Below are 72,089 nucleotides of genomic sequence, written 5' to 3' on the forward strand. Positions count from 1 at the left end.
GAGACTCGAACCCACGCAGACAAAGGTGAGATGACAGTGATCCGTAACGGAGAGCGCTTTAGACCACTCGCCCACTCGGGGCCCCAGAAAAGAACGTAGTGCCTCCGATAATTACATTTGAGCTTGCCATACCGTTTGTCTAACATAATTGGCCCTTTGTTTTGCCACCACTCTTTAAGGGGCAGGTTGTTTGTTAGGTATAGTCGGCTGTTGACTAGATGTTATTTGTGTTCTCGAGGTGGGTGGAGTGCCAACTGGCTAGGTCTGCATTTCTTGCTCCCGCTACTGTTGCGTATATTTCTTCCCTCCACACCGAGTTCTGGGCCTAATTCTTTTAATTTCGTTGTACCCGAACTTACATTATCCATATTATCACCAACAAAAAAAAAACGCACAAACCTAAAAGAAACATTCACTCACTTTTTTACAGAACATTACTATTTTTAAAATTTTGATAAGCGACGGAAACGAAGGACTTATAGTCGCACTTTCTAACCAAGATAAAGAAATCATGTGCTGATAGACTCACTTCTGTATTTTTTCTTCTAACTGACTAACATATCATAGGCAATGGAATGTTATTTCTTTTCGAGAGTATGGGGTAGCCCTGAATATTCTTTTTGGAACTTGAAGCTATGGCGGTCGCTTAGGTTATAAGATGGCGGCCTCCTCTGACGACAGGCTTTCTCACAGGATAAGGTCTCCTTCTTCGGAAAAGAGAAGAAGAACTATTTGGTGTCGATACAACTGTTGACAAAGCCTCTGTCAGGTTCATGCTGCTGCTGTTGCTGCTCTCTCTGCTGTTTATGAAGTCTGTACTTCTCCATCCATTCTTCTTTCTCCTTCTTGAATTCCTCCTTGAAGAGCTCTTCTTTCAGGGCTTCAGTGACTTTTAGCATTCTCACATTTTCTATCTCTTCTGGCTTCGGTATCAGACTGTGTCTGACCCTATGCAAATTCACGTAGGCTTCGTTTAGCTTAGCTAGTTTGGAGCACATCTTCGTAGGAGGATGAGTTAACAATGGATGGGCAGACTGGAAACTTCCCCGGTTCTTAAAGTCAAAGCGCGGACGTGAAGGAAAACATTACTACACGGTTTTCTAGCCGGAACATTCAAATAGTGTTATGAGAGGGATAGAGAGAAGTCAAAGAGCATGAATCAACATTCCTATAGCCAAACAAACCACAAAGGCATTTTTTTCTTCAAAACACAACATTTATTTATTCATACTAACAAACAACTCTAACATTTTTTTTAACAATAATCCAACACTATAACATCAAACATTTTTTTCAAATACCAAATATTTTTTTTTCAATTCACACTCTACTTTAAACAGGGCTGACAACGTTGTGAATGAAATTGTGATTTCCACTGTTGGAAGTCATTAGGCCATTGATGGACACTACGTTTCCTAGTTAGAGACAAAAGATAAGCATACTGGTCACAAAACCATCGATCTACTTTCACATCGTTTCTAGAAGAATGACGAGGATCAAAATGAGTCACTAAATGTTCTAAAGAATAGCCCAGGCTGCAATGATGCAGAAAATACACACAGTACTGTCCACACACCAAGGAATATGTGCCTTGTTATTTCACATTATTGAATCGTGTGGTCTGAGCATTTCTTCTCATAAAGTCAATGATATCGTCTTCCAAAGGGGGGCAGTCCATAGGAATCAAAATATTCCACACATCCTTCTTGAGGAAAGTAGACGGCTACCCAGTGGGTTCCTGGGAGAGGACTGTCGTCCGTGTTGATCACATAAGCTTGATGGTTTTGAGGTGTGCAATGAGGGAGTTCATCTTTAGCACAGACGACAGGATTCCAAGAAGCAGTGTACAAACTGTGGTTCAAAAGGTAATAAAGTTCTCAGGTATCCATTTTTTGTTTTTTTTCTTCTTCACAGGTAATGATAAGTCATCAATTCGATCCTGACTTTTTGCTTGAAAATGTCTGACAAATAACCGTTTCTTCACCTTGTCTCCTCACTCTGATCCAACAGAGCTTCGATGCGATGGATCTCTTGAGTTGTTAATGGAGGACAATAATGTTCACGCAAGCCTTTATACCACTTTTGTAACACGTCTTCTTCCGAGATGAGACTCCAAGCTTCGTCCAGATATTCGTCCAATTTTTCTTCTTGACTCAGCATCAGGCATTTATCGTGTTGAATTTCACTGGGATGATCATTATGACATCCATAGCAATCTTTCTTGATCAATTCCTTAATTTTTTTCTGTCAAGACTATAGCATAACAGGAAACTAAATGTGATTCTTGTTCTGGCCATCTAGACTTCATCATGATGACTTCTTCGTCTTTGTCTTGGGGTTCTCCTTCCTCAGGATCTTCACATTCCATGTCCAAAGAATCCCTACTATACAAACATTGATAAAAGTCTTCCATGGCTTCTAATAGTCTGGAATGACTTCTCTCAAACTGTTGGTTTATATCGTATTGTCCAATTCAGCACACAGGATGACGTTCACCGTATTATCTGCGCGTAGATTTTCTGCAAACTGAAATTCCACACGCATCTGGCCGGATTTTATAGGGTGAAAATGTCCCTCTTCGAAGTCTTGACTTACAATTCGTTAGAGAACCGTTTTCGAAAATGGAGTTTCACTGTAACTTTCCCTTTGGAGAATGGAATATTTTGTCCCAGATCTCCTTTTATAGGAATGTTGACAGTGTCTAAATACGACTTACTGACGGGCAAATAGTGAGGATGTACAAATTCACGGTGTACGTGATAGGTGTTTGCACCTTCCTGGTCATTGTTTGTGGTACTATCCACTTTGAAAGGAATGACACGCAGTAACGGCACAGAGGTGTGTCCCACCACGTTGTACTCCACCACATCGGAATACACAAAGATCAAATTAAGTCCTTGGTTCAGTTCTACCGGGTTTCCAAAAGCTCTGTAAAAATTCATATTACTTTTGATCTTGGGGCTCATATTGTTTGCGACCATTTCTGCATGTCCACCCAAAATTGCAAACAAACTACCATTGAACCTGAGGGACAATGTGTCCGTATCTTGAAATTTGATCACGAGACGATGAGCCACTTTATGGTACTCAATCTTCACACTTTTTTTGGCTCTGTTCAGTGCTTTGCCAAAGGCTAAGTTGAACCTGTCCGCAATAGTGTCCACCAAATGTTCACCACTAAAATAAAAACCTGAAGGAATTTTCAAGGTGTAGATAATGAAGGCTGGATTGCTGGCTGGTCTTGTGTCCCCTAAAAACCCGATTTTGTTGATTTCTTCCTCCAATTGGGCATTCAGGATTTCCACCTCGAAAGTGTTTTGCTTTTCGGTGATGTTTTTGATTTGTGTTGGGTGAATGATTTCCACTAAAGCCACTTCCCAATGGGTTTCGTGATCTAACTGGATGGTCTGAGGTAATTTGACCGTGTAACAGCACAACGTGTTCTTGGGAAACACCTCCATGGAACTGTCACTGGGTAAGGTTAAGTAAAATTGGATGTTATTGCTCATAATTCCAGAGTTTTGTGGCTCTCCGAGGCGATACTGGAAGTTAGAGGAGTGTCTCCGCCCAAAATGGGTTGTTCTTGTTGTTGTGGTTGTTGTTGTTCGACTGGTGACTGGCACTGGCACTGGACACTAGGTTCCCGTTGTTCCCGTTCGAGGAGAATTTCACGGAGGGATTAGGAAGCAGGTAACCGATGTAACTGCTCAATACAATGGTCCACAAGTGTTTGTCTCCTTGTTGCAAACTCAAATTGGCAATGGCTGCACCGATGACACAATACACCACGAAGGTTTGGCAGAAAAAGACGATTTGCGTTTTAGGCACACGTTTTCCATACCACACCCACAAGGGTTGTGTTTGTAAATCTTGCAGAGAAGAATTGGGTGAAGGAGTGATCGCAGTAGCTGAATCTGTGTGAAAGGGCATGATTGTCACTTCTTTTTATAGTGCGAAGCGTCGATGCAAGAATCAAAACTGGGTGGATATCCTTTCCAACGTACTTTGACTTCTTTGACACGTCGTTTGCCCACTTTACGGTTTCTGCGTTTGCCAATGCCTTTGATGTCGTACACGTCGTCTTTTTTGGTGACACGACTTGATTTGAAATAAGTACGGGCTAGCGTTTTGTTGAGTACTTAACACCCATGGCTGTCTTGCTGAGCACCTTTTCCCTCCTTTACCACGCTCGGACAGAAAAATGAGTGTGTGGTGAGACTGTTCCCACTCATGTTTAAAGCCTTTCAGTCAGGTTGTTAAGGATTAGTTAGTCCTACACCTGAGTGGCTAAATTTAAAAGTAGTCTGTGAGTACATAAAAGCCTGGGGGGATGAGGCTCTCTTTCCTTCCCCAGGAGTAATTAAAAATCACGCGGTGCGTTATTAAACCAGTGATATATGCTCCATTAGAGCGAAAATCACTTTCATTCAAGTAAGCAAGCAAGCAAGTTCGGGTACCGTCTCTAGCACTCTTGATGACACCAACTGTCTGGGTTATTTTCTTTCTTGCAAGCCCCTATGTTCCACTTCTGTTTGTGATAATAACTTGTGATACTTCACATTTTCTAAAGTGGAAATCTTTACAAGCCGTACAAAATACAAAACTTATATGACTTTGGCTTTTGACACTTGCACAGACTCTTCACTTTATAAGTGTCACGAGAAAATTGTATATCCAATTTTTACCATTTTCAAAAACACGCACACACTTGCAGCTTGACCAGAAATATGTACATCTTGTTTTGTGGATAAGTCACAGACAAGTCCAAGTCCATAGGTGGTTATGAACGTTAGGAATATCCCCTCATTTTTTCAGAAATATCAAAGCTTGTATGTGCATTTTCCCTTTTCCACTCTATATTAGTGATTAGATTTGTTCCAAAAAAGAAAAAAGAAACGAAACAATGTATAAGAAACAACAACTGAATTTTGAATTCAGGTTTCTCTCTGTTTATAATTTTTTTTTCAAGTTGATGGTGCATGACAGAGTACATTCGCCTACCTTTCCAAAGTGAGAGCCATTTTTTCACATGTCACTGCCTTTGTTAAATTCGGTTTCATTGGTTAGTTATCGTTAATCTTTAATTTTTTGATGCATTTCTTTTTGATAGAAGATTTAAGGCTTTCTAGTGTTGTAACGGTATTTATATTGTTTAGTCTGTTGATGAAATTATCTATAGCAAAGTGCTTAAGATTTTTTCAGATTTTTTATTATTTCAAGCCCTACAAAAGGAGACCAAGTTTGTCTTCAAAGAGGATTGAAGCTCTAAATTACACGGGCGGGAAGGAAAACATCGTTATGTTCATTCTAATCATGCTTGCCGTATCTCTTTGTGTTTTAGAGGTCATATTTCTTCTTAAGTAAATACACGCATCAATAGACAGACAGATTGGGTCATCATCCTTGAGTTTCACTGTCCTTTCGGTTCTTTACTTCATACAAACCCCAAATTTATTAGTTTGAAAAAAAAGATAACATGCCCCTCAATACTGTAACACATCTGTTCTGACTCTACCGATGTGAGTGTGAGTGTTTATGTTAAAATGTTTAAGTGAGATATAAAAAAAAATGATCAGCTTGAAAACGCGAACCAATACTGTGACGCTCAGTATTTTGATGTGGTAAGAAGAAATGGTACAACACAGACAAAGAGGGCTTGTAAGTTCACATTTCGGTCTGTCTGTACTGTAATGGTAACAACGCAAGAACATAGGGATTATTATGCTACACAGTCCTAGAACAAAACAATGCATCACCCGTTGTAAGCAATTTCATTAGCTATACTTATTTTCTTACCGCGTTCACTTCGAATTGACTTGAGTAGCTATTCAGACAGTGACGAGAATGGCCATGCTTTACTGGGTCTATCCTATAGGCGATTTATATAAAAAATATTTTTGAAAATTAAACTAATGCACGAACAATCGTACCATGGGCGATCCCATGGAAATTGTGTCCGTCTTATTGCAAAATACATTAACATTTAATTTAACCGTGCAGATCGCTAGAACAAACCTCTGATCATATACATTTTGAAAAGTGTTGTGTGACACGGATTGCCATTGTCGCTTGGTGTCTGCTTTCTTGTTCGAAAAGAGATCGTTTCGTCTTGACTATAAAAATTTAATTTGACTAAGTTTTACGCACTACTTGAACTCATTCATTTACGTTGTAGGTGTAAGCCGTCGTTCTCAGTTTTCTGGAAGTTCGTTTTTGCGTTTCTCAGATGTGATACTATTTTTTATGGACCGAACGAAATTTCTTTTGGCGTGAATCAGGACTCGTGGTTTTGTGGCATAATTGGAGAACATTGATGAAAGCTCAGTTATGTCGTCTTCGAAATTGCTGACACGGATCTGAGCTAACACTTCAGGTTTTGTGTGAGGCGATACGGTACATCATTGCCTTTTACTTCCTCAATGAAATCGTTTCATCTTATTGCAAAATTACATTTGACTAGGTTTCATACGCAGCAGGTCCCTGTATATAAGCAGAGTGTCTTAGCGTCAGAGTATTCATTCCGCTCTCAAACGATCACGAAGATGGAAGAGTCAGCACAGATCGACCTGCTGGTCAAATATTTGCTAAAAGTCATACGAAAGCATAATTCACAGGCGAAAGTGGCAACAAAACTTACTCTTTTGGTCGTTGATTTGATGAGAGTCATACGAAAGTGTGTGCTAATGAAGTTTGCTATATCTGCAAAGGTAAATGGGTATTTGTCTCCAAAATACCTGCTTCGTCTAAGAAAGAGAGACAAAAGTCAAGATACCTAATATCGTTGTCAGGGGAAAGGACACTGGAATTCAGAGTGCCCTACGAGAAAAGAGAAGAAACAAAACACAAGACGAAACAGAGAAGATGGATTCAGAAGAAGAAGAAGAAGAAATTGAAGATGATGAAGAACTTGTGCCAGTAAAGACATGGAAATGGAAAAATTGACAATGTGAGCCGATGCGTTGGCCCTGATGTGAAATTTCATACTACCTTCTAAAAGAGAATAGACCAGAAAGAAAACGTAAGTGTCTCTTGGTCTTGACATTGTATAATAAGGATGGCGTGTTTTGTTTTTACTCACACTTTATGAAATTGTGCTCTTTCACCTCTCTCTATCCCTCTGGATCATGTTTTAGTTAGAATTGAAATGGAAGGATGTTTTTCTTCACGCACGCTCTTTAGGCATGCAAGTTCGTAAACAATAGTCAGTCTATTCATCCATCATTTTTGTGTCTTAATGTTTCCTAAAGCACACACTGATGCCATAAAATAACGGATTAAATGGGTTTTGTAGTGTTGGGAGTGGGGGTGGGGTGGGGTGTAGATAGTATATGTAAAGGGTTATTTCTTCACTCCGTGTGGATAGTGTATAATGGTTTTATTCTTCTTCCCTCTGTGGTGCGCGCGCGCGCGCGTGTGTGTGTGTGTGTGCGCGTGTGGTGTGTGTGTGTGTGTGTGTGTGTTAGCGTACGTTGTGTAGATCGTATATTTAGTTGTTTTGTTTCTTCCTCCCGAGTGTGGATATTATATTTGGGGTTTGTTTTTTCCTCTTCCCTCTGTGTGTGTGTGTGTGTGTGTGTGTGTGTGTGTGTATGTGTGTGTGAGTGTGTCTGCGCGCGTATGTTGTGTGTGTGTGTGTATGTGTGTGTGTGCATTGGTCTCTGTTTGTCCCTATAAAACTCACTTTATCCCTATCAGATACACTCTACCTATCTACCTACAGTAGCGCGTATTCAGGTCAGCCACTTGCAACACTGTTGCCATTTATCCCCTAGTGTTCAGTACAGTGACGTCACTGACGCTGGAAATTTTGAGACTATAAATATCGACTTGGGGATTTCCACATTTTGTAGCTATACATATATACTAGAATTCATAAACAGGAACGTCACTCAAGCTAAGGCTATAAAAAGATAGTGGGATTTTCCAAAGGAAAAACCCACAAGTTGGAGCTATAAATAGATAGTGGGATTTCATAGGAATTTCAGCTGATTATAGATACATAGGTATTTATCCACGATCGTCACAGAAGTTGATATTGTAAGTAGTTACTAATTTTATCCATTTTAGTCTAAACCATTGTAACTTAATTTTCGGCGATATGTTTATTTTCCTTTAAATTCTGGGACAATTTCGTCATTTTAACGTTACTTTTAGTCACATCCATTTTGTCGTTGAGCATTTTCTTGATTATAGCTATTTATAGCATCATTACAATTATGCAAATTTTTGAACACCCCAGCAAGATTTCAGGTCTTGGTAATGCTTTATATATAAATCCCACGCTTGTACTAGTGTATGTATGTTTCTGTCTCTTTTGTGTTTGACCCTCTACCATCATTGTCCCTAGATAGTCCCACCATGTTCAATTCCCCTTGACGCAATAGAGATCCACCATGTTCAATTTCCATATGTTAAATTCCCTTGAGGCTATATCCCCCCAGGGGTTTCCGTAATGTTAAATTTCCCATTGTCCCTAGACAGTCCCACGATCTATTCCCCATGTTAAATTTCCCTTGTACGTAAAGTGACCCACAATTTATTCCCATGTTAAATTCCCCTTGTCGCATGAGTGACCCACGATTTTTCTCCATGTTAAATTCCCCTTGTCGCTAGATTTGCCCACGATTTTTCTCCATGTTAAATTTCCATTGTCGCTAGAGTTGCCCAGGGGTCTCTGTAATGCTAATTCCCATTGTCGCTAGGGTGCCCCACTTAACTACTTATGTCAACTTCTATGGTTAGCTGTATAGCTGGTACCACGTCGACCCCGATCAGGTCTACAGCTGAAGACGAACAAGTCCTTAAGTAGAACACTCAGTGACAAGAGGTTCCGCAATGTGTATATTATGGTGAGGCATTTTTACACAGACGATGCAGATATACGTTTTCTGTGCGCTGGAAGTATTCGGTTTTTCCCATCGAAAGCACTATGCACGTGCGGCATATGATGAATATAGCTCACTGTTTTGAAATATTGTACAATATACAATATACATAAATCATCCTCGGTTATCTTTGTATACAAAAAAACGAAACCCGAGTACATGCATTTAATACATAAAGGATTTATACAATTCCGTGAAAATACACCCCCTTAAAAAAGTGGTGACAGTTTTAGAAAAATCACGGAATGTGAACATAAACAATTATGAAAATATTCAATATTGTATACTGAAAAAAAATACTAATTACACCCTACTTAAAAATCAGCACATCGACTCGGAAACTATATGGTTGCAAAGACAACTCCCAACGTATCAATATTGCGTTGGCGACCTTTGCCTTGTTCAAGTATAAGAGCGGCTGATTGTTCGTTAGCATGGTAAACTACCTCTAGAAAATGTATATATATATATATATATGGAATTTTCCTATCCCACATACTAAGGCTAGGCACTCCTTCTCAATCACGGAGTAGTTTTGCTCCCAAGACAGCAATTTCCTACTTGCATAAGCAGTGGACAATTTCATCATCTCTTCCTCCTGTAGCAAAACAGCCCCAAGTGCCGTATCAGAAGCATCAGTCCTCAGCACAAACGTTTTGTTCAATTCTGGCAACTCTATGATTTTTTCACTTACCGATTTCTGTTTTAAAGTATTAAACGCTTTTTCCTGGCACACACCCAATGTAACTTTATTCGCTTACCTTTCCTAGTTTAGACTGTTAATGGGCTCTATATGGCCGCATAATTGGGAACAAATTTCCTGTAAAACCCATCAAACCTAGGAAAGATCTTACTTGTTTCTTAGTTTCTGATATAGGTGCACCTCTAATTGGTCTTATTTTGTCTGGGTGAGGTTTCAACTGACATAGTCTTCTTACAAGATGGCTCAAACAGTCTAGGTTAAAATATCCTACACTAAATTGGGTGGGCCTAGCTGTAAGATTGGCAATGTGAAGTCTATCGAACAGAATCCATAATACTTTAATATGTTCATCCCTGGTATATATGTAAACAAATATATCATCTACAAAACTTTCGACGTTTTCCATACCGTTTAACAGTTTTCGCATGAAACGAACGTACGACGCGCCGTCGTTTACTAAACCGAAAGGCATAACTTTAAATTGATAAAGACCTTTAGGAGTCGCAAATGTCGTTAACTCGCGGTAATTATCAGCGGAACATGCCAATATCCCTTGGTAAGGTCTACCTTGGAAGTGTATTCATGACCTGCCAGCTTTGAAAAAAAGCTTTCTATGCCTGGCATGGGTTCTGCATCGATTTTCTTCAGTTGCCGATAGTCAGTGCAGAAACGGTTCGTCCTTCCTAATACAACGGGGGTCGAGTACGGGAAACTGGAAGGATCGATCATGTCCTGGGCTAACAGTTTCTCCACTTCTTCGTTGATTTTCTCCCGCGCTTTAAAGGGTATTCGATAGGCTTTAATCATGATTGTCTCTGAGATATTTAACTCGATATCGTGTTGAATCAATCCATTATGGCCTGGTTTGTCCGTACACAAATCCGGGTATTGGGAGAAAACCTCCCAGGTCTGCGTACGCTGACCCTCGGATAAATCTGGGCATATATTAACCTGGTCTATACCTTTTTTCCCGACGTCCATGGGGTATTCAATGGGCATTTCAGTACTGGATTCGAATTCCGATTCGTCATACAACCTATCCTCTATAACCGCTATATATACTATGTTCAAGACCCCTTTATCATTTGTTTGACTTTCTACGTAGAGTTTCAGATTATTGGCATGAAATATCTTGCACTTACTTTCTGGGTCAATTATGTAGTCCATTTCACCTTTCACCTGTTTGACTTCTAATTGCCCTTTCCATTGGACAGGCAGCTTGTTTGTATGCGAAGGGAGAAGCACCAACACCTGATTGGCTACATTAAACTTCTTGCTTCGCGTTCCTTGGTTGTAGTATTTCGCGTACTTACGACTAAATTTCGCGAGTTCGTATTGCGCCAATCGACATCTCTGTAGCCCTTCGCGTAAATCTACCACGTATTGGTAAGTGGTCTTAACGTCTTCGTTTACGACTTCGTCTGACCACAGTTCGCGTATAATACGCATAGGGCCACGAACTGTTCTACCGTACAATAGTTCAAACGGGGAGACGCCAAAGCTTTTGCGAGGAACATTACGATACTCGAAAAGAAGTGCGTTCAGATACCTATCCCAATCATTGGGTCTTTCCACATACATCCGTCGCAATATTTGCTTCAAAGTCCCATTGAATTTCTCTACCAACCCATTGCACATACAGTGGTAGGGTGTTGTGCTCAACTGTTTAAGGGACAACAGCCTACTAATCTCTGCCATGAGATCTGAGGTGAGTTTCACAATCGGTAGAACCTCTTCGGGCACTCCGACCCTGCCAAACATGTTTATGAGCGCTTCGGCTACACGTTCGGTTTCTATCGATAGCAAAGATTGGCCTTAGGGTACCTAGTGCCGTAATCTACCAGCATTATGATGTATCGGTTTACCGATTTGTATATGGAAATATAGGTTCTACTAAGTAAACGGCCGCTCTTTTAAACGGAGTATCTATCAGGGGAATCTGACCAAACGGTACTCTCGTTACCCTTCCCTTAGAGACCGTATTCTGACAATATCGCTTAAGCAAAAAAACTGAGCTACAACACTATTGATACCAGACCAACATAAGTATTGTAATGCCCAATCAGTTGTTTTCTAAGTGACCCGCAATAATCGACTCGCGCGCGACCGTGAGTACATGCGACCTGCATTTCTCGGGAACAACTAGAAGCCAGCACTTCCTATCATAAGCGTAGTATATTCCATGTAAATTAAACCCTATCGAAGGTGAATTTTAGAGGAACCCCAGTTCTTACATTTCCTCACTCTACCCGACAACATTTTCTCCGCGGTCGCGTTTAAGGACGCGTCACGTTCTTGCTCGTTCAGATGTTCGTCGCGGCACATATCGGTAATGGCTTCCGGTACCTTTAATTTACGTAGGGGTTTGTTATATTCATTTACCATAGCTCTGGTTTACACTGCTTGGATGATCGGGAATCAAACGTCAGACATGGTTAGGAGTCTAGATCCCTGTACATTGCCCATCGCAATTTCGTTGCTCGGTTTGGCTATGCACAAGGCTTCAACGCTTCCGGTAGAAAAGGTGTTTCGATAGCTATCCTTGCGACAGGAACGTGGTCGTTTGTTTTGTCCAGTAAGATACAAGGCGATTTAAACCCAAGCTATTGGTCATCACGAATGATGCTTCTTTTCACGACTACACTAGTGCACCCAGTGCCTCGTAAAACGGTCACATCTCGTCTGTTGACAGTACCATTTGCCGTTAGTACCCTTGCCTCGGGGTAAATACACGTGCCGATCGACTGGATAGCAGTGCGACCGATCTCTGCACGCACCACTGGCTTTTACACTGCTTCCCTCTTAGTCTGCTGAGAAACATCGAGTTTTCCATTTACCAACCGTTTGCTTTCAATGGCCACCACCATCTTTGAACTGATCCCATAGGCGTAGGACAATTGGAAGAGATATGACTCAACCCCTTGCAAGTGAAACATTGCTTGTCTTTATGCCTTCCATGATTATCCCTACCAGGATTTTCAGTTTCCCTGGGCTTTTGGTCCTTGACCTGATTCCTACCTTTGCTGTCTCGCGAGATGATATTCTTTGAACCTTCCTGAGCTTCAACGAAGAATCCGCCTGTGTGGCCATGTCATATATATTAGTTAAGGACCTTTCCCTCAAAAATAAATATAACTCCTTCTCACAAGTTGTCAATAGTTGGTCTCGAAGCTAGAAATCGATAATACCCTCAAATGTTATGACGACTTTACCACATTCCACCCATCGCTGCAAGTAATTGTCCATCCATCAGACGAACGGGGTGAATGTCTCGCCTCTCTCGGGTTTGCTATATTTAAACGTTTTACAAAACGTTGTTCGGTTAGATCGTATTTCTCCAGAAGTGCTTCTTTCAACGCGAAGTCATTTAACGAATTGGCCGCGGGTAAACGCGAATACGCGTCCAATGCTGTACCCTTCAACAACGCGCTAAGATCAAGCGACCAATCGTCTTATTCCCATTTGTTACAGTGGCGTACCTTTTGAACTTTCGAACTTTTTTAGATAACTATCCGTGTTATATTTTTCTTCATATAGGGGCACATTTTGTCCTCTCAGTTTAGAATCATGTTCCCCGTCCCTTATAGTTTACAATAAATCAGAATTTATTTGATACTCCCTCACTCTGTTTATATATTCTGTCACCAAAGCTTATATCCTCACTTGTTTTACCCTTCATAACTTCCTATCTTCTACTTGCTTAAGCATTTATACATTTTCCCTCTCTGCTTGTTTTTTTTTAAGATCTACTTCTCCTTCTCTAATTCTATATTCTCCCTCTCTGCTTCCCTTTCCTTTCCATCCTTTCCTTTTCTGCCGTCTTTTCTAATTATATCAGCTCCCTCTGGTTTCCGTTTCTATTTCTCTAAGACCACTTTCCCTAGCCTGTTCTCCACGAACACAATTTGTAAGGGCCTCCCTTCTCGTAGGCAAACTGTTTCCCCAGTTCTCCAAGTTCTTTCATTGATGAACTATGATAAGACCGACCTAAAGCATTATGCCAAAAGGCGTAATTTCTATAATTTCAACGAACCGTAATTTCCTTCTCACAAGACAGCAAAATAATGAAATTTGTACCAAACAAAAGAAATTTTATATGTCTACTTATAATCACTGTCTTATCAAGAACGTCTGATACACACAAAAGATCATACAATAATAATGAAACGATAATTGTAGTGCTCCGTTAGATCCAAGATCCCACTTCTGATACCATTTGTAAGAAGATAACCGGTTGGATTTCGAATTTATAACAGAACAGTTTTGATGGTGATACAAATACAATGTTTAATGATAAATGACTTGAATGAGAAATTAATTATGATTAATACGTGCGTGTATATGATATATTTGATAAATAAACATAATCCGCACGAACTTAAAAGTGTAACAAATGAAAATACAAATAAACGACCTTACACAGTAAGAGGACACATTAATTTTACACGACAAAAAGAATAATGTGTTTTACTCAAACGGAAAAAAATCGTCCTTTACTCATATAGTAAAATGGTGGAAACAAAGGAACATATATCATACAAACCATTTTTACAATCCCAAAACACTTGGTATTACAAATCCCACAATCAGCCCAAGGCTAAAAGATTACATGTATGGAGCTACACACTCTGTCAACAGGACACTTGACTACCAGTCACACTGGTCAATCAAGCAGTCAATATTCCAGGTAGTTGACAATATTCCTTGGACAATCAAGAATCAGCGCTCACCAATCGGTCAGCAACGCCCGATCTCCTGCTACTCGACTAGCAACACTGTCCACTCAGCTCTACCGCTACTATGGTACAGTTTTACGGCTGATATGATTAACTTCTCTGGTTAGATATACAGCTGGTACCACGTCGACTCCGATCACTTCTACAACTGCAGAAGTGCAATTCATTATGTAGACCGCTCGCTGACAAGATGTTCCGTAATGTGTAGATTTAGCCTTATGGAGAGGCATTTATACACAGAAGATACAGCCATACATCGTCTGTGCGCTGAAAATAATCAGGTTTTCCCGTCGAATGCACTTCGAACGTGAAGCATATGATGAACCGAACTCACTGTTTTAAAATATTGTACAATAAACATAAATCATCCTCGGGTATCGTTGTACACAAACTCGAAACTCGAGTACGTGTATTTAATAAATAAATGGATTTATATTATTCCGTGACAGATGTATGTCTCAATCGTTAGTTATATGATAGTTTCAGTTATTGTTTTAAAGTGCATTATTTCATTTGTACATCTACTTAATATCCTGACGTTGGTGGAATAGAATGATTTCACGAGCAAGTAGTTGTGGCTTCTAGGATGGTACCTAAACTGTTCTAACCATCCATTATAATGTGCAAAGTACAAACCATTATCAATATCCAACCCCTACTCGTTTCATGATGTCGACACGTCGCAGAAAATGCTTGATTGTGTGGATGAAGTTTTAGAATTTGGCCAGTAAAACACTTTTGGTCTTCCTATCCGACTGCATGATTATATTTTTAAAACTAAAAGAGTGCAAACTGAGATGATAAAGAACAGAGATACTTGTATTCATTTCTGCAGAGAGAGAGAGAGACAGACAGACAGACAGACAGACAGAGACAGATAGAGAGATGAAGGAAGTGAATAAAGATAAATGTGGTTCTACATTCAGGGCACGAGATTGACCTTAGGTTGTGCGCCGCAATACATACTCCATCTTTTTATGTACTGGTGTAAAGTTGAAATAACGATATTTAATAAAAATTTGCATCCAGTTTTGTTCGCGCGCCCAGCGCAAGCGTCATATTAAATAATGCGGAATCAGTTTAGCATCTGTATAAGATAATTGCGCGGCGAAATAAACTACTGTGCAGACATAAGAAATAAAAACCGACAATGTGAAATTTTCTACCTGGTTTGTTTCATTTGTATTTTAGGGTGTAATTTAGGTTGATCACTCTTCATACATCGAACATTATGTATTTTAATGTTTTGTTAAAGTCGTATTGGAAATGACCCCAATCCTTACAATTATAGCACTGGACTGTTGATGGCATCATGTCATACTTTTATCTGCAGTTGGTCTTCTCTTCTTCATCTTCTCCTCTAAATTTATTCTTTGACGCTATTAATCAAAACAGCATTTGAAAGATGGACGCGATGGGCAAGAAGGATATGCTAGCGAATCAATGTGTTGCATGGTTCGCCTTAGCTCCTCGTGAGACCGTTCATCTCAAATGGCTTAGAAGCTGTGTATGTATTATTCATCATAGTGGTCAGACTCAACGTAAGATTTCGAGACATAGTTTAACCTCCCGAACTCGACTTGACAGGGATGAACTTGAAGAGCTGTCTGGGCTCGAAACGCTATTTTCTTTAATCATACAGCAAAGCACAACCATTTGTTGATTTCGTTCCTTTTCTTGATCATTTCTCAATGTTCAAAATGTTGAATATAGCCAGAAAGTGGTTCTGAACCATTATATGCGTCTGCTCTAAGAATCTTATTACATTCCGTATTGAGAAGAATAAAACGTTTCTACTGGTACTACTTTTCTTCGTCAATTCTGAGCTTGGCATATCTTTGTCATCATTTTCTTCGCTGTAGCTCGAGGCTGAATTTGTTTTTAAAATCTTCAGTAGTTACGTCTAATGCTTCATATTTCTCTGTCATAAAAATATTTTTATGGTTATGATAAGACCACTACTGTCCGAAATAACTGCCCTTCCTGGGACATGAGAATCATTCAGATCACAACTAACATATATGTCTCCATCAGCTGTCCCACCCTTAATAGTCGCGAAAACCAATTCTGTACACTTGACACTGAATGTATACAAAGTTTCGTCAAACGTTCTCGCTAGTATACGAGGAGAATTCATAACATCATATGAGATCTAAAGAAATGATCGTCAATATTATTGTCCGTTAGCTTACGTATTGTTGGCATTGGTGGCAACAGTCGCCTCAGAACATATCATGTAATGCTTTCTTACCGACACATGTTTGTTTCCTGTTGCCTTTAGCTGCAGTTATTATAACCAGACTATTGCTTTATAACAAATCATTCATCGGTCAGTTTTCGTTATGCTCGACAAATATAACTTTTGTAGTCTAATTAATGTTGCATGTTAATCATTACTTTTCAAGGTTATACCAATAGGTGTCGAGATTTGTTTGGAAACTTGAAATAGAGAAGTTTCTGCTTAGTGAAAACGGAGCCGTTGGTTGCGTAAGGTAATTCCGTTGTAAATCAAAGATACTAAGCTGTCTATTTATCATTCCTAAATGGGACTGAAATCCCCGCAAAGCTGTTGTACCTGCTATTTGCTCATAATGAGTTTTAAGTACCAGTCTTTTCGTTTCTCGTTCAGAATGCAGTTCAAACACCCAACTGACTTACAAGAGAGTCCGATCGTATTATATTAAAAGATACTACATTACACCCTGGAGTTGTATCATTACAAAAGTATTGAAAGCTAAGGAACTATATAGGCCCATCTTTAAACGGAAATAATATTAAAACAACAGCATTATGTAATACAGTAAAATACATAGTTTAATCCTCCTTTTCATTATAGAACTTCTATCTCAACCCCACTCCCTACGCTTTATCATAAAGACTGTACTGGGCAAAAAGACACGGTGCAACAATAACTATTACAAATTTATCCAAAATTTTACCTTTGCACCACATCTTTCTTTGCAACACGCAAGAGATATCCTAACCGAGCAAATCGTACAATACTTGCACGTGCCCTGCTTTCTTGTCGAATATGCACAAATAACACTAAGTTTATTCTAATCAATTAAAAAGTACACATTCACTTGCATGTTCTCCAACGGTTAGTAATTTTATAACTGAATCATTTTTGCACGCAAATGAATTGCACATGAGTGAAAACTGTTTAACACGTATAAACAAAGTATACCACTTGTACAGGATATTACCACCGACATGTCTGCCAGATGTTTAGAAAATATGTAGATACCATAGTAAATTCAGGGATGCATCATAATTCGTTGCTAACGCAAATATCGGTTGTACTTAATGCATTTCCCAGAGAGGTTCTGTACTGAACGTTGTTTTGAGTGACTGCTTGGTGATCACGGGTACCGAGTAATCTACGTTCCCTGTCCCTGAGAACGTGAGTATGCGAGAAAGCTTGCCAGTATCTTTCAGCGGGTCGGTGATTCTTTTCGGTTTTTTCCAGTGTTTTCCTCCACCAATTATACTAGCTACCGTGTATATTGTATCGTGTGCAAACAAAAAGACAGCTCTTCAAGTTAGTCCATCACCAACACCAGTGGATCGGTCATATGAAACTACTTCACACCGCATGGCAAATGCACTGTTGGGAAAGATAGTGTCGAGTTTTCCGGGACGATGAAAAATCTAAAGCATTGTCCCACTTAGCACCTCTCTTCCAGATGTATATGACGTGGTACTTTGGCTTTTCGAGGAGACAAGTTTGACTTCAATTACTAGTAAGGGCTACCTATATATGATGTCGCACATTTTCCTTCATCATGGCAATGAAGATCTTCGTCAAAACAAAGACCTCTCTTGTTTCGTGTCAAGCTTTGATTTCCACAGGCCCAAATAACTCATTTTGTTTCCTAAGTGTAATCTTTCCTGGGTTCTGACTGGCTAAATTCAAACAAGTTTGAGCCTTTAGCCAGTATTGCGTTGAAGCTTCTTTCCTATAAAACACGTCTACATTAACTTCGGCAGACAGACAGCGAATTATAGATCCTCTCCGTTGACCCCGCCTACCTTCAAATTCGATCAGACGATTTTGTAGTCCCTGTGTCGTAATCTGGTTTCGTGGCCAACTACAATAGAACTACAACTTAACATTTCGGGACTTGGAAGGCAAATGCCAAGTCAAAATGCTTAGTAGTTTCCCCATGTCTGAGCTTAGTGGAGATATGGAATAAACACTGTAAGAGCTGACTAAGCGAGACGATAAGCCATGGGGAACCATTGATGCTGATCACGTTTTCACTTCATATTACAAAATTTAACTTTTACTTTAAAACGTGCATCCCTTTTGCCTTTATCATTACTTTAGAGCCATGTAGTGTCGCCCTGGGGATGCGTAAACTTTCAGTGTTCAAACCGTAGCCAGGACTGTATTAATACATACATACATACATACATACATGTATGCATGCATGCATTCATGCATACATACTACCTACCGTACGGACGTGAGTGCGTGTGTGCGTGCATACCTCCATGCATGCATGCGTACGTACGTACGTACCTACCTACATCCATGCATACATACATACAGACAGACAGACAGACGTATGTACATACATACATACATACATACATACAGACAGACTGACAGACAGGCAGACAGAGAGACATATATACATACATACATGTACGCACGCACAAGCACGTACACTAGCACACACACAGAGACATAGATATATACACACACACAAATTAAAGGCTAGTAATATTAGAACTGGCTTTGCCAAGGAAGTATATCAAGTTAAGTCATTTGAACGCTACAGAAGGGCCTGCGTAGTAATAATTTACAACCTCACATGTCAGGGAGGTAAAGACAATTATTCGTAGATTGCTTGTGGATACTTGCTTTATTAAATTATTGGGACTGATAACAGTTACAAGACTTTCCCAAGAAGTTTGTAGTGTAGGAACGAACACACCAGACGCTTACGTTTTAAGGGATCTAATTACGTTTTGTAAATATCGGTCTACTATATATTGTGTTTAAAACTACACAAATGTACATTCCTATTACATGAGATTACAACTGCCGGAACTACGGTGTAGGTATTGCATGTAGCGCTTTTGGAATGACGTTATACTTTCGGCGGCATCTAGTATCCATTATTGACACTAAAATGGGTGGGATCAAATGTGACTGTGATTTATGCAGGAACGGTCGTTTTGGCAGAGATTTCCGTTTAGGCCAGTATTGACTCTAAGAGGCACACAGGTTCACACATTTGCTCAAAAGATTGCATTAGTTTTTTTTTTTTTCTTATGGCCTACTATTTGGAAGTCTAAAGGGAATGCTAGAATAAGGTGCGTATTTTTTGCTCTTTTTTTACTGGTCTCACGTCGATTCGATATAAGATAATGAACTAATGATTTTTTAAAATCTATTTTGTCTTAAATATATTAAATTAAACCTCACTATAAAAATAATCTGTTCCATGAAACATTTTAGGCAGGTGCTTAAACTCAAAGTTTCAAAAGAATAATAAAAAAAAAGAATTTCAGTGGCGTGTCATAGTTGCCATTTTGGTTTAAGGGACCTTTCTCTGTTAGCAATAGATACATTTTCTAGGAGTATGGTGTACGCCTCCTAGCGACTTGAATCACAAGAAGGTGAACAATATATTGATTTCTCGTTTCGTAATTTAATGCTGTCTGATTAAGTTTTAATCTTGATTTATCAGGCAGTTTTATTTTTTCTCAGCCGTAAGGTTATCATGTCATTGAATCCATTTTGCACGATGTCTTCCAGACTTATAACTGCAGCCTGAGCAAAAGTAGTCTCTTTCTTTCCAATATATGACATACAGTTTAAGGAATAAATCATCTCTTTCTTGCCAATAAATGACATGTAATGTAAGAAATAAATCATCTTTCCTTGCCAATAAATGACATGTAATGTAAGAAATAAATCATCTCTTCCTCGCCAATAAATGACATGTAATGTAAGAAACAAATCATCTCTTCTGATAGATATATTAAACTTTCTTCAAGGAAGATTACACCAAAGAAGTCATCTTCTCGTTTCTAATTCCCACACTGCATATAAGCGAAATGATTCTAATTTACCTACTTTAGACGCATAAGAATAATTACTTGAGAAAGCCAATATATTTAGAGTATATAGTCATATTAGTCATATACAATTATACACAAATGACAGAAAATCTAACCTTGCCTAATGCAGACACATCGCGTATTTCAGCAGGGATTTGTAGGAAATGTTTGCCTATGTATTAATCTTTGTATTCACTATGATAAGTTCGACAGGGTATAATTTAGTTGATTACCATACATTGAATGTTAGTGTCATTTGACCTCACTCATGTTCGATTTAGTAGTTGAAAAGTTTTCCAGGGAACCCCATCACATCAAAACTCCAAATGATAGCATCCAACATGGCATGGGATAGCTCAAAGGAACTTGAACTAAAGTAAATTGAACCTGAAGTTTCCTAACCTTTGATAGTCCATGGTTAGTTTGTTGTTTTGGGCAGCGTTCATATTTAAATCAGTAGCGTCTTCTTTACTTATATAACCTATATTTATATAACTTGGTTCTTAAGGACGGAGAATAGATACAATAGTTGCATAATTACATTTTCAAGCGGACACACCAGGAATGGGTGTAAGGAAAGTCATTCCTTTTCGAAGCTTAAGAATGTACATGATCCAGTATTGATACACTAATAGTTGTATTACTTTGTCATTGCGAGGAAACTAGGCGAGCTTTATTTGCTTCAAACTAAAGAGATTGAAAACACATATAACTGAATATACTGAATATAGGTATGTCGCATTTATCTAGTAATTTGTATGAAAACACAGAATAAGCAACAAGATTGTTGCTTTCCTTTTCTCATTTAGTCTCTATCTCTCTCTCTCTCTCTCTCCTCTCTCTCTCTCTCTCTCTCTCTCTCTCTCTGCCCGACATTTACTTTTCAATAATAATAATAATAATAATGATAATAATATCGCTAGTACTATTACTACCGCAGCTACTAATAATAAATAGTTATATAATCCAAATAATATTAGTCATTTACAATTCATAGCTGGGTGACAGTTCATCTCAGTTTGTGCAGTAAAATTATTTGTTGTTTTGTGTGAATGATTAAAGAAAAAATATCCGTTGTCATAAGGAAGATTTATTTATAGCACAGCGATTTTAATAATGCTCACAAATGTCATCTTTGTAATATCCTTTAAAATTGGAAAATATCTTGGCATGTAAATTCTAGCTTACAAAGGAATGTTGTTAATTATATTGGGTTTCATGGCTAGGCGACGAATGACAGTATGATTACGTGTACAAAGATTTAATCAATGTCTGAATCCTCCACTGGAATTGCAATGCACATCAAATATTCATATTGATGAATATTTCATTATGGCCGTCGTGTATGTGCAGCACTATTATGATTTCGTGGAGTCGGGTTCGAACCGCGGTCGAGTCATACCAAAGACTTAAAAAAGTAATACTAACACCTGCCTCGGTAGGCGCTCAGCAGTAAGAGGTTCGTGCTAGGACTTGTCGGCCTGGTGTCAGGATAACGTGACTGGTTGGGACATCATGCTACATGTCTTCTGCATAAAGCCCCAATGCTAGACATCACAATAAACTATCACACTTCAGACATCGTAGCGATATTACAGAAAATATTTTAAAGCTACATTAAAAATCAAAATCTAGTTGCACTATCTGAAAGAGATAGCAGTTCAACTCGTTGCGTATAACTGCCATTCTGATGGAAGCACTGTCGTTACTTCGACATTTTCCGTTCACGTTTATACAAAACTAAACAAAATATTTTAAACGCTTACAGATCAGTAACCAGTGACTTTATATTCACGTAGATGTTTGCATTGGTTTTATTCTCCTGTTGAATTACAAATAAATGTATTTTAAATTTTAATACATCGCGCTAGCCGTTGCAATCTTAAGATTATGTTACCGTATGCACCAAACCCTTTGTCACCATTGTGCAACGTTAAATATGTCATCACAGTATACGCTAGCAAAAATATGTTATACACAGTAGTATATGGATGATGGTGGTAGAGGTGGGGACGGTCTAACCCTGCAACATATTCTGAATCTTTTAAAGAATACATATAGTGACAGAATAACACATTCGTATACTTAACATGACCAAGAAATGAAGGAAACCGAGTTGAAAGTTTATTTGAGACCTAAAGGAAAGGTTAGTTTCACCCAATGCTTAGTCCTAACCTAATATACGTGAAAATAAACATGATTTTAGTATAACAAAAGTACTGGTGTCTCCACGCCTACTAATCTAAATCTAATCCACGCCTACTAAACTAAATCTAATCCACGTCTACAAATCTAGATCTAATCCACGTCTACTAATCTAAATCTAATCCACGTCTACTAATCTAAATCTAATCCACGTCTACTAATCTAAATCGAATCCACGTCTACTAATCTAAATCTAATCCACGCCTACTAATCTAAATCTAATCCACGTGGATTAAACAGGGCCAATATAACTCACGACTTTGTCAAGCTCATTTAGTCTGCTCTCTTTTCTCGTTATTTGTTGACAACACATAGACTGTAATGAAATACCGTCACGGGGGAAATTAAATGCAATACGTATACGACCATATTTAAATAAAAACAAACACAAGTATGTTTGAATTCGAAAGTGCGTATGCATTCAAAGGAGGATCGAATGAATGATAGTCACAGTAACGGGAATTATTAAGCATATGTAAACTAACCAAAACAACCGAGTGAGCCGTACATTGAGAGAAAACGCGTCATAGTATAAGATCTGATTTACGTAAAAAAATGAATACTGTTTACATCTCTCTATTTTGCTCTATGTACATGGTGTTGCCTCTCCCTAGAAAGGCTTGCCTTACTGTTACAGTGCTTGCTCCTCGGCAACAGCACTGGGTCTGACTGGTATATTATTACAAGCCAGGGTCTTTGCTCGACCGAGCGTTATCAAAACCTGGCGAGATTTCCGCTATAAGTCATAAGTTTACGCACAATTTCCAAAGACTTCCATACAACTTCAGGTGTAAATTAGAAAGCCCGACGTGACCATTCTATACATACATTTTACTATAATCAATGCAACATCATGGATATCGCAAACTGTCAAATATCTATCAATTCCACATCTGCATGGTTTCTCTTTGTTCGGTTTGCAGCAGTTCACGCCGTAGAAACTATAATATTGTCCCTTTAGCTCAGGGAACTTTTTTTTAACTACGCCACCTTAGACCAGTAAAACTATGGTTTCCAGTCACATTTCGCCAGTACAGCTGCATCACAGTTGCCACCATGGCGATATAAGCGGTATCTGCTGAGTATATTCTCGTTGATTTAATTGTGTAATATACCGGTTTCCTACCGTAAATACTGCCACTGCAGTCACATCACCGATGTACACCACTATATCTTTATAGGGACTTTGTTATTCCAGGATCACTCATTCGGTTTCGACCTGAATTCATTACTAGTGAATCATGGCATCATGGAAACTCACTAACACTTTTATCCTTGACGTTTGCTCCTATTAATTGGCTAATTATTTCAAGCAAAGGAATGTTTATATTGCACCGAATTCAAATAATCAGACATGTGATCACAAAAGTCTAAGAATTCCTTAACACGGGGCGCTATAGCCAAATACACAAGCTCCAAATTTAGTACAATATGTTTGCAAAGTGATTAGCGAGAAAAGAACAGTTGTTTCTCACTTGATTGTCGGCAGTAATTTCAGTTATTGCAGTAGCCATTGTTTCTAAAAAATAACTCACTGTTGTATATGTGGTATTGCCTTGCCAGAATAAAGTGCACCAAAGGCGACTCTTCCTCAGGGCGCCGATTCATCCAGAACAAACTTACGACGACCCTTGGTGTCTGTGCGCGCGCGCGCGCGCGTGTGTGTGTGTGTGTGTTAACAGGTTTAATGCTTCGTGTGTATGTGATGAGAATTGTTAAATATACAACTTTTTTTTAGTAAATTATGATCATAACAAACATAACAAAAATTGATTGCTGGTAAATTAAAACACAGCACTGTATCATTTTTGAACTAGGAACATACATAAATAATAAACACATTGATACTGTCAAGCCAAACTACGCACTTACACGCAGACTTTAAAACACAAACAGGCAAAGTGCGAAAACAAACCGTCACATCGACTAGAAATTACAATAAGTATAACTGACATAATACGATTATTGTAATGGAGCCGAATACATACAGCCGCTATGTGGACACTCAATGACGGAAAACAAAATAATGACTTCAGGTAGAAGCTGGTGTCGTGGAAAGAAGATGTGCTAGGAACCGCTTTATGTATTTAGTCAAGAATAGGCCACCATGAATGAGGCAGTCACTGTCAGCCACAAATGCCCTGGGAAGGATCCACCATTAATGAGGCAGTCAATGTCAGCCACAAATGCTCTGGGAAGGATCCACCATTAATGAGGCAGTCAATGTCAGCCACAAATGCCCTGGGAAGGATCCACCATTAATGAGGCAGTCAATGTCAGCCACAAATGTCCTGGGCAGGGGCCACCATGAAAGAGGCAGTCAATGTCAGTCACAAATGCCCTGGGAAGGAACCACCATGAATGTTGCAGTCAGTGTCAGTCACAGGAGCAGGCTTAAAGACATGTGAAACTAGCGACACTTTATGAAGGTCGTAAACGAGAACGGACTTCGTGCTATCACCTAGGCAACTAATATTCACTATGTGGATTCTATGTTTCCATTTCCTACACACGAGGAAGAGGTACTACGTACTAAAATGAGCGACTTATTAATAAGTATGGCCACATTTTTTACGCAACAAGTCACTACTTATTGGCTATTAAGGTTTGGTAACTCAAAACCAGACCGCTATAAATAACTTCATCCAATTGTTTTAAAATGTATGTTGTGCGGTGGACCAATGTTGAAATTTAACTATGAAACAATTTAACCTGCAAATGTGGAGCCTGATAATCATTGTTATAGCCCGTATAGATCATTTGGATAGAATATGTGGGCACGATTTGTATGCAGTGTAAAAAATCCTGGTATCCATACCACAGGCTAACACGTGAAGGACTGTACAAAAATATTTATGCAATCTACGCAAATTTCCAAGTGTTGCGATGTTTTTAGTCGTATTACAACGACACAATATACATACACAATCAATAATGTTAAATAAAACATTTCTTCAACGCATCATTGGGTAGAATATATTAGAATGTATCCAAAGATATGAGCAGTGCAATGAATACTACATAAAACAGTAATGGGTAAGTTCCAGGTCGTATCAGTTTGCACATATAGCGCATACAAAAAGTTCATTTCGGGGATGATATTGATGTGGTTACATCTATCAGTAGAATTAATTTACTAATTGTCTGACATTTCATTCATCATTTATGTTCTCAATGTGTGTTGTACAGCTCTTTGGGATGTATAGAATTTGTAGATGATACAAGTTATGCCAAAAAACAACAAAATAATGTAATAGACTGCTTATCGAATAGCGCCATTTCCCTCTGTTTTTTCTGGACTATCACATCAACACTCATGTGTGCGATTTTCAACCATTTGATGTAAATCAATTGTTCTGTTCGTTGCAAAATGGAGAACCTGTCCAAAACTGGCCATCTGACCAGTTTATTTAAAATATTTTACCCAGTTAATTTCAAACTGTACGATTTCTCAGTTGGTAATTTGTTGTTTTTAGCCTTTTAAGGCTTTCAACTACAACAAATTTTAATTCAGGCTGTTAAATCGTTCCACATATTTGAGTTGTATATGTAATTGCATGCTTTGGTTGACACAGTAAATTGAATTCACATATAATATTTATGGAAAATAATGGCACTTCTTATGTATCGACTATTTATGGGAGATAAATGTTGAGTAGCTGAAATCTTCTATGGGTACTCAAAGTTCATCTCGTAGCGAGTAAATGCCATTTGAAAGGATGCACTGTAATTACACCATACAAGTCAAAGAAAACAAAACAAAATGTTTTAAACATGTGTAGCTCAGTAACGAACAATTTTATCTGCATATGATTGCTTTGCATTGACTTTTTTCAGCTTACTTGCCATTAAATTAACTTGGATTTTCAATTGTTTTGTCAATACTGCCTGTCAATAAATCTTAATGTTTTCCTGTAACCATACAAATAAACTCCATTGCATTGGTCCTTTAGATTCCTTTCGGTTCCATAACTTCCTTGCTGGTCCAATACTTTATGGTTGTACAAAATGGAGGCGTTGCGTGCTTCACGTTCATCTTTTCGCCACGATGTCCTCTAAATAACTGGATAGCGCATATTTTAGGGAACCTTTTTTGTTGCAGTGCTGTGATATATGGTGTATATTGTATATTACCTAGATGTTTTATAGCTTAAAGTCCTAATCTGCAAATGCAGTTAGTAATTCTCGAGTGAGAGAAAATTTGATTTTACGTCGTCATCTGGCTATTCAATATGGTGGCCTTTAATGTTGAAATTGAAGGCAACTTTCGAATATTAAGTCAGATAAAGTAATGCATGTACACGACTAGTTAAGTGTCCTGCCTGTAAGCCTTAACACAGTCGATACAACGTGTACATGGACACTCATTTGGCTGTCGTTGATGCAAGATTTGCCTGTTCCAAAAACTAAACTATTTATTTGTGAAGAAAATTATTGCTATCACGACCTTTGATTCACAAATTTTATTTTCAAGAAAGCAAAATCACAGATTCGTACCCAGTTTAAATTGAACACAAGCATCTCACTCGTATGCATATGCAATGCGTGTGCATGGAAATTTTGGTTGCATTGTGCACAAATGCATAAGGAAACAACACGACAATCATCGGCATATTTTGCTACAGTTGTGATGGCTATGCAAACAAGACATGTCATACGAACTGACTGCAGTCAGCTCAGTGGGCAGATGGGGACAATCGTGAATTACTAATTGGTTCGATTAAATGAGGTCATATGGGTTAATTGAAACCGTGTAAACGTTTTTAAATCGTGCTAAATTTTGTAGCCTTAAAATTAATTTATCGTATGCACATAACCTTGCTTCAAATAGTTGACACGTTAAATCAAAGATGATGCTAGGAATACTATATGGAGGACATTAGCATTTAGATTACAGTTGTAAAGCTCGGGAAGTTCTAACCCCGTAACATTTTCCGGGCGTATTCCAACAGTACTTATAACAGTGGATACAACTTCTTATACTTAAAATGACCGCGGAATGAAGAAACCATATTCAGGCGTAAGATTCTTTTAGAACTTTAGAAATATAAGGAAAGTGATGTTTTCAATAATCTTTAGTTCTGACCTTACATCGGTGGTACTCAACACAATTTTTTATATCAAAAGGATGTGTTTATCATATCCCCACACATCTATATTAAACAGCCTTGATCAAACAGGACAAAAACAACTCAGCAGTTCGTCAAGGTTATTAACACTCTGTTAACAAACCCCTGTTTGTTGTATTTCTTAACAACACATAAGGTGCTGATTTACTAATATTCTCATTGATTGAAATTATCAAATGGTTACTGCATTTGCTGATTGCACGTTTACATGTATAAGTTCCAGGACCATACAATACCTACACGAGCAAACTAAAACGATTTTAATAGAAAGGCGTATAATTTCCATAGATGATAGAAATCATGATATCAACAATTGAGGGAATTACCATGCATACGTTATGCAACAGAAAGAAACGAAATAACCATATAAAGCTAGAAGATATGCCATATTATATGACCTGAACAGTGTTTACACATATATCTTCACGTTTGTACATGGTACACACACACACACACACACACACACACACATATATATATATATATATATATATATATATATATATATATATATATATATATATATATATATATTGACTTCTTCCATATTTTCTCTACCTTATTGTAATACGTGCTGAATTATATGAATTGATTTATTACCAGGCTTGGTTGTGTATGGTGTCGCTATGATGCAACAAACCCAGTCACAATTCTGGGCAAATGTATATAAATTATGTCAATTGCATTTTGTTACTTTCATCAAATGCCAATAGGTGATGTGGATGTTGCTATACCTACAGTGTACACAAATCTTGTCCAAATAGGTGATGTGGATGTTGCTATACCTACAGTGTACACAAATCTTGTCCAAATAGGTGATGTGGATGTTGCTATACCTACAGTGTACACAAATCTTGTCCAAATAGGTGATGTGGATGTTGCGATACCTACAGTGTACACAAATCTTGTCCAAATAGGTGATGTGGATGTTGCTATACCTACAGTGTACACAAATCTTGTCTAAATAGGTGATGTGGATGTTGCTATACCTACAGTGTACACAAATCTTGTCCAAATAGGTGATGTGGATGTTGCGATACCTACAGTGTACACAAATCTTGTCCAAATAGGTGACGTGGATGTTGCGATACCTACAGTGTACACAAATCTTGTCCAAATAGGTGATGTGGATGTTGCGATACCTACAGTGTACACAAATCTTGTCCAAATAGGTGACGTGGATGTTGCGATACCTACAGTGTACACAAATCTTGTCCAAATAGGTGACGTGGATGTTGCGATACCTACAGTGTACACAAATCTTGTCCAAATAGATGACGTGGATGTTGCGATACCTACAGTGTACACAAATCTTGTCCAAATAGGTGATGTGGATGTTGCTATACCTACAGTGTACAAAAATCTTGTCCAAATAGGTGATGTGGATGTTGCGATACCTACAGTGTACACAAATCTTGTCCAAATAGGTGACGTGGATGTTGCGATACCTACAGTGTACACAAATCTTGTCCAAATAGGTGACGTGGATGTTGCGATACCTACAGTGTACACAAATCTTGTCCAAATAGGTGACGTGGATGTTGCGATACCTACAGTGTACAAAAATCTTGTCCAAATAGGTGACGTGGATGTTGCGATACCTACAGTGTACACAAATCTTGTCCAAATAGATGATGTGGATGTTGCGATACCTACAGTGTACACAAATCTTGTCCAAATAAATGATGCAGAAGAAATGAGATATAACGATGTTTATCACTCTCCACTGTTATAACTGTGTCATACCATAAGGAGAAATCTTCAAGATCGGTTCGCCATACAAAATAAGTTTGAAATGTTGAAAAGCGATTGACCAATGCAGGATAAACAGAAACAAAAAGAACTTTGAATCAATAGCTTAGTGTTTCCTGATAAGATTAAGCCATACATGTTAAAAAACAACGGAAACATAAAATAGAGAGAGAGAGAGAGCACACACGGCTGTTTTTGTTTCCACAAATCACGCATAGAAAAGGAAGATTTCGTGGAGGTTATTTTTGTGGCTAGGTTTCTAATTATGATTAATTTGCTAACGTTTTGACATTGCATTTCCTGATGTATGCCCTCATTGTTTATTGCAACTGCACTTCGTACTGGTTTTATGGATGTTTCCAATTTGTAGATCATTCAGGTTATACCAACAAGCAATAACAAAATAACAGACAGTGCAGCAATTAACGTTGTTCTCTTTGTCATCGACCGTAATTTTTACCACATCGATATCCATATGTATGATATCAACATTTATGCTAACACTTTTATTCTATTCTTTGCGATATGAATAAACTCTTCAAATTTGAATGAAAGAAAAGCACCTGTCTATTCAAAATATTTAATATCTTTAATATTATAATGTACGATATGTTGCTAATTTGTTGGTATTAGCCTGTGCAAGGCTTTCACTTAAAAATTTAATTTAATTTGTACTGTTTATTATTTTCATACATCTTTGCTTCATATGCAGTTAGAGGCTAAGGTATACGCAGTGAATTGAACTCATATATTATGTTATGTTATCTGTTGTTTACATTCCGTGACAAATGCAAGATCTTTTGAAGCTTTAAGGGCATTAAAATCCAATTTAAGGATCATAAATAGTTTTCTTTTATATAAGGTTTGTGAATCTGAAACATACTATAGGTACTCACTAGATGTCACTCGAAAGGACTGAGTACATTACGAATCCCTAACTTAATCTCACTGAAGACTATTATCGGACACAAATTATAAATTATACATACCCTATGGTTTTCAGGACCATAATCAATATTCCTAAAGTGTTGGTTAAATATATAATTACAAGGCGAACATTGATCTAATGTTACTATGTAAGTTTAAACGATGTAGGAGAAGTTGAATGACATAATACATGTACATACGGAAGTATAGTATGACAATATGTCGACACTTCTTTGGAAACACGAATACAACAAAGACGATTTGCTGCTCCAGTGTATTTATGCGCAGGGGAGATATTGACAGTTGGGCAATGAAACAACTCGACCCACCCTGAAAGAAACATTCGAGGACTCTTTGAATAGCCACCGCTACTAACGTGGAAAGATAGAAGCATTACGTTGGGTAATTGTCATTACTGCATCGAATATTGACGTTATATGCTTTATATTTTGTACAGATCTTAAACAGGGCATTAGCTACGAATTTATTACCGTTCGCCACGTTCACATCATCTTTATTCTATTAGCTTAGGTGTTTAAAAATGATCATTCTAAACACGTATGGGTTAATCTAATTATGAACAAGACATAATATAATATCATTTTAGGGGTACTACTATTTTAATGGCATTTTAGGTTACAGTCCTTTTCACTGTAGCACTTTATTGAGTCTTATTATGCATGTTCGCGATCGGAATCGAGTTTCACGCATGCAGAATACTCCTTGTGACCGGTCATGTATGCTTCCATAGTGCTTTGGCAGAGTAACAGTCTTCCACAAAGATGATACATTTTTCTTCCATGGACATGGTGTCTTAGGGTTAAAACAGCTTCAGCCGTGGAAGACGTTATATCCTAGGATTATGAAACTGGTCTGCCGTATTGCTAGCCGCATAAACAACTCAACAGTCATTGATTGTTATGCTTTAAAATTGTTTCCACATAGGGTAACATTTTGTTATAGTATTTTTCGGTATTAATAATTAGACAGTCGTTGTGTCGTACACGTTTGGTGAACAGTGACCGTAGCATTAACATAACTCTCTGCTATAACATTCTATACGTGTGTTTGGAGGAGAGATTCGGCGATTTCAAGGACTGGCATTTGGCTGCAAAGTTTGAAAACGGAAGTGTTAGATATGTACTTTCATAAGATAATTAATTTTTAACAGTTTTACCTTATGTTTATTGTTGTTTAAAAACATGCGTTTGATGTCGACACTATGAGACGAATGTTGACTGGAACAGTAATGTATGGATACGTGTGTCCGCGTTGCATGTGTATATTGAACGGAACTATTTCCATACAAACACTTTATTTCATAGGGGTTATTAAATTGGGCTAATCTCTCTCTCTCTCTCTCTCTCTCTCTGACATGTGATTTAATACATCACGGAGCGACGATAGTAACGCGTTAGTACGCGAAGGTACACAATTATTCACATTCTCTAAGATATGTGTGTGAGTGCGTGTCATTTATCTAGATATCTAACATAGCTTTAACAATTTTTCAATGAATTGTCTCAAAGGAGATCATTAGAAACATGGTCTCCTTAGCTGAGAGTGCAATTTTTAAGAAGAAAAAAAAAACCCAGTATATCGGCTTTTCTACATATTCAAGGTGACTATGCACTCATCTTTTTATATTATATGATTTCAACAGTCATGAATAACTTGACAATTGCCGGAGCGATGTGTGGTGCTTTTTCACTTTTTTGCTGTATCGGGGCAGTAGCTTCTCCACGATGGTTAGCAGCGGATTTGCTTTTGGGAGAAGTGTGCTTCGGACTGTGGAATCATTGCTACAAAGATTATGAAACGGGATATAAGGGATGCTGGTTAAAGGACATGTATCCGGGTAATAAGAGAAAGGCAACTCTCTCTCTCTCTCTCTCTCTCTTCCTCTCTCTCTCTCTCTCTCTCTCTCTCTCTCTCTCTCTCGTGTATAAGTCTGCATAGTCAACCAGAACGATCAAATCATTTTTCACTAGACTATACGTCAGCATAATTTACGTTCTCCGCTGTCAATACTACATTGTATTATATATACATCTCCTGTTCAATGCATCTACAATCTGAATAAGAAACAAAACAAATAAGATTGTGCGCCTTGCCACTGTGATATTTTCAATCAGTACCGACACTCGCGTCATATGCATTTGCATTTTATATTGGAAAAGGCACTGTATTCGAATAAATTCTCACAAGTGTCCTTTAATCTCTAATCGATATCATTGCCAATTTTATGTATCCAGTGAAGATACATTAAAGTATCATTGAAATTTTAATCAACGTATCTGTGTGAAAATCTCTTAGTATTTTCGACTACATAATAGTTCTTCCCGGGTATACAATTATCTATATTTTACTTGTTTGCATTGCTCTTAGTCTGGGCAATAACTACAATAATCCTAGAGATCGGAGGGGCTTTCCTAATCTTTGCTGATGTTTTACTTGCCACCCAGCACATGTGTGTCCCAAGATATAACCAAGCCTTTGGAAAAGGAACAGGACTATATGCAATCACGGGGGGTAAGCTTGAACAAGGTACTAGTTCATCACGATTTCAAGTATCATCATCACACAACATCAAAAATAATCCACTCTCCCTGATTCAATATATATATATATATATATATATATATATATATATATATATATATATATATATATATATATAACAGACAAGCAGCAGTGCAAAACTGGGGTGAAACCAGCTAAAGTCATTTCTAAATTTACATTATTTTCAGCGACGAAACAGACTTACACAAAAGAAAAACAATAAAACACAAAAACGCAAATACAAAGTCCACATTGTGTTTGCTATAGATAAGTTGAATTAAATACGACTGAAAGGTTAAACAATATTGATAATTGCTACACTTTAGCGCTTGCTAAGCAGGTATGGCAAGAACGATGAGCGTCAATCGATATTTTCATTACGTCAGTACGCAATCTAAAGAAAATTATATTGATCATAATATTTCCATCCTTGATCTTACATTTTCTTGCACATGCATGATGTTATGTTTAAAAATAAAAGAAAATATTGCATCATTGAGATGATATGTTTTAATACATTATTAAACGCGTTTCAATAAATGTATAAATACAGTTTGTGTATTTGACAGTTTTACATAATTTTTGTAGTTAAAGGCATGGGTTTGTGAAAGCAGATAAATGGCAGTAACATGTTATGTAACCAGTACATTTCTTGTTACACTGGTCAACAGTGAAATCATTACTGACTTGAAAAGGCCCTAATCTGTAGTATTTTGGTGTGCCGAACACGAATATAACCGTGAAAAATTTGTATTGGCTCTCGTTTTGAAGATATTCATATACCTCATTTTTTATGTTTCACTGTGTAAATTTCTCCAGTAGGACTGCAGCAACATCCGGAATAATGATGTAACATTGCATAATACCATCATGCTCACATCATCCACAGTTGATTGCATCATTTTCTGATGCAATGCAATACTAATGCCATACGGCTGCTGAAGTAAGTTGACGTCAGCAGTGTACTATACATGTGTAGGCCTATTATACTAATGCCAGGCGGCTGCTGAAGCTGACGTAAGCAGTGTACTATATAAAGCCCAATCAGATATGTTCAGCATTTAAAATATTTTAGACGTTGTGCGAGACAGTTCAAGCTACTGTTACATAAAACTTATTATTTTATCCATTTACGTACAATAAAGAACAGTAATGCCTCGAAAGTGTGTTAATACCGCGGACAATTTTTGCTATATTTGTGGGGAAGTGACATTTGCCAACCAGAAGAAAAGTATCAATTCTCAAGTGAAGAAGGCATATCATCTTTACTTCGGATGCAAGGTTGGTGACCTAGACAAGCCTTGGGCTCCGCATATATGCTGTGCTACATGTACAACACAGCTTTCACAGTGGTTGAATTGCAAAAGGTCATCAATGCCGTTTGCAGTCCCAATGGTGTGGAGAGAGCCAAGCAACCACCTAAATGACTGTTACTTCTGCTTGGTTCCTCCTCTTTCCGGCGGAATAACGAAGCGAAAGAAGTCGAGAATAGTCTACCCAAACATTCCGTCTGCATTGAGACCAGTTCCACATGGTGAGGGACTTCCTATTCCAGAACCTCCAGCAGAATATTCTCTTGATTCATCTGACGAAGACAAAGGTGAGTCGACCTGTTCTTCTCCTGGTCCATCAGCATGCAGTGATCCAGATTTTCACTGTGGTGCATCATCAACCCCACACAGAATAACACAGGAAGAACTAAATGACCTGATTCGTGATTTGGACTTATCAAAGAACAAGGCAGAATTGCTAGGATCAAGACTCCAACAATGGAATCTTCTAGAAGAAGATGTCACAATTACTGCATATCGAAAGCGCCACCAGCAATTGGAGCCTTTCTTCAGAAAGGAAAGTAATCTGATATTCTGTTCCGATATTGAGGGCCTCATGAATGCTTTAAAAATCACTCATGACCCACAAGAATGGAGACTATTTGTGGACTCTTCGAAACTGAGTCTCAAGGCTGTGCTTTTGCACAATGGAAACATTCTTCCATCTATTCCAGTAGCGTATGCTGTCCACATGAAAGAGACATACGATAACTTAAGGCAGCTACTGAATTCCATTGAGTATAACAAGTACAGCTGGCACCTCTGTGGTGATTTGAAGGTAGTTGCCCTTTTAATGGGACTGCAGCAAGGATATACAAAATACATGTGTTTCTTATGCGAGTGGGATAGCCGAGCAAGGGAAATGCACTACATGAGGAAGGAATGGACTCACAGGCAGAATGTAGCCATTGGAGAGAAGAATATCCAACACCCAGCTCTGGTTGAGGCTCAGAAAATCTTGCTACGACCCCTTCACATCAAACTAGGTTTGATGAAGAACTTCGTGAAAGCCATTGACCGGACTTTGCCAACATTCCGATACCTGCATGAAAAATTCCCTCGACTCAGCGAAGCAAAGATTAAAGAGGGAGTTTTTGTGGGTCCTCAGATTCGAGAGCTTTTCAAAGATGACCGGTTCAACAACTTGCTGGAAGGTGACGCGAAACAAGCATGGAATGCTTTTCGCCTAGTTTCTACAAACTTCCTCGGAAATGTTAGGGCAGAAAACTATAAGGAACTAGTAGAAGACATGTTGATGAAGTATAAGAAACTTGGCTGCAATATGTCTCTAAAGATTCACTTCCTTCATTCCCATTTGGATTTCTTTCCTAGCAACTGTGGTATTGTTAGTGATGAACACGGCGAACGTTTTCATCAAGATATCGCAACAATGGAACAAAGATACCAGGGAAAATGGTCCACTACAATGCTGGCTGACTACTGCTGGACACTCCTCAGAGATGCTCCCGAACAGCTGTACAAGAGACAGGCGAAGAAATCTAAGATGTAGTCAATGACTTGATTTTTTATAGGTAGGCTATTACAGTTGACCTTTTACTATTGGAATGCATTTCGTTATGTAAACATTAATTTCTTGCAGATTACAAAAAAACTAGAGCCAATTTTGCAATTTGACTGTCATATTCGTGTTCAGCACATAAAAATTGATAAGAATTGACTAATTTTATTTCAGTAACATGACTTTTGTAAAAATTTGTTGTCCAGTGTTATTTAAGCCGCTTTGTTTGAGTGTACGTCGATGGCAAATCCAATAAGCTTTTTTAGATTCCCCATTTTCTGAGCTTCTTTTGGGTTATGGGCGATCCCAGTCTGGATTACATCATTAAATGTATCGTCAGGAGAAGAGAACATTTACGCCACTGGGATCCTGTCAACATTATTAGTCTGATCTGTGATAATTTAGCATAATATTTAATGTCTGCGTTTCCCGGACATATTGGGAGCTGCATAGCTTGCATGTGATGAGGTAGATCACATTACATTATGATTGTGTTGCATGTTACAGTATGATTGTGAATATTAAGCTTTTCACCTGAGGCAGTGCTGAAATGTTTGCTTGTTTCCTTCCTATATTCAAACTCAAGAACACTCCAAACGGGTATTTGTCAATGCATAGGTAACAGGGACCTTACAGATTACAAAAACCACATTTTCCTGCCATTTATTCCCCTTCTCAAACACATGGTCCTACCTATCATTTTTGAGTAAAAATGTCAAATATAAAATAATGAATTTATAAATTTATTAAATAACACTTATTAAGCTAGTAAATTGTACCCACTCATTGAGTCAGAATTACTTTAGAACGTAACTTCATGCAAGTTTTAACAAACAGACGGTTCAGAACAATATTGGATTCATGATGGATGTATTCTATCCAGGATGAAAACTTTTGTAGGTGGCGCAAAACTTTCATCGCTGACCTGCTGACACCATCAATTTGGGTTAGCTACGATGTCGTAGCCTCAACTTGATTTGTTGTGGTTGAGGCTACGAACTGATTCCATATCATGTAATGGAGCAAAAAAATTCGGCACTAAAGTCAGAAAAACAAACAGTGTAGAAATCAAATGCATAAGTATAATCATATTGTGGAAGAAATTTGGCTTATTTTGAATTTATTAAGCCCTTACGCGATAAAATAAATTGGCATGGTTACTCTAACCTTATCCTGTCCGCCATGACAGATAACGCGAGACTCTCGCCGTGACCCCTTTTCTACGTAAGTCTTGCCAGACCATATTTTGGATTTTCTACGCTATACAATTATCAATTAAGTGTGAATAATCGCTTCTTGGTGAAATTTCAAAGTTGCCGGTAAACCGTATTTACTTTTAATGAGCAGAATTTCTGACCCAAACGGCACCAAAATTTTGCTACGATTTGTTTACATTTCCAAAAAAGGCGCCAATGTCCTTATATGGCACACAAACAAACGAGGCTGAGAACGGAAGTAATCATTATTTGAAATAATATGGTGGACGATCTAAATGAAAATATCGGCTAAAAAAGGTAAACGAGATTTTACAACTATTTCTACAATGATTTTCGATACTTCCGGTATTAAATAAGACGACTACTCAATTTATTGGATTACATGCAAGGAATATGTTTGAAGTTTTATTATTAGCCTAAAGGAACGCCGGGTGTGAATCACACCCGGCTTGCTCCATTAACACGTATATGCTCATGTTAGTACCCTGTCCACGAGGTACGAGTAAGGGTACTAATATTAGTACTACAATTTGGGTCTGTTATTTTAGCCATTCCTGGCTTGCTAGCACTAAGAAGAAGCACCACTCAATATCTTTACACCTTTGTTTTGTATTTAGTTGTTCCTTTCTACGGCTAACACAATGCAGAGTTGGTATAGTACTCATAGGTATATGTATTGTTATGTTGTAGTTTTTTTAATTGTCTATTCTGGCTTCCTATCCTTGAAAATGGAGAAGGTGCGATTTCAAAATTTATTGTGCTGGTTTCGCAGTAGTGTTGCATTTTCTGTTATGTATGTATGTATGTATGTATGCATGTATCATAGTTTCTACGTTGTTTGAAGGAACATTTATGTAAAGTTGGTAACAATGTCAGTATAAGTTTGGTTTAGTGCTTAACAACACATCAACACAAATAGGTTTCTCAATGCCTATCCAACAGGGATAAATGCAAGTGCATGCACACGCCACTGTAGCCAAACAGTGCTTAACAACACATCAACACAAATAGGTTTCTCAATGCCTATCCAACAGGGATAAATGCAAGTACATGCACACGCCACTGTAGCCAAACAGTGCTGAAACTGTGGTATCATTGTATCCTGGGCCTTTGCGGTCACGCGTCCAACACTCAAAGCATCGAGCAACCTCTGGTCGAAATACGAACAATAATGGATAATCAAAGCAACCTTATCCATTGTTAGAAGTGCATAATGATAGGGTTGTGCTATTTTAGGAACGCAAACTATTTGTATTCAGGTAGGCTTGTAAACAATGATTATATGTCAAGGAAGTAGGCAAAATCCGTGTCTTATATTAATAGTAGTTTGGGTTTGAAATTGCCAGAACATATATAAATGTTTGTTTGTTTTTCTTAATACCTTACATGCCTAAGTACCATATAGGACACATCAGAATCGTTATGTAATATATTTCCTTAAGTAATTAGAGTCATCTTAACAGCCATGTACTGTTTATACATTCAGGCCTGATTATTGCTATCGGAGCCATCGTCTGGGCAGTGAAGTACATGGATGATCAAGGTTTGGCAATGTGCCGTCTTTCAGCTGGGTTCTCGCTCGCCATTCTGTCAGCCGTTATGTCCATCATTACAGGAAGTTTTCTTTTACTGGGTTGGAGAGCGGAGCCGCGTGAACATTCATATACGGCACTTTGAGTTATTTTATGACCATACGGTTGTTAATCTCGTCCCCTATTTTAAACAGATACAGAGATCAGAGATCACATTCCAGGATATTTGTCATGTGAAATTACTACAAATCATAATTGCCTACCTTAATATTTGTGTTTACCCAGATACAGCTTATACTTTGAAAATATTGCTTTCAAACCTAATACAATGACTACAAGCATATGTTTAGCACGTTGCTGTAAATAAAAAGGAGGTTAAATTGGTCCCATTTACACATTATTAAAGACAAATCTGCTGATATATCAGGACTGCCTGCTTCTGAAGACTTGATAGTCCAAGATGATTATAATACAAGGGTAGCAGGAGTTGATTGTATCGAAACAATGAGTTTTATAATACTTGTAACCTCGAAAAGGGCATAGAACACACTTAAGGCTACAGGAAGACACATTTAATTTATTGTATAATAAACCCTCTCACTTGCTCAGTCCTTTAATGCTTCACAATTGCTATTTAAGTCAGACGCAATACTATGGAATCTATCCATATATCATCCGCTCATACAGAACGAGACTATTATAGGGAATTCGTTGTACAATCATAACCTGGTACCCTGATCTGTTTTACTACTTTGTTAGCGCCGAAAGCAAGTGGGGTTAACAGGCTTCTGATACGTATGTACGTAACAGACTAAACAGTTCTGACCAGAACCAGTTAATAAAAAGTAAATGTTATTCGACTTTGTCGTAAAGAATGACGAAGCAACCTTTTCACGATATTTTCATCTTGATGTACTTACAACTGCATTGACACATCAGGAGAAAATGACGCGATTATGTGAATAATTGGAAAGCTACATACATCAAAAGTAAATTTAATTGAAGGTAAAACTCGAGATAGGTAAGAACGCTATAATATCTAGGACTATCGTATATACACCTTTCATCATTTAGTATGGATGTATTCATTTATTAATAAAACATAAGGGAATTAAGATGCAGGATGCATGTACTTTTGATATATCAACCACATAATGCATGTGCAAGTGTGACAAATTTTGTTTCTTCATCGTGTAATGTTAAAATAATACTGCCGACATTTTGTATTTTTGCTGCATGATTTCTTTCCCTTTCCATACTTCATTCCTACCCCACCCAGGCTTTACACCAATCGTGTGCATGCATATATATATATATATATATATATATATATATATATATATATATATATATATATATATATATAAAGTTTTGTTCCAAAACTCCCCATCTTTGAATAAATTAAACACCATACACTTTAATCCTACCTTCCAAAGGTATGTGAGGGATTTATCGGTAACAATGTCCGTGTGTATGTTCGTTTATATGTGCATGTGTCAGTTCATCCTTACGTTGGCGGCGTGATATCCATAATATGGCTTCACTATGATCAGTTCTAGTGGCCTAATCATTGAAACTGGGAGACACCTAACAGTTACAGCTTTGCTACGTCCTAGGTCACGATCACGGGGTGTAAACGTACTTTTTCGTTGTACTTGAAAACCTTCGTTTTCTTGGCCTAATTTTCAAAACGTAATAAGTAGATTTATTATAACTGTGCAGGAGCTGGTTCCACATAATTCCGAATCGTTAACAGTCAAGGTCAATTTAACATACGTTGCAATATGTATGTTCGTTTCGTTCGACAAGTCAGTTATTTCTCACCCATGCGAGAGAGAAATCTAGCTGTTTTCCTAACCTTACTTTTCTTATCTCACTCTAGTCATCTCAGACCAGTCTTCTCAGTCAAGGTCTCCACGCGCTCAGAACTACTTTTAAGACAAGAAATTATTGTTGTTTTATGATGTGCCTGACGTAGTTGTTCTAAAATCAAACAACAATAACAACAACAACAAATATATAGCAAAAAAATGGCAACTTAACGTCAATCCATCTTTGAGAACACACCATACAAAAACATTTCGAGAGAAACAAAGACACACACGCATATGATGTCGAGCTTTTTGGTATTATGCTAGTTCGTTACACACAACAAAGTCAATTGTATCCTATATGCAATCCTAGGTCAGTACATATTCAGGTCAGCGTTATCAAATGCAGCTAAAGCTACCTAACTAGTTTTTAAGTGTTTCGTGTGAAACAAATTATATACTGTTAGCTACATTTAATGAAGCTGACCGGAGTGTTAACTGTGCTACAGATATAATACAGTTATCAATGCTTTGTGAAATGAACTATGACAGTAAACACTGATCCATGCACATAGACTATAGATCTATACACTTTAAAGCCTCCCAACCCGTCTTATCAACTACGTAAAACTTAATAACAGCCATAAATGTATTACGTTAAACATGCTTTATTCTAATTTTGTTAAGCATTTCCTTGTGCTCCAGTTGAATCAAAAATATACCTACAATATTTAGTGACAAATAATGCCCTTTCAAACCAGAATGAATCACTTATACGTCAACACTTTAACACATAAGCAAATTTCACTGTAGCACTTGCCATATTTCCAAGACAGAAAAATAAATTTTCAAACAATCCATGTACTTGAAAGTTTAGCAAATGGTTATCCGCTTGGGTCCGTATTTTGAGGATCTTAAAACACGGAGGTAATTTTACAATCAAAATTAAGGACAACACAAGTATGTCACAAACAATTTCACCTCCTCCAAAGATAGTGACACAGATCTCTAATTACCTTTGAATAATCTAAAGCAAGATGTTACTCTTCCTTACAGCTTTTAATAAGTATAACTACAGTAGAGCTGAGTAGCCAGTATCGTTTCATTATTTACAATGTAACTTTTCAAAATTGGAACTGACGAAAATGAAACAGTATCTTGCAATAAATATTAATTATTTATTGTCAATTTAATATAATGTCCATGCATTAAATGTGATAATACCTCATTACTATGCGACGTTTTATGTTGTTATTTCTCTTCGCTCATGCATATAAAATGTGTACTTCGGTTGCAACTCTCACACCACAGCACTCATTAACATTTTTGTATTAACGTGCCACATGTAACCATTTGCACGTGAACTATATTACACTAGTGAAGAGTTCTGTTTACTTTAAAGGAAAATAATGGTTGAGAAAAACAATCTACGTTGGGGTTTGGACCGAGATAAGGGAATCACAGTCGCGGGTTACATTATATGTCTACCCTCTCGGCAAGCCTCTTAGGATCACAAATAATGTGACCCCTTGACTGAGATTTCCTTGTCTCGGTCCAAAGCCCAACATAGATTCTAAGCATCTCAATGAACAGCATTGCATGATCTTTTAGAAACAAATTCGTGTCTGATATGTATCTTAATTACATGGTTTCAGTATTATTCTTGAAGAAAGTCTCCTTTACAAAGTGATAATTTTATTCGAACATGACAAAGCTGTTCGTCATATCCCTCTATTTTCATTCTTATATTTTTCTACTTGTTGACTGATATGTCAGTGTATCTGAAATCTAAATATATTGCACAGTGAAATTTGCATTGCTTAGCGTTTCGGTACCGCGAACGTTTTGCTTTGAACAGATGCATATACTTGTTTTTTATATATATTTGTTTTGAGTGCAAAAATCATTGTAATACTTGCGTTTTTTCTTTCCTTGTTGATTTATTTAGTTGTAAACTTAGCAGGTAAACGTAATTCGTCATTTGCAATTGTTATATAGATAAACATTACTAGGTTCATTGAGTTCCGGTCGAGCGGTTCAAGATGAGGTGATGTGACGTATTCATTGATAGACATAGGGCCTCGATACATACCCAACGGTTAAACATTGGGATATGAGTTGAAATTAGAGTCGCAATAACTGAAGAGTTAGTTAAAACAGTTTTCTTCACGTTCAACATAATCTTCAAATTATTACATATAATGCTTGTACTGTCTGTGCTAGCAATTTACCTCCCGGAAAATGGAGACTATTCAAACAGCTGATTAGTATTTATTTTTCTACATTCAACCCAGTTCTTCATTTAAATAAAAATGCAATAATAGCGATTAGCAACGAATTATTATGACTGTTATGAACATTTATGAACATTTGGTCACGTAATAAAAACCTAATGTCGAAATTATAGCGATTTTAAATTCTAGAAATTTGTTTGGTTCTTTTTTTTAAATTTTGCTTCAGAAAAAGCACACTGTATGATCAACGCCACGTTTATCTTCCTCAATTACTACACCACCAACCTTTATATCACCTGCATCAACATACACTTTAAATGGTTTACTGAAATCTGGAGCTGAAAGAACTGGTGCACTCTTAAGAATGGCCTTTAATTGATCGAACACCTCCTGTCAGTTGTCAGATTAAAATTTGGATTTCTTACCTACTAAATTGGTCTGGGGATCAGTAATTGTAGAAACATTTGAGCAAAATTTCTTGTAATATCCAGCCTAACCCAAAAATCGCATAAGATGCTTCGTACTAATAAGCACCTTAGCTTTTACAAGCTTAACTTGACCGTGTCCCACAATGCATCCTAAAATTTTGACACAAGATCGGCAAAATTCATTTTTATTTCGATTAACTGTCAAGTGTGCCTAACTCAAGTGAGCGACTAATTCCCGGATAGTTTCCAGATAATCCTTCCACGAATCGCTGTAGATAATGACGTCATCAATGTAGCCGTCACAGCCATCTATACCAGATATTACCATGTTCCATGCCCTCGAATGTAGAGGGAGACTTCTTCACAGCAAATGGCATCACTTTGCATTGAATGAGTCAATCTGAAGCTGCAAAAGCCGAAATTTAGTTAGCTCTATCCGAACGTGAAATCTGCCAGAATCCTTTTAATAGGTCAAACTTGGTGACACATTTTGCATTTCCAATCCTGTCAATACAGTCATGAATTACAGGTATTAGAAATATGCATGGTTTAGGGATACTGTTCATATTTCTCTAGTCTGTGCATATTTTGAAAATATTATCTGGCTTTGGCACAAGGATACACGGCTAACTAAAGCTGCTTGGTATAATAAAGTCATTCTCAAGCGAACATTCAACTTCCTTCTTCAAACATTCCCGCTTAAATTGATTCATCCTGCAAGAGTGTTGTTTTACAGGTTTATAATCTACAATTTACATATCATTGTAGATTTCGCTTTTCCAGTCGGGATATGTGAAAAAGTTGCCCATATTTACATATTAACTGTTTTAACTTATTCTTTTATTGTGGCTGTAAATGTGAAAGTTTATTGTCCAGACGATTGTCGGATAACAGATGGCGGACTACCAAGCAGCATGTGGTGTGTCACTTAAACGTGCGTTGATTTGTCAAGGTCATTATCATGGCTAATATTTTGTGTCTGGTCAATTGACAGTTGCCACGATTGAACATGAGACCAATCGAGGACATTTCACACAGTCTGTTTGCTTCCGCAGAGTCTTTAACCTATCAACCAGTGCAAATGAATAAGTCGCAATTAAAGAACAGAGGAACTTCGCAAAATTTTCAAAGTATGTTTAAATAGTAATACCTTTTACTCTCATGTAAGAAGTATAAAAACAAATATAGGACATTATATATCAGAGATAAACTAGTTTGTTTAATCAGCGCTATCTTTAAAGCAAGTCAGTTTAACAATTATCTCACCATAAAACTGTCGAAGATATAACTTAAATTATGGTACTCTGCTATTATCAACAAGCACAAAGGATGCTGAAAGGTATAAGAAAAACCAGCTGTAGAGATTGACGCAAAATTTATATTGCATTAAAGGTCTACAAGTGTGCTCATACAACTTTCGTTTATATGATAAATTTAATCTTCTGGATCTAACTTTTAAAGGTATTATGCCAAATACCTCATCATCGATGAAAATAATGACGACAAAGCATCAATATTTTATCGCATAAGGCAAAATGTTCCTAGCCGATTTCGTGCTCGGCAATTTCCGTAGTGACGTGCTGTAGGGAACTGAACATTTCTACTTTCGTTGCTAGTCGAATCCAGTAGATGGTACCGTGCGTTATCTAACCAGTGCCAGGCGAGATAGTCTGCAGTGACCATTTAAGAGACGAAGATTTCGATGCCGTCAATAAAATGATAGAGTAACTTTGTATTACGACAACCAGACGACTGCTGCTAAATGCAGTGCCAAACGTGTTTTGCTCGCCAGATAACTGAGTCCGTGAACACCAGTTGAACAAAGACAAAGGGTTATCGCAAGGCTAGCAACATGTAAATCGAGATAAGCTTGTGTAGAAGCGATAGCTATCGTGGGTAGAATATTTATATCTCTTTATTTTACTACATTATTGGCTATTAGCCCCTACCCCTCGCCACAAATATACCTGGTAGAAGAACGATCAATCGGAGATGGCGATTTTAGTGGGAGGGTGTTTGCAAATCATAATAGCCCCACCCTACCCCCAAAATGAATCCTGCTTTACCATGACGAGCATGTGTGTGTATGACCATTGAATTTAATTTTGCCCACTCCCCATTAATATTGCCCCCACCCCCGATAAAATCATTTGCATATACATACTTCTTTCATGCATGTTCAACAATAATAATAATAATAATGACAAAACAAGGTTTCTGCTAAAGCCAAAATGTTGTGAATACTTGACGTATTGAGTGTGTTTAATTGTAAAGGCTAATTACCCCACCCCCACCCCTTCGTGTTGAGGCACTGGGAGTAAATAACCATTATTTGCCTGAATATACACAACTGTGTCAATGGGTGAGGGTCTAGGTCAGAGTCAAACCCGCAACCCATTGCTTGTGTGTGTGTGTGTGTGTGTGTGTGTGTGTGATTTGGATTTTTAACGTAGCTTTCAACAATCTTTCAGTCATATCGCTACGATGTCTCCAGTGTGGCAGTTTATAGTGATGTCTAGCACTGGGGCATCATGCCGCAGACATGTGGCATGATGTCCCACCCAGTCACATTATCCTGACACGGGGCCGACCAGTCCTAACACTAACCTATTAATGCTGAGCGCCAAGCGAGGCAGTTGTTAGTACCATTTGTGTAAGTCTTTGGTATGACTCGGCCGGATATCGAACCCACGACCTACCGTATCCGAGGCTGACGCTCTAACCACTAGGCCACCGAAGCGGTTATTTGTCAGTGTGAATACTAATGTCAGTTCAATGTGGAGGGTATTAAAAGGATTTTGTTTCAAATACTTTCTTTATGTCGGTTTAAAGAATTTACCTTCTAATGCTTCTCTCTCTCTCTCTCTCTCTCTCTCTCTCTCTCTCTCTCTCTATATATATATATATATATATATATATATATATATATATATATATATATATATAAAGTATTGAATGAGAATTTCGAGAACCAGCACCCGGAAGATAATGCACTAGATATAACCGAAGACGGTAGATGGTGTGACATATCCTGCGGTGCATTTTCATGTCACAGTGGCATTTCCAATCATTCCCTGCTTTTTACATGGTTTGTATAGCTTCATAGTTGATATGGATTCCCAAGGCATCACAAATTGTATTAGCATGTCAGTCAATAATTAAGTTATGTAATATTTTATTGCGGAAAAACTGCAATGTATTGGTAATATGTCAAACTTTATGATCAACACTTAGTTGTAAAGGTAAGCAAAAAGAATTAATGCATTTGTCAACTATTGTTCAGGCATGCAGAAGACTTCATGTGTGCCTACCGTATCTACTGCAAAGGCATGAAACACATTTTTCATACTCTTATTACAGGGACTAGATACACCATCATGCAGTATTATTGTTCAGTGTCAGACTAATATGATACTTAAGGAAAAACAAACAAGCAAAGGAAACATATAGCACTGTATTAGCTATGCACAGTATGATTATTTAAGCATTTAAGTCGGTTGACCAAGCACATGTGAACTTGTTATTATTTGGCAAAGATACGCTATAATTTATACACATATTCATGAAAGATCTTCATCTGTGTGAAAAACACGATGATCAGAATACACGTCTAAAAATTCACATACTATACAGGTTGTAAATTAAATATCCAGCAAGTAAAGTGAAGGAGCAAAGGCACTGCAAAGTTTCAAGTGCTTGTCAGCATTTATGCATGACTCTAATGCAAGAAAATGAGCTTAGTTTTCCAATATTACTTATCCATAAGTCCATTTTTAAAATGTTGGTATATACATTTAAGCTATGTGCAGATGATGTCACATTTCAAGAAATAAAAGTATTGTTAATTTTTGTTTTTCTTTTCTTCACATCAATGGAGTGAAGAGTAATTACCACATGGAGAAAGAGGGACGTTCTAGAGCCATAAGAACTGCAGAACCAGTGTGCAGGTGGACACTTTTATTACAGACAGGCATGTTTAGATACAGAACCACATTGTGGAGGTGGACACTATTATTACAGACAGGCATGTTTAGATACAGAACCACATTGTGGAGGTGGACACTGATATTACAGACATGCATGTTCAGATAAAGAACCACAGTGTGGAGGTAGACACTATTATTGCAGACAGGCATGTTCACATACAGTACCACAGTGTGGAGGTGGACACTATTATTGCAGACAAGCATGTTTATATACAGAACCACATTGTGGAGGTGGACAATGTTATTTCAGACAGGCATGTTCAGATACAGAACCACATTGTGGAGGTGGACACTATTATTACAGACAGGCATTTTTAGATCTTGACACCAGTCCGTCTACGGGAGACGATGGCGTAGCTCCAAAGTAAGCTTTTGTTTATCCTTCTTTCTAGCTCTCTTTTCAGCTTGTTTTATTTTTCTCTCTTCCTCTGCGTTTTGAACTCCCTGCCTGACAGCTAGATGCCAGCTGGAATGGTTGTTTGCACAACAATCTCAGTCGTTGACATTGATGTTTGCCGTCTTCATATCCTTTTTGCAAACATCTTTCTAGCGCAGATGTGGTCGTCCAGTTGGTCGTGCACCTTCTGCTAACTCCCCATATAACAGGTCCTTGGGAATGCGCCCTGGGTCCGTTCTCTTGACATGGCCAAGCCAGCGAAGGCGCGACCCGCTTAGAATGGAGAACATGCTGTTCATGTTGGCGCGTTCTAGAACCTCTGTGTTGGGTACTTTGTCCTGCCACTGGATGTGCAGAATGCGCCCCAGACATTTCAGGTGGAAGCTGTTGGGATTCCTCTCGTGTCTTGCATAGGTGGTCCATGTTTTGATGATGTAGGGAAGTGAGATGAGCACGCAGGCATGGTAGACACGCAGTTTGGTATTCACGATGAGGATGGGGTTGTTCCAGGATCTCCAGTTAAGTCTGGCAATCCTGCCGTTCACCTCAGAATCAATGGAGAGTGAGCTTGAGATGTTTGACCCGAGTTATGTGAAATTCTCGACAACTTCCAAGTTGTACCCATCGATGGTGACAGAGGGAGGGGAGTCTGCGTCCTGCGCCATCACGTTAGTTTTCTTCAATTTGATGGTCAGTCCAAATTCCTTACAAGCATGGGAGAGGCGGCATATTAGTTGCTGCAGTCCATCTTCCGTGTGTGATGTCAAGGCTGCATCGTCGACGAAGAGCAATTCACGGATGAGTACCTCTGTGACTTTAGTCATAGCACGGAGACGGGTGGTGTTGAACAGTTTGCCGTCAGCCCTGGTATGGATGTACACTCCCTCGCTGCAGTCCTTAAATGCGTACTGGAGAAGAAGATGGCAAAGAGCATCAGAGCAAGGACACAGCCTTGTTTGACTCCGCTGATGACTGGGAATGCTTCAGATGTTGCGCCATTGAAGCACACTGTGCTGTGCAGGTTCTCGTGGAACGACATGACAGCAAGCAGACGTGGAAAGCAGCCAATCTTATGCAGGAGTCCGAAGAGTCCACTCCGACTAACCAGGTCAAACGCTTCGTCAGGTCTATGAAGGCAATGTAGAGGGGCATCTACTGCTTGCGACACTTCTTTTGCAGCTGACGTAGTGAGAAGATCATGTCTACAGTTGACCTGCCGGCTCGAAATCCACACTGGGACTCTGGGTAGACGCAGAAGGCTAGGATCTGCAAGCGCGCCAAGGCAACACGGCGAAAGCCTTTCCGACGATGCTGAGGAGGGGGATGCCCTGGTAGTCGTTGCAGTCGATACGGTCTCCTTTGTTTTTGTACAAAGTGACGATGTAAGTGTCACACATGTCCTGTGGGATGTATCTATGTTCCCAGCAAAGGCAAAGGAGTATGTGTAGACGCTGGAGCAGTGCTGGTTTTTCGCTTATTAGGACTTCAGGCGGAATGCAGTCGCTTCCAGGAGCCTTCCCACAGGCAAGGCAATCGGTGGCTTTTCCGAGCTCTTCCAGAGGGACTGTGTGTCTACCTCCTCCATGACAGGCAGGTCTGGAATGGCGTCCAGGGCAGTTCCGGTGACATTGTTTTGGGTTCCATATAGCTCGAGATAGTGCTGAACCCATCGCTGCAGTTGTTTTCCCTGGTCGGTCATGACTTCGCCTGTCTTGGACATGAGGGAAGCGGTCTTGTGGGGGGGGGCGGTCGCCTTTTTGATACCCTCGTACATTCCTTTGCATCCCCGGTGTCGTCAGCTGTCTGTATACTGTTGCAAATGTTCGGCCAGTAGGTGTTGACACAGCGGCGGTTACGTCTTCTAGGCGTTGTTACTTGCAATCCTGAGGGTTTGTATTGTTCTGGGGCTAGGTGCAGCCTTGTATGCCAGGAGGGCTTTCCTCTTTGCCTCAGTCACGGGCTCAATCTCCTCCCAGTTTGCCTCATACCAATCGACATTCTTTCGCCCCCTCTTCCCGTAAGCTGTGATAGCTGAATTGTACATGGAGTCACGGAAATTGGACCACTCGGAGTCAATGGTGTCATCACGTGTTACTTTGGTGAGGGCTTCCATCAGTTTGTTGATGAATTGCTGTATTTTCTCTGAGTTGCTTGCACAGCAGGTGTTGATGCGTAGGTGACCCTTCTTCTTGGCGTGGTGCAGCTTCTTGGGTAATATTCGCACCTTGCTGGCCACGATGGAATGGTCCGTGTCACAATCGGCACTGTGATAGCTCTGGGTGAGGAGGACACTGGCCAGTTATGCAGGCCTGGCGATGACGAGGTCTAGCTGGTGCTAGTGGCGTGAACGTGGGTGTCTCCACGACACCTGGTGGATCACCTTGCATTTGAAGAAAGTGTTTGTCACACATAGGCTGTGGGAGCAGCACATCTTCAGCAGTCGCTGACCATTCTCGTTGATCTTGCCCCTTCCGTAAAAGCCGAGACAGGTGGACCAGGCCTCATGGTCAGCTCCCACTCTAGCATTGAAGCCTTCTAGTAAGTAAAGGCTTTCATTGTTGGGGATACTGGATATTGCCTGACCCAGAGCCTCATAAAACTTGTCTTTTTCCTCGTGGGTGGAGCAGAGGTTTGGGGCGTACACGCTGCAGATGTTAACCGGGCCTAAGGATGTTGACAGCCGGAGGGCAAGGATTCTCTCAGTACCTGATGATGGAGGTTCAATGAAGGCGATTAGCGTGTTCTTTACGGCAAAGCCTACACCATGCCGCCTAGGTTCATCCGAGGGGTTCCCCTGCCAAAACACGTGTAATTGGCTTCCCTGATGGTGCAGCTGTCAGTCAGTAGGATCTCCTGGAGGCAGGCAATGTCAGTGTTCAGTCGGGAGAGTTCTCTGTCAATGACGGCAGTCTTTCATGCATCGTCGATCTGTTCTAGGTCAGCTATCAATCCAGTACGCATGGTCCTGATGTTCCAGGTTGCCAAACGAAGAGTTGGAGTCTTCTGATTTCTAATTTTCAGTCTTTCCTGGTGCGGTGTTTTTTGGCCCACTTGTCGAGGTGGTTCTCTAAGTTCCACGCATCCAGTGAAGCAGGCAGGCCATGGCGGGCAGCACCTTACTGACTGGGGGCTGCCAAGCTTGAGGCGGGCGGTAGCTGTCCAGTGAGACCTGGTGATCTCTCCCACCGTCAGAAGTAACCCCTGGCGCCAAGCTCTACGCCAATTGAGCTTTGACTTAGAACTGGTAAACTGCTACTTCTCGCGTTGTGCCGACGCCGTACGACGACGCTCGAGTGTTGTCTCTAGTGGAGCTATGAAGCCTGGGCAGGGTAGTATGGAGAATCAGCTGTTGTCCATGCAGCAGGTCCCCCCTCTCCACGCAGCTGGTGGGCCCAAGGGAACGACGAATGCCGATACAGCTTGGCACCAACAGCGTCGCAGAAGTTGCCTGAATGACGCTGAAGTCAATATCAGACCGCCTTAGGGACTCCGTCTCCGGATTTTCTGTCGGGGTTTACTCCATTAGCCTTTCCCATGAGTGGGTATAGCCGCAAGGCAGCAGAGGTTTGGAATCGGAGTTTTCCTTCTCCTAGATGAGCTATCATCCAAGGTTTACAAGTCCCATCTACCCGAAGCAACTGGTTTTAAGGCGCCAGTGGCCCGCCTTCACCCCTTCTCCTGTTAGTGGAAAACGTCTTCTGCCGGACTTCAAACCTAAGCCACTCGAGAAGGCCAGGAGCTGGATTTTTTTTGACAATCAGAGAGCAAGCCGTATGGGGCATTTCGGAGGATTGGGGCGCTTGAATCCCACTCCCACCCCTGGAAATGTCAACATTAGACCACATGTTTAGATACAGAACCATGTTTAGATACAGAACCACATTGTGAAGGTGGACACTATTATTACAGACATGCATGTTCAGATACAGAACCACTGTGGAGGTGGATACTATTTTTACAGACAGACGTGCTTAGATACAGAACCACAATGTGGAGGTGGACACTATTATTACAGACATGCTTGTTCAGATATAGAACCACATTGTGGAGGTGGATACTATTATTACAGACAGACATGTTTAGATACAGAACCACAGTGTGGAGGTGGACACTATTATTACAGACAGGCATGTTCAGATACAGAACCACAGTGTGGAAGTAGACACTATTATTACAGACAGGCATGTTCAGATACAGAACCACAGTGTGGAAGTGGACACTATTATTACAGACAGGCATGTTCAGATACAGAGCCACAGTGTGGAGGTGGACACTATTATTACAGACAGGCATGTTCAGATACAGAGCCACAGTGTGGAGGTGGTCACCATTATTACAGACAGGCATGTTCAGATACAGAACCACAGTGTGGTGGTGGACACTATTATTACAGACAGGCATGCTCAGATACAGAACCACAGTGTGGAGGTGGACACTATTATTACAGACAGGCATGTTCAGATACAGAGCCACAGTGTGGAGGTGGTCACCATTATTACAGACAGGCATGTTCAGATACAGAACTACAGTGTGGAGGTGGACACTATTATTACAGACAGGCATGTTCAGATACAGAACCACAGTGTGGAAGTAGACACTATTATACAGACAGGCATGTTCAGATACAGAACCACAGTGTGGAAGTGGACACTATTATTACAGACAGGCGTGTTCAGATACAGAACCACAGTGTGGAGGTGGACACTATTATTACAGACAGGCGTGTTCAGATACAGAGCCACAGTGTGGAGGTGGTCACCATTATTACAGACAGGCATGTTCAGATACAGAACGACAGTGTGGAGGTGGACACTATTATTACAGTCAGGCATGTTCAGATACAGAACCATGTTTAGATACAGAACCACATTGTGGAGGTGGATACTATTATTGCAGACAGGCTTGTTCAGATATAGAACAAGTGTGGAGGTGGATACTATTATTACAGACAGGCGTGCTTAGATACAGAACCACATTGTGAAGGTAGACACTATTATTACAGACATGCTTGTTCAGATATAGAACCAGTGTGGAGGTGGATACTATTATTACAGACAGGCATGTTCAGATACAAATCCACATTGTGGAGGTGGACACTATTATTACAGACAGGCTTGTTCCGATATAGAACCACATTGTGGAAACTGGATACTATTATTACAGAAAGGCATGTTCAGATACAGAACCACAGTGTGGAGGTGGACACTATTATTACAGACAGGCATGTTCAGATACAGAAATGGATGAAGGAGAATATGAGAGCCACACAATAGTATAACGTGTGACATGTAGCCAAAGGTATGTAGATATTGCAATTGTTACTAAAGTGAATGATACCATTTGATACAAGTAAATTGGTACAGTCTAACCTCAGCGAGCAGACGTTTCTAAGGATTCATTACGTTCTAAGAATTCACCTTCCTCACACGACGAATATGATCATGACGAATTTGCACTGAAGTCCTCTACGAAGAGCGACAAGTGGATTGTCATATATATTTAAATATTACAGTGTGTGACGTAACTAGCTGCATGGATAACTGTTTTATTTCTCGGTCAAATAAAACTACTAATTAAAACCCCGATTTAAATGTAACATCCGTTCTTTCTTGTCATTCTTTCTTGTCATGTATTTCTTGTATTTCACAATATTTTAAATATTCATTTACTTTTGTGAAAAACACAAGTTTTCAAGTTGAACTTATAATTCTACAATAATGTGACAGTGGTTTTTTTTTTTTGTTGTTTTTTTTTTTTTTGTTTTTCTTCCTGTTTTATTTCCTATTCATCTATAAGGTAATGTTTATCATAAATCGCAAGTTTGTCTTTATGTTCGTAAATTCGTTTATTGTTCTTGTGTTTTTTTCATTAGTTCTAAATTCTATACCTTTTCTTAATCTCATAATGGCACCAAAGTCTGTTGGGTTTTTTTTTTTATCGTGCATACCTCTTGTAATTGTAAGACTGGCAGGTGAAATCGATGAATAATTAATAGGACAATATTCATAACAATTATTGATTTTGAAACATCGTCAGTCAGATTTTAAGGCACATAGCTATAATTGACTTAACATGGCCGTGGTGGCAACAATGGCTGAAGAATATTTGTAACTTTGTTGCCGTTTAGTTTTTAATTGTGTTAAGGTGGAAACAAAATTTAATCCGGGTATTAGAATATCCCCAACTATATTCCAAGTTATTTTTTATTTAATACAGCCATTCTCACCCCCAATCCCGTTTTCGTTCTCAAACATAATTTTTGCAAAAGGTAAAGACCATCCATGACAACCAGATCTTGTAATTCTTCAATGACAATAGACGAGTATAAAGGATTCTCTTTTAAAATTCCTATATAAGGGATTCGCTGTTTGCAATTAACAGAATGTTTTTTCGAGGAATGCTGCATTTTGTGGAGCCTGTAATTAAGAAAATGTAGAAAGCCATACCGCCGTATGACATATTGATTCTTATTATTATATTTTATTTGTCGGAATTAATCAAGAACCAACTGTTCTCCATGAATCTAATATAATTTATTATCACTTAATATAATTAACTGATAACGTGCTACTTACAGACATTGGAAAGGAGTATGTTCAAACTTTCAAGGCAGATCAGGTTACCTAGTGCTTAGAGCATCCGCCTCGGATGCGGGAGGTAGCGAATTCGAGTCATAACAAAGACATAAAAAGTAATGACATCCGCCTCGCCTGGCGCTGTTTTAAGAGGTTAGGGTTAGGACTAGCTGGCCTGGTTTCAGGATAATGTGAGTGAATGGGGCATGATGCTGCATGTCTGCAGCATGATGCCCCAGTGCTAGACATCACAATAAACTGCCACACTGCAGACATCGTAGCTATAAGACTGAAGAAAAAAAAAATGAAAGCTACTGTACAAATCGTAATCACACACACACACACACAGAAACGCACACACTTTCCACGGTAGTGTCTTCATTGAAATCATGGCGAGCATAACGACCGCAGCATTTTTCACAACGTCTCTGTACGAGAAGTCATGTCCTTCAGCAGTTAATAGGTCGTTATTTGCAAAACTTTCTTAATCGGCTGTCTGGAGACGAAAAGTAAATTACATCTCTTTGTTGTTTTCACTGTGTAAATAAAAGCAAACGGGACTTTTCTTTATTTGTATTGATTGTATTAGTTTGAGTGCATACTTGCACGTTGAGCCATTTCTTTACTCTTCAGATGCTTACACCACGAAACCTGTCTCTGTTTGATATTTCTTTTTAACTAACTGTTGCATTGACATCAATAGTTATTCATTCGCGTGTTCATGTATTTATATTGCTCCTTCACTTAACAGGATTCCCCCCTCCACCTCCCCCCAAAAAAGAACGCATATCCCCTCTTTTGTCGTACATATTTGGAACATAGTCTATAACAGTGATACGCCTCTTCGTAGATTCGTATTTTCTAGCGATAGTTTATGTCATATCTTCCCCACCAGGCGACGCAGCCCAAGTACATGGCTAGAGTTAATTGTTTACTTTAACATATACCAGTAAAAAAAGTATGACTGCATGGAGTGTGCTTATGACTAACTGACTGACACTATTTTGTAAAGTGTCGTTGAAATTTAAGTGCATTAATTCTCGAAAAAATATATCGGACCGACTTTAGGCCGATTTAACCGATTTAACCCAATCAGGCCCCGCGCTGACAAGGGCCCAGCGCGTTTAGTAACATATATAAAATTGTATTTCAATTGCCGTGTTTACGCGGGGACCCGGCGTATAAACACAGTCGATCCCGCCAAAATGACCTAATTCGGGCCCCGCGTTTACAAAACCGTTTCAGCAAATACAGATCATAAATTATTTAGCTGCAAGGTCACTTCCCCACGTAACAAATACGAGGTGAACAGTGAGATTAGACGGATAACCCGAGCAGACTAACACTGGTCTCTTCAAGGCCTCTCTTTGGTCCTTTTCAGATTGTATTGGTATCATGTATGCTGTGATTTCATTTAATTTCTAACATTAATTTTGTGTTCACGTTCTGGTTGCCATGTAAACGGTGTGTTAAGAAAAGGTTAAAAAAGAGATATGCAAAGCATTGCATATTTTCCACTTATTTCTCAGTACTGTATACTAATCTACTGTTCACTAAATTTTACAACATACAGTTTTCATTATTTTTGTGGTGTAAAGTTGATCCAATATGTTTTAAATTTTCTTAAAATATCAGTAATGAAAACGAAGAACACATGATAAATAATTATAACATTCACGTCAGCACTAAACTGTTTTAACTTGAGTTGCATCAACAAAACACTGGTCAAATTGAAAACGGTGTAGGTTTGTGGAATGTACTAACGGGGGATGGCGGACAGTGCGGTTACCCCAGGCGCCAGATGTCTTCAGAACCAAACACACATTTGGGTCTTCATCGTCGCCCCTGGCGTCATTTACCATTAGTACGCCACTGTACGTTTGAAACATTGTTTAATATTGTTGGGTGATATTATTGTTTATAAAACATTTCTAAAGGATTTTGAGTTTTCTTATTCACCGAAAATAGTGTTGTTTATTCCTTTTCTTTCTTTCTTCTTCTTCTTCTCGAAATGAAAGATGTTATATTTATTATAATTTTCGTTAACGTAGTGGCAAGACATAAGCACTCACATAATCTTACAGAAGACCCAAGGTACTGAAGGATTTAAAGAATTATCATTTCATGTGAATTTGTTTCGTCGTCCAAAACTTTCCTATACCTGTCTACGTGTAATGATGGTATCGTTAGGCTGCGTATTTATTGATTATATAAATAGCATTCCTCATTCATGAAGCAATGTCATCTTCTGCAGTAGGTTTACGTGCACTGAAAATTGTGTATGTTCTAGTCAGAGGTTGAAGCAATTATATAATATAAGAAAGACATACTAGCTTTTCTTTAAGTATGCATTGCCTATTTAATGTTAATACATTGGGTAACAGTAATTTATAATGTTATTGGTCGTATCAAAAGGCAATTTTATTTTGTGGAACAGTGGAACATTATTCATTGATCTATATAAGTATTAGAGGTAATAACAATCGCAATATTTGTCAATCGTAAATTTTATAATATTGTCAGACTTGTTAGCTTGTAGACTTATTAAATATTGCAAATTTGGTGGCATTGGAAAAATATATCACACATAGTTAGTGGATTTCCAGCAGAATATGCTAAGCACGTTAAATACCAAATCTAGCTCGGTTGTGTTACCTTTTGAATTGGGATGATTCGAGAGTAGTCTCCAATATTACCTTCCTAGTAGATAATTAGAAATATTACAAACCTAACTTGCAGGCACGGTATTCTTGAAACTGTTTATGTGAAACTCGACCACATTCTAAAAATCAGAATATTATATTGTATTATAATTGAATAAAATAATGTTACATTCCTATAACTTGCAGGGTCTTATAAACTGTAATTATTCTGTTGTCCTTTTGCAGTTCGAATACTAACTTAGTTGGTACTTTCAGCTGATTATTGAGTCTCTTATATAACTGAGACCGGTCTTCTTTGCTATATTGTATGCAGTATATTTTATCAGAGAAAAACAATAAAACCATTCTGATTTAGTTTTGATCAGAGAGAAACTACATAACAATGTTGATTATGTTTTAATGTGGAACAAGAAATCTAAGCTGGATATGTAAAACAAAAAGAAACATCAATACATTTTTTTTCTTGGAAAATACTTTTTTGTTTTCTTGGAAATCAAAAACGCAATAAATATCACTCGAGAGATCAATACTGTACAAAAAAGGATCAGTTTGTAATCTTTTCCGTGCAAGTAGTGTTGTTGACTAATATGACGGTACACTTAAGGCCTGGTCATAACTAAACAGGTGTAAACATGCATTATAATATGTCGAATGCAAACAGATTACTGACAGACAGCCCCAGATTATGTTAATGGTATCGACGCTCCTCAAAATAATTTTGATTTCTTGGACGAAGTGTTTTGAACTATTCCAGCTAATATTGTTCTTCCGCATGTTCGACAGTGTGATTACACCTTTAAACTTACAACACCGAGCAAAATGAGGTGATAAAGAGAACAACTCGACCTTTTTTCTGCAGGGAGAGTGAGCGAGAGAGAGAGAGAGAGAGAGAGAGAGAGAGCCTGTGTGTGTGTATGTGTGTGTGTGTGTGTGTGTGTGTGGACATAAATGATGGCGTTTCTTTGATTCCAGGGATTGAAATTAACTTATGATTAAGAGCTGTACTAATTAATGATCGTAACTTTGGTCTGGGCTGGTTGAAGCTGAAATACCAATATTTATGAAACAAATATATGTTATCCAAACTGAGAAAATAAATCTTATTCATGCATCTACACGCAAGTATCAAACCAGCTAATGATTATGCATATTAGCATTTGTCCAAGATTCTTGTGTCGTAGCAGACAGAGGGGCATCCTGCCAGGTATAAGATCGTAATAGATATGTTTTACAGTGAGTCATTTCAGATCGATATTAATGTTTCATCAAAATCATACTTATACGTCTGCACATCCGTTTGCAAACACTTTTTTATGTAGAATTGTTTAGATTCGTTTAGCAAATGTGAAGGGTAGTGGATGTAGGGTGCTTTCAGAAGGTGACATATAAATTCCAAGCCATACTAATTATATATTTTTTCTGAAAAGGGTATGCAATATAGTTTAGGAGTCAATACTATAGAGTCAATACTATATGAAAGTAAAGACGTCCTGAACCAATATCCCTTCCGATGCCTCCATTAATGTTTCGGTTTGTCTATGTACGTTGTCATTTTCAATTCCGGTGAAAGGAGCGAAAATACCAGTGAATTAGTTCGATACGCCTATATGATGAATCCAGTTAATAAATCCAACACCTACTAATAGGCACTTTCCCTTGTTTAAACAGACAAATGTACCAGCTACTTAGTGCCAGCAAAACAATGGGTCTAATTACTTGTACGTTTTGTAAAAGAAAGCATAAACCATATGTGAAGGGGCACATTTCTGGAGATTTAACAAGAATACATTAGTTGAGACCAGAGAACCATTAATTAGATTTATTGAGACAGGCGCGTATCATATCGCCATACCACCGTGTACGGTAATGTCCTTTACAGGGATAATTTTGTTCCTAATTAAGCATTTGTTTATGCAGCAGCCAGACCGACTATTAGGGACACGGAAAACTTAATTTTCATGGTAAAGTTGTCACAAATTGAGAAATCGCAGAAACTCTGTTACTCAAACTACCAGGTCAAGCTGACCCTGACTTTGGCGCCTCTGAAAAAAGGCAGCTGAGATATTTGATTCTGATTGGTTACGTTAAATAAGGGGCGTGTTTCCCACACAAAATTTTCTAGGCTTTAATATCGCCTACATCGGACATTTTAATCAGTCTAAGCTTTTCCTGCAAGAGGAAACCCAAAAGTAGGACACCGTGGGATTTGCAAGAAATCCCTCGTAAAAGAACTGTTGTCCAAAGGTTACTATTGTTGAAAGGAACCGACGAAATAATTTGCCGATTAGAGGGAGGAACGTTGAAAGCAAAGGGGGAAAATAGCTCTAGAGACGTATTATCCTGAGACATATTATCCTGAGACGTATTATTCTGGGACGTATGATGTGACGTTACCCTGAGACGTATACTGAGAAGTATAGAGAGAAGTGCAGTGAGACGTATAATCCTGTGACGCAATCCTGCGACGTATTAATTTCTGAAACGTATTCTGACAGTATCCTGAGACCGATGGTGGAAAGATCATCCTGAGATCCAAGGTTCTGAACAGCTACAGTGGAAGCAGAACAAACTGAGGACGAGCAGGTAATGCAATCGTACAAGACGTTGACTTCGATTGTTCACTCGATCATATAATGAACTAAATCTATCAGTAAATAGATCGGCTGTTTTATTTAAATCTGTTTGTGTTTTCTTTGTAATTCGGTGAAAGTTTGAAAGTTTTATTTCTAAAAGCAGAGTATATTCCTGATGTAATGAATTTTCACAGCTGCTTTATGTAATTGATTAAATTGTTTGTTTATATTGTTTACATGTACGGGGGCTCGTGTTGGTTTGTTCTATATACCTGCTCAGATCTCTATCTATTTCACCTATACGTTTCACTACTTATATTTATATTTACTCGAACCGGGCAATAACAACAAGGGCGGTCAACCCCTAAATAACGAAAATCAAATATTAAGCGGGACACCCACCAGGAAACAATTCCCGCCTTTACACGATATGATGGCACCCCCAGACATCTCCGTTGCTAAATTAAGTTTGCGTTTCTGTATATAGTTTTGATCTTTCACACCCCAATGCTCTTAGAAAGATTAGTGTGTGGGTGTGTGTGTGTTGGATTTTTGACGTAGCCTCACCAATTCTGCAGTCATATCGCTACGATGTTTGCTCTGTGACAGCTTATACTGATGTATAGCGCAGGAGCATCATGCCGCAGACAAGTAGCATCATGTTCCACACAGTCACATTATCCTGACACCAGGTCAACCAGTCCTGACACTAACCTCTTAAGGGTGAGCGCCAAGCGAGGCAGCTGGTAATACCATTTTTATAAGTTTTTAATACGACTGGTAGGGTGGGGTGGGGTTGAGTCCACGACCTCCCGCATCAAAGGCTGACATTCGAACCACTTGGCCACCCAGAAAGAGTAAATGTCTAAAATGTAATACATTTAAATTTTCTCGGACACAAACCTGATTTTAAAAAAATAAGCACATATTTTATATAGTTGACATTCACCCAAATATATTTCCGACTGGGCAGGTTGTTCAGGTGGGTTGTTAGAAGCATTCAGTGATTTCACAGTGGATGGGTTAGATAGTGCTAGTTATGTTGCAATGTTGGAGATTTGCAATTTGTCATGTAACTGTAGTGACAATATTCGTGTTTTACGGCGGTACATACCTAGCCAGGACTGAACAATTTTCTCATTCTTATTTCATGTGTTCTTGTTGTAACATCAAGTCTGCAGACGTATTTTATGTTGCATTTATATATTATTTGAGAGGGTACAAACATTTGTTTGGATTATTCATTTGAAATAGAACGTGCTCATTGGACCCAAATGTTGTTCTGGGATTATTCTACCTTACTGAAACAAAAAAAGGTATAAACACAAAGAAATTGTCAGATGTACACGGTTCTCTCTTTAATAGGAAACATGATTGTTAAGCCCAACGTACGAAGTAAATTAAGAAATTTGATTTAGTCTTCGATTAAGATCAAATTTGTCCATTTTGATCAGTGGTCTAATTTGGTGGGATTATAAATAAATCTCATAATATGTAGGTTTTCTCTATTCACCAGAATCTGATTGAAATTATTTTATGAACATACAAACTGAGTTGATCTTTGTAACAATAGGATGTTCTAATGAATATACGTTCTCTCAGTAAATTGATTGCTGTTTCAGTCTTACCAGCTCTTTACAGTATGGTGTCAGTATAATAACAGTAATTTGTCATTCCTCCAGCTCATTTCGTCAATATCAATCGATAAAAAGAAAACAATAAGATAAAAACTAATAAAATAAAATAACAAATATTAAAAATAACTAAATTCATATACATTCAGTATAATAACTGACAATTTAAATGATATTTACTAATTAGAGGCAATATGACAGTTGCAACACATGCAGTGCTAATAATTACACAATATTTGTGGAAAAAACACACAAAAATATAATGCATGGACTTGAGAGTTTTGTATGCAAAATATTCATTCTTGTATCACGTGCATACAATGTGTCGCATGTTAAAATGGTTATTAGAAGAGATGTCACTAACAACCAACAACAAAATGTGGACTGCCCTGTTAGCAAAAGCAGATCAAAACAATGTCTGCTGCTTCGTAGTCACTTATTCTCCTTTATACAAAGACAATGATATTCAAGTATGTAAAGTTAGGAAGGATTGCTGTCTACCTCAAAAAAAATAATAAAAAAGTGATTAAGAATAATGTATAACTGTGACCAAAAGTGAATTTCAAATTAGAATAAAACAACATAATCGGGATATCACAATAAATCATTTTCCAACCAAACGGTGTTCGATATCAGATGATATAATTTTATGTAACTCAGAATTTTTAGTACCAGTATTGAGGGAAAATATATACTACCTCTTTTATATACACCTAAAACCTTCTCTACAATTCGGACAGAGGAAAACGACGAACGACGACGGAAAACGTAATCTTAAACAAAACTTGCTAACACTTTATTTTGGGCTGATCAGCACCAATTCATCTACTATAAAAAGTGTTGGTCAGTAAGAATGTGTGTGTTGTGATCATGCCATCCCCTTGTACATTCTATCTGTGCAAAAGAAGGTGTTGAATTTTTAAGGATATGTGTTGGTTTGTAAATGAAAGGGTGTTGAATTATATCTGTGAGTCCTTGGTATTAAGGACTTAGACCCTTATAAAGGAATTTGTATGGCTGGCTATGGGATCGCAAAATAAATTTTCTTGAATGGTATAAACGTTTTTGTCAGTAAGGATGGAATTTGGATTGAATACAAACGTGTTATTAACTATTACACACACCCAGCCACCCTTCATTCGTTGGTTTGTATGTGTTGTTTTGCTCACTAATGATGTGAGTTGGTCTGTGAAAGTGTTTTTTTTTTTTTTTGTCTATTAATACATATTTATCAGTCTCCTATGTCATTGATATCGGCAATTATCGCGGTATCCGTCATATTGCCATTTCAACATAGGACCATACTGACCCATTATGTTAGAGTCACATAGGCCACATACCGTCCCAATACACGAGCCTCTGTTAAAGTCCCATGATCGCTTTAGTGTCCGAAAAAAAAAAATACAAAATTCACATAAGACCCACATTGTCTTCCGTAAATACTTTTGTTGTCCTAATGAACGAATAGAGTGACTGAAATTAACAGAAGATTTACAACTTGCAAACCAGGGCCAACTGCTCGTCCTTTCAGTAAACGTCACACATATGTTTACCTATTGCAACCTATAGCATATATTTGTCTTCTTCATTCCGCATCCAGTTGAAAAATGGTTGAATAATGTTGTCTTTACATTTATATGTAATGGAACTGTATTTTTGTCCAAGCAAAAGGGCAGCTGTTTTGTTAATTGCCTCACAAGTTATTGTGATGGGTGTTTGAAGCGACTATGTCGTCTACTAAACGACGCTGGAGTAATAATCACTTAACAAATATATAGCAAAAGCAGTATTTTTATGACAACAACAAACAATAGTTTAGAATTAATAAAGTATCATTTTTCCTGGAAGGCTGATGTTTCTTTTGCGGCAACGACTGGTAGTATGACGATTAAATTTCTAACAAACATAACGACTTATCGTATATCCCCAAATTACCAGGCATTTTATGTTTGCGACAACGCTGTGAAAACCATAATACAAAGAGTGTCTGTCTTCGTAACAACAATTGTCTTGACCAGGCATAGGATAATTTCAGAGTAAACCCAAAGACTAAGGCAGATATGTCGAGCTTGTAAGGCTTCATTTATCTTTGGGTATACAAGTTAGATGTTCAGAGAAATGATAAGTTTAAAACACTGTTCAGTTAAGTACGATGTAAGTGCAACTCCATACTTTTGTAAAGTACCTGCCAGCTTCGGTGAATTGAAACAGAGCGGTATTTCGTCGCATGTTATTAAGGATAAAACAAAACTGCCAGAGCTTCGTGTTCAAAGTTGGCAGCAGTCAATACTTCCACGGCACTGATTTTTAAACACTTTCGTTCCAACAAGATATGTAATTACGCCTGCTGTGTTTGAACTGGCTATGAAAGGGTGTGCAATCGAACAGTGACAGCATGTCACGTAAACCAATGTTAATTTGTTTCAGTGTTTATGTTGTTCAGATTGCGTGAACGTTTGATGAGGGTAAAAAGAGTACAAAAGAGAGTGAATAAACTTCAATATAAGAGTTTATTTTTTCTCGGGGAGCAATTCTACCATTGCAGACTGAACTCATAAAGATAGTTTTAAACACGATTTAAAATCTTTCCCTGCATAGAGCAATTTAAGAACAATGTCGTCATAGCTTTGTGTTTTTGTGTGACATGTATGGAATGCAACTGTTCTTTATATTTCATAACATTTTAAGTGAGTTTTATTGACAGTTTAAAGAAACACAAAGCATATATGATATATTTCCTATTTTACTCTTCTTCTTACTCCAATGATTATAAAAGTTTTACATTTAAGCAAAACTACACTGAATGAAAATACTATTGTTTTTCATTAATTGGTCACTAGTCCGAGATTCCTCTGACCCTTGCCACCCCAATTTTGATATTTGGAAGTTTATGTTTGGATGTAGGGTCAGAGTGAATTCTCTATCGAAAAGTTGGATTTTGCCGACACCATGGTTAGCCGCTTACTAGCCGGCCGAGCAAACTAAAACGACCTTTCATCGAGATATACCTGCATGAAATCGAAAAGAAATATGATTTATTTTCTCAGATATTGCGAATAGAGCATTTGTTATATCTTTAATCCGCTGACAAACTAGCCTGGACAATAGCGTTGACGCAAATTGACATGGAGCTCGCCATTTGCATTCCGAGTGACATAACTACACAGATATCGCGACTAAATGTCAATGACATCAGAGTTGAAATAGTCACGTGATATCAACAATTAAATCATTTCTAATGTTGCTACATGAAGAAAAAAATCGAACATATAAATAAAAGTCACGTACTACTTACAGAAAAATGTAATAACATAAACTTCTAAAAATATTTATTCTGAAAACAGCGACCAGAAATCTGTAAATCTTGCAGCAACGTGGAAAATAACATATTCAACAAGCTGAGAGCACAGGTCAATGCGGTAGTCACGTGACACAATACATTGCCGACACGTGCTTAGAACTTGATGAATCTGGTTTTCTCCACCTTGCTGCGATATTGACAGATTTCCAGTCGTTGTTCTCAGGATAAATATGCTGGGAATTAAGTGTACATTGTATTTATGTACAAGTATTACGTGACTTTTAAATAATATTTTCGAATTCTGTGTACAACAACTTTTGAAATGGTATCTTGTTGCTATCACGTGATTATTGTACTTCTTATGTTATTGGCATGCTGGTTGCGAGATTTGTGTAGTCATGTGACTCTGAATGCTAATGGAGAGTTCCAGGTAAAATTTAATCAACGCTGTAGTTTCATCTCGTCTGTCAGCGAATTAAAGACATAACAAATGTTATATTAGCTATTTTTGAGAAAATAAATCATATTCCTATCGATTTCATGCACCAAATGGTGTCGGCGAATTCCAACATTACGATAGGGAATTGACTCTCACCCCAACATAAATGTCCAAATATAAATAAAAAAAAACGGGTGGCAAGGGTTAGAGGAAACTCGAACTAATTGGTCACATGCTTCTCATTGTGCACAAAGTTTATAGCTTGCAATACGCATAAGCAGATGACTTTCATCGAGGGAGAAGGACCTACATATGGAGTCCCAGTTTGTGGCTAAATATGTCTTTCAAGAACTTCAACATAAACATGCAACATTTCGACTCTCCGCTTAAGGTTTGCGCTGGGAGACAATTTTACAGGTTCAATGAGCCAACGAACTTAAAATGTGGGATGTGCCTGCTCTGGATTTAGAGGGGTGACTGACATCTGACTATCCCGTGTTTCCAACATTTACTGCTTTTTTAATAACTATTATATTATTATACAATTTTCACAATTATTCTATTCAGATTCCCCACCCTCATATCTGACCATTTTACTGGCATAACATAACCATTTTACTGGCATAAATTCAAAATGTCCTGAAGTATGGGACCGTTCTTTAATTGCATAAATCTGTTCGTTTGAAACAATGTTGAAAAAGTTGGACAATACACTTGGCGTAGAGTCATTATAAAATTTGACTTTTAATATCTTCTGCAAGCTTTTGGTTTACGCAAATACCTTAACTCTGAACGTTCTTGTAGCTTAAAACCATTTCAGGACCGGCCTTATGGCAGGGTAAGCAAAGTGGTGCTTAAGGACCCGCGCCAGCATGGCCCGTGCAACAATTCACCAAACAATTAGACATAATACCCTAATTCCACCGGTGGGGCCCGCTGCCATCGTGGCGCCCTAGGCATCGCAATCAAAATGGCCACGCCTGCCTCGTTTACCCCCCCCCCCCCCGCCCTCTAACTTGGAACAAAGTGTTGCAATGGATATTTTATATTTTACTACTCACTTCCTTCAGTCCTTCGGAAGCAAGAGGTAGTGCCAGGTTATATTGCCCTCCATCCTGAGCATGCACTGGAGGAGAATGATAAAACCTCGGTGCTAAACAGCATCATTCATCGTTCTCCTTCCATGATCTTCAATGAATTTTTTTTTTCTCTCCAAAAATTAGAAGTGACAATGGATAACCTTTCCGAAATCGCTTAAAAAGCTGAACAAATATGTCTCATGCGAATATTGATTAAAAAGATAATGAACTTTAATTAGTATTGCCAAATTCAGCAGCATTAATGTTGGTCTACAACCTGTGAATGATTGTTTTCTCTTGTTAAAAATCTGAGATCAACAGTATCTTTTGATAAACTTTATCCATGATCGAGATCAAGGAGATCTACTAAGATATGCCTCCAAATGTTTTGCCGTAGATATACGCTTCTTGACATATCGTTCCAGCGATAACAGATGGCTGTTAGTTCTTGTGATTGCCGTAGATATACGCTTCTTGACATACCGTTCCAGCGTTAACAGATCACTGTTATCTCTTCTGATTGCCGTAGATATACGCTTCTTGACATACCGTTATAGCGTTAACCGATCACTGTTAGCTCTTCTGATTGCCGTAGATATACGGTTCTTGACATACCGTTCCAGCGTTAACAGATCACTGTTATCTCTTCTGATTGCCGTAGATATACGCTTCTTGACATACTGTTATAGCGTTAACAGATCACTGTTAGTTCTTCTGATTGCCGTAGATATACGGTTCTTGCCGTACCGTTACAGCGTTAACAGATCACTGTTATCTCTTCTGATTGCCGTAGATATACGCTTCTTGACATACCGTTATAGCGTTAACAGATCACTGTTATCTCTTCTGATTGCCGTAGATATACGCTTCTTGACATATCGTTCCAGCGATAACAGATGGCTGTTACTTCTTGTGATTGCCGTAGATATACGCTTCTTGACATACCGTTCCAGCGTTAACAGATCACTGTTATCTCTTCTGATTGCCGTAGATATACGCTTCTTGACATACCGTTATAGCGTTAACAGATCACTGTTATCTCTTCTGATTGCCGTAGATATACGCTTCTTGACATACCGTTATAGCGTTAACCGATCACTGTTAGCTCTTCTGATTGCCGTAGATATACGGTTCTTGCTGTACCGTTCCAGCGTTAACAGATCACTATTATCTCTTCTGATTGCCGTAGATATACGCTTCTTGACATACCGTTATAGCGTTAACAGATCACTGTTAGTTCTTCTGATTGCCGTAGATATACGCTTCTTGACATACCGTTATAGCGTTAACAGATCACTGCTAGCTCTTCTGATTGCGTCAGATCATCATTTTAAATTTCAAGCAAGTATTAGCCCAAGCTGGCCTTAATTTGCTTTTCGCCATTTCATGTTTTTGTTTTCTTTTCCATCTTTGGTATAAAAAAAAATTTATATCGTTTTTGAAAATGTTTTGATTAGTCTCTATAAAATATTCCCGTGGGAGAAGCAAAACTCAAAATAAGTATTTGTAACAATCTGTCAGTTAAACGCTCTCGTCCTGTATTAGATCAGAGTCACAGGTGCGGAAAAGGCGCCTCGTAATTATGTTCATAGTACACGGGGATACAGGACACATTTAAGGTGATCTATTCTGAAATGTAAGAGTATGTTACATTTTAATGAAGAACCAAACCTGATATTTTTACGAAGGTAAGGGTCTAAACTATCCATACATCGTCTCTAAGTTTATATATATATATATATATATATATATATATATATATATATATATATATATATATATATATATATATATATATATATATATATATATATATATATATCGCAGAGAGTGGGTAATATAATTGAAAGTATGACAGAAAGTACGATGCCAGTTATATGTGTATTACTCAGATTGAAGATCAAATATTTCTGTTATAAATATTCAGAACGGGGAAAGTTAGTGCGCTACGTCTTATACAGTTTGACACAATGTTGTACAATTGCTAAAGATTCCCAAAGGTCTCGTAAGCACTTCGTTGACTTTATCATTTTCTTTCGCAGGAGTTTATTTGGGATTTGTTAAATTTATAGTATTTTTTAATTCTATTTTATTATTAAAATATAAGACAGAACTCGCAAACACCTTACTGAAGTCTATGTCTCTCCAATTTCATTCTATTACAACTGCAATACACCTGCGGTACTCAGGTGTCTGCAGATGTCTATCTCCATCGTTTGAAAACTTAAAGGACGAAAAGTTGGTACTTTCGGATACTTGTTCACAAATCACCCCAATTCAGAGTGGAGTTTTCAAACAATCCTTGATAAGAATGGCGTCACTGTTGTGCAAATGACCAATTTGAAGACCGTTACCAGCCAATCAAAATTTATTGCGATTCAAAACACGACGGTAAATGGTAACGCTGCTATAATACAGTGACCACATCATTTCGAGGAAGCAATAAGACTTGAATTTCGAAAGCGGACTTCCTTATGGATTATTGTATAAACGATTTATATCTGATTAACATTATCAAAGAGGAAGACTATATTTGTGTGACTATTAAAGATTGAACAGGATTGTAAAGAAACAAACACTATAAAGTTACTTTCTGTGCAATGGTCATCATCCACCCCTAGCCCAGAATAAATACAAAGCTATACATGACAATGATAACGAGAGTCATCAAAACGCTTATAGTAGCATTACTAAAACGTCTCTTAGTAGCATCATTAAAACGCTTATAGTAGCATTACTAAAACGTCTTCTAGAAAATTTTAGTTTGTAAATCTATTATCGAATTCACTCATTGACCAGCAAACTTGTGAAAAACATTAAACCCATACTTTTATATTGAGACACACTCCTTATACGGTTTAGACAACATTACAGTTATTTTTACAAATTTCCTGCCAGTGTTTTAGGTTGAAGAACTACAAATGCATGGAGAACCAATTCAGTTATGCATAACACGAAACTTCTTTTTTAATCAAGTAACTCTTTACTTGTTGCTAAGAAACCAACGCATTTCATTTAATGGTAGTAAATAACAAACCTTATAATGCTTTGAGGAAATCCTGTTTGAAAAACAAAATACGTACTTCTTTAAAAGCAATTTAAATTTTAAAAATAGACCAACACATTAATAATAATGAAATGAAATGAAATGAAATTAAATTAAATTAAAACTAATTATAGAATTGGAGCAATTAGTTGCAAAATTACCTCTTCCACCTGGTATGAAAAGCGACGTAGTTCAGTCGATTGAGCGTATGTTATACCCACACAGGCCAACCCATATCAGATGCTTCGTTGTGTTCTTTTGAAAGGCATGTTGGTCTCATTAGAGTCAGATACGCCATTCTGCGACTGTGGAATGCTCGGTGGTTATTATTATTATTATTAGTATTATTATTATCATCATCATCATCATCAGTAATAGCTGCAGATTTGACCACTCTGGTTAGAGTGTCCATTTCAGATGCGGGAGGTTGTGGGTTTGAACCCCGGCGAGTCATACCAATGACTTATAAAAATGGTACAAACAACTGTATCGTTAGACGCTCAGCGATGAGAGGTTAGTTTTAGGACTGATCGGCCTGGTGTCAGAATCTTGTGACTTTGTGGGGGTATAAGGCTACATATCTGCGGCACGATGCATCAAAGCAAGACATTACTATAAACTGCCACGTTGGAAACATCGTAGCAAAAATGTTAAAGCTACGTTCAAAATCGTAATCACATCCACGCAGTTGCAGATACCTTTTGCATAAAAAGGGGATGTAATTGAAATGTACTGTTCCAAGCAGAACGATGTTACTTCCCTTGCAAACTTCTCTAAAAAATATTGGTTCAGACGTGATTGATAAGCAAATATGCACATATGTATGCTTGCATGGGTATTGCATAGTTCCTGCAGGATTACAATCATAAAATGCATATCTTCCAGACATATTCTCACTTTATTTGCGACCATTTCTTAGCAAAATAGTGTGGTTATGTGGAACTGAAGGTAGTCAAGATCACACACAAATATAGCGAAGTACCCAAGTCCTAAAGCAGTCGTTCGTGCACAAGTTACAACTAGCGTGACTGTTTATATTTTAATTATAGACTTTTTTTTTTAGATTTTAGTGATCATTTGTGAGAATACATGTAGGCGTTGTTTATAAAATATTACTCTAGCATGGCATTAGCCACATTAAGTATATATGTCATAATTTACAAATTCTCGAGATTTTATGTTGTATGGCTTAGATTGGTAAAACTTGCGTTCCATAATGTAGCAGATACGAACTTCTCGAGATATTTTCATGTGCAAGATTTAGTAATCTGAGATAATTGTATAAGGTATTTGAGCATGTTTTATTAAGTACCGATCAACGTCTTGGAAAGTTTTGCCGATGGGTTTTGCAAACGTCAAACTAGAATAATCAAGCAAGTGTTGGGTTTCGTGTATGTGTGGTTGATACTCGTTTAGAGAAAATCTGTGTGTGCGTGTTTGTGTATATGTGTGTTATATAATTTATAATGTTTGAAATATCCAAAACTATTTCGCTATTCAGATTGCATGATGCTTATGAATGGTTTTTGCTTGAGAATACCGGAAATAAGTGCTCAAACAAAGTTTCAATCACAACGACGTTTCACGTTCCACTCGTATAGCCACCCCTTTTATGCTACCTCATCGAAATAAATACCAGGCACTATTATGACAGTCACTGGTAAGGTGTTAAAACTTTTTCTTGAAACACACACCATGTGTTTGTGTACCTTTGTATGTGTTTATATTGGTTGAGTTAAGGATATTCATTTTACACGAAGAGAGAATATGAAACTAAAACCATTAGTACAAACATATTCACAAGATTTTCACAAGATTCACAAACACGCTAGTTCATTTTATACTTGCACGTATAGCTGTTACAGGCTAGTGATCAATGCATAATTATTGTTTGTATATTTATATTATTATATGCTCATTCTTTTCTTCTTTTATTGTCAGAATCGTGCAATATTTTGTGATATTGCACTTACGTGTACTTCATAATGACTCATGTGTGCCCAATAGTGTATTAGGAACTATTTTGCATTAATAAATCATTGTACACTCACGTAGTAGACGCTTTACGTTTTGGTTGATTAAATTTGTTTCTGAATGAACTGAAGCAGATGCTTCGTGGACTGTCACATACCAGCTGCTTTGCCACATTCCACGTTAAACTTTTTAATGCAGTGTTTCAGACTTAAGCTAGCGTAAGACGCCAGTCAGGTCATAAAATAAATATCGGCCATTAAGATAAGTGCAGAGGAAATATACATAATGTGCGTCTATCCTGCATCGGTTAATGGTATATATTGTTTGTACAATAATGCATATACACTCAACCACGTGTGTAAGTGACAAAGTAGACTGACTGCAATAGCAGAAGGATTTCTGCGTTTTGTTTCTCCTGTATGTGAATACAATATTTCGGCGCAGAGATAAAACAGTGAAAGTTGGTACCATTACTTAGTGTGATACGCGGAAGAAATCATTCAAATTTGTGATTTTAGTAGCAACTTTAGACAAAGTGGCATAATTTACATTAGTGATGAAGCATAATGTTCTTTTGCGTCTGTAATCATGTACGGTGCGCTTCGGCTTTCATCGCTTTGACTTTAAATTTGGTCTAATCGGCCTCAGATCAGAGTTTTTATTCTTTTCTGTTGGTAACTGACATGAGAGCGTGACATTCGAATGCATTCTCAAGGGGTGAGCGGATATTTTAAGGCGTTAATGAGGTAAACAGACCAACTCAAATGAGACAAGAATAAAGCTTCTACATTACATGCAATTATATCCGTGTTTAATGTAGAAAAGACACTTTTAAAAGTCCATGTAATTATATAATCTTTAAAATCTGCCATATTCGAACTTGGTATTATTCTCTTTCTTCACAATATCGCCCCCCTTTTGAATAAGATAGAGGGGTCCTAATTGTAGTATGGCATCAGGCTATGCTGGTTTTGTAATTTTATGGTGGAGTAGTCTTTCAACAGATAATTGAAATTAATTAAAATACCATTGCTAATGTAAGTAAGTATTTTCATCTACTGTCTTCCACAGAAGTAGAGCCAGATATCTATACAGGTTTTCCTATTTACTAATTTAGACAGTCTAGTAGTATGTTAACTTTCATTGTCTTGTTTCCCCAGCCATTTTGATCAATTCTATCTCGACAGTCAATATATATATCTGTGTGTGTGTGTGTGTGTGTGTGTGTGTGTGTGTGTGTGTGTATGTGTGTGTGTGTGTGTGTGTGTCTGCGTTTGTATTTGATGTAAACCGAAGACACACCTCCAACCGAGAACGTCCTCGTTTGAAAAAAATTGGTAAAATCTTGGCTCTACTACCTATTTTATCCTAGAATA

General features: G+C 38.1%; 1 protein-coding gene across 3 annotated transcripts; it reads left to right on the forward strand.

Annotated features, from left to right (window-relative positions):
- Positions 1-19,264: 19,264 nt before the first annotated feature.
- On the forward strand, positions 19,265-41,618 carry LOC149783292 (transmembrane protein 47-like). 3 transcript variants are annotated; one of them, XM_089931525.1, is made up of 4 exons: positions 19,265-19,649; positions 32,076-32,270; positions 32,801-32,944; positions 38,528-41,618. In XM_089931525.1, exons 2-4 carry the CDS (start codon positions 32,078-32,080, stop codon positions 38,716-38,718), a joined length of 528 nt encoding a protein of 175 aa, XP_089787651.1. In that variant the 5' UTR covers positions 19,265-19,649; positions 32,076-32,077; the 3' UTR covers positions 38,719-41,618. The 3 variants fall into 3 exon arrangements, with proteins under 3 accessions (XP_089787651.1, XP_089787652.1, XP_089787653.1); XM_089931526.1 differs by lacking the exon at positions 19,265-19,649 and adding an exon at positions 30,074-30,814; XM_089931527.1 differs by lacking the exon at positions 19,265-19,649 and adding an exon at positions 30,840-31,358.
- Positions 41,619-72,089: the final 30,471 nt, after the last annotated feature.

This window comes from Sinohyriopsis cumingii, chromosome 14 (genome assembly GCF_028554795.1).
Source record: "Sinohyriopsis cumingii isolate HCF-2022 chromosome 14, ASM2855479v2, whole genome shotgun sequence".
NCBI lineage: Eukaryota > Metazoa > Mollusca > Bivalvia > Unionida > Unionidae > Sinohyriopsis > Sinohyriopsis cumingii.

Coding starts and splice junctions, on each gene's coding strand:
- LOC149783292 (XM_089931525.1), top strand. CDS start 32,078: ATGAATAACTTGACAATTGCCGGAGCGATGTGTGGTGCTTTTTCACTT. Junction 32,271..32,800: donor GTTAAAGGACATGTATCCGG/GTAATAAGAGAA, acceptor CATTGCTCTTAG/TCTGGGCAATAACTACAATA. Junction 32,945..38,527: donor ACTATATGCAATCACGGGGG/GTAAGCTTGAAC, acceptor TTATACATTCAG/GCCTGATTATTGCTATCGGA.